The following is a 72089-nucleotide window of genomic DNA, read 5'->3' as shown; positions in this document are numbered from 1 at the left end:
ATCTTGTGCATTAAAAGCTGGGTTACTAGTGTACTAACTAGTTCGGGCCTTGATAAGCAAGTGAGGCGATAAATATAGCAGAAATGGATAGTCCAGTGGTATTATTTCCGGCTGCCATTGTTGCCTTATGTGGAAAACAGGAACGCAGAAATTGGGAGTCCCAAATGCTAAATCCATTGCTAGTATTTTTCTCAACCCTACCCCAGCTGCAAAAATCACCTTGAGAAATCTCTTATATTTAATAGGCGGTGTGTGGTATTATAATATATATATATATATATATTCACTGAAAAAACCATAGGTTTCAGGAGTTATATAGTTAGGAATTAGCTTTTAAAAAACCATGGAAATTCACTCAAAAAACTATAAGTTTTAGGGGTGTTATAGTTAGCTGGACATTTCACTCATACAAAACCATTGAAATTGCTCCTATATAGTTAGTTGGACTAACTATATTTCGCGCACCCGCAATCCACTGCTGATGATGTCACATATTAGATCATTCATGACATGGTCAGTGACATCACTGATGACATCTCAAATGACATCACTGATGACAGGGACCCCCAAGGCACGGGTAAGCTTAGGGGTAAGCTTAGGGTGAGCTGCTATAGATATATATGTATTTTTGAAGTTAGTTTTCAGAAAAACCACTGGAGCAATTTTCACCAAACATAGCAAAGGCACATCTGCGTACCAGTCCCTACAATTTTGCCAAGTTTGGCGTAATTTCGTTCAGCGGTTCGGGCTGTAGACTTGTCAGACCGTCCTATGGAAATTAACATGGGAAAAACACGTTTTGGGACCCCCCTTTTTTCTCGCCCCCCACTTCACGAATCCCCCCGAAACTTTCAGGGAAGGAGCGCAGCGGAGCTGGCCAAAATTTTGGAAAATTACACACAAAGTCCTCAACCGACGCCAAAGTTATTCCCAATAGAATGTTGCGGATTTCCTATGGAAAACAATCCTAACTATATATACCTACTGGCTATCGCCAGTAGGTAATATATATATATATATATATATATATATATATAAATATCTCTATCATCTAACCTATCAGTATTACCGTCACCGGTTCAACTACTACTAATTACTGGAGATGTGGGCAGTGACACAGAGTGGAATCTGGCAACCGGATTAACGGACAATTGTACCGCTCCCAATGCTAGATGTTTAGGTCAACGTGGAGATACACCAGGTATTCTGAGTTTGCGCAAGCCCACCGAATACTAGAATTTCCTATGAACATCCCACAATGGCACTAAGCAGCACGTGCGAATACCCTTCAGAGTATGGTACCAGAATATTGTGGCCTAAAATATCGTTTGACAAAAAAATGTGTCCTAAATATTGTTTGCTAAAATATTGGCCAATTAAAGATTATTGTAAAAATTCAACACCCAATGGAGCAACAATTTTCATACAATGTTTAGGCCGCAATACTTATGTCAAGTAATACATTTGTTGTAAATGTTCTTACATGTAACCCCCAAAAGGAAGACCACGGGCATACCACTTCTACCATCATTGAGAGCAAAGCAGAGGTAATTGTGGATCACCAAACAAGAGCCAGATGTCCTAAGGGAGGAGATGGGAAGCAGGGGCCGAGGTTGTTGGGAGACAGAAGTGAAGAAAAATGTCAGCATGGCAAAGGCTGCAAGCCTGGCAACACACTTGCTGATTAAGTGCATGCCGCTATCACAGCACCCAACAATCGCCAACACTATTAAACAATAGGAATCACATGTTGTGGAGGCAAGTGAGCACATATGCAGTACCTGCTTACTAGCAGAAGGGTAGCACCTGAGCAACAGCTTGCAAACTGGGACTAGCCTGTTTTCAATGCCAGAACAATAGTAGGCAGAGAGGGAGGGGACAATACAGAACGTGCCCCCAAAGAACAAGTGAAGGAGGTGAAATCACATTTATTTATTTATTTATTTCTCATTTTTATGCAGCACGACTCAATCCATCGAGGGTGGCATTGTACTTTACTGGTAAAACAAGTTTGGCGAATGGAAGTCTTTCACCGAAAGTACAGAAAAACGTTGAACACTCAGGGCCATATTTATCAAAGTTTTGCATTGCCCTTGCTCTAACCAAGGTAATGCAAGGGTGAAGCAAAACCTAAATGAAATTTACCAAACTACGCAAGGCCACCTTGTCTGGCCCTGCGGTGCTTTGTAAAGTTACATTACTCGGCCCAAGGATGAGTTCCATGGGTGGAGTGTGGGTGTTCCCACATATCCACCCACGGAATTTGATGTATTCCTAGATTTACGAGGAGCGGTAGACATGGGAATGCTTCAAAACGCTATACCTTCCCATTCATGGTCTAATGTGGAGAAATATATTTATTTGGTCCTCATGTTTTCCTCTTTCTATTTGTGCTACATAAAGAGGAAAAAGCCTCTCTGGATTACCTTCCTGCACAACAAAATAATTCCCGCAACATAGGCACCCTTCCACCATGGTGCAAGGGTGTCTGAATTGGTGCTAGGCAGCCAAAAATGCACCAGCGCAAGGAGAGAGTAGGAATGCCCCATATCTTGATAGAAATGGCATATTTCTGCCCTCTCCCTTTCACACAGTGCAGCAAGGTGTCTTGCTGCATTGCGTTGCATGAAAAAAAAGATAAATATGGCTCTAAATGTTAATACAAACCAATCTCCCAGAGGACGCATGTAGAAGATCACTTATTAAGAGAATATGAAATAGACGTAGGAGACAAATCAGTGACCAACGACAGGGGTGAATAAGCACAGGAGAGAGGTTTGCTCTGGGGAGAGGATAGAGGACAAGGTAAGGGAAGAACTTTGAAAGGAGTGAAGGCTAGATGGGAATGAGAACAAGGGGGCAACAAAGAGAAGGGTTAGGACAAAAGTCAAAGGTAAGTATAAGTAGGTGATAATAGGGCACATGGGAATAACAGAGGAAAAAAGGTGGCATCAGCTATGCATAAAATACAAGTGAAACTCGGAAGGAAGAGAGTAAAGGAGGGGTAGGAGGGGATGGAGTGGGAAGGCAGAGGATGAACAGGAAAGCATTTACAGACAAAGGTAGAGTTTAGACAGATTTGTTTTTATTCATATTCACACACATACAGTCTTATATAACATCACCAACAAACAAGTGAAGTAGGAGTGTGACATACACTTACATAGAACGTCAGAGACCCAATAAACAGAGCATCTGTTTTCACACTGAAAACATGGGCAACCACCGTGGGCCAAACAAGAGACAAAGTTAACATACACATGTGCCACTGACAGAGCTGCATGACCAGATTCGAATATTAGGGCTTAGTCATCGCACATTGCTCTCCATACGGGAAGTAAGAAACCAGGATAGAGCACACTGACCTTTACAATTACACACCTAACTACAATGTGTAGTAAACCATTGTATGTGCCAAAATCTAGAGACCTGATGAAACACATATGCCCATGTACCATGTCTCATTAACTAAAGCCGCCTGCGTAAAATGGCAGCACCCCATAGACAAAACATACATTTCGTCCATCGAAACCTTGATCATTATCTTGTCAAACCAGAAGAGGAGTAACCAAAAGAAAACAGTGCCTGACTAGTCCAACAAGACCAGAACAGACCGAACTGCAAGGCTTTTCCACTCTGTATGGAAACTTAATCATCCCACGTACATCTCCTATTTTAGGCAAGCCTTGAAACCCTCAAACATAGACAGACTCTGATAAACAAAAGCAACATTGATGGGTGGGGATGCTCAAATCAATATTTACCACTGATAGGACCTCTTGCTAGCTCTCCATTTTGCTGTTTTGAACCCATCAGTGTCATTGCTGAAATAGACTAACCATATATAAACCTGTCTTGGCCATGCCCCACCCAGAGTAACTATACATACTTCTCCAACATTGAGGGGCACATAATACAGGCCATGAATGTCAAAGATGAATACGAATCACATGATATACCAAACTACTTATGGTTCCCAAAACGCCATGCATGCATCATCACGGTTCGGGTACCGATCGTCTTTCACCATTGCCAAATGTATCAGACTCAATCATGACTACAATTCAAAAATCCAAACTTTAGCACATATCTGATGATGAGTTGTGAGATAACAGTTGACAAGTGCTGGTCGATGGCTCAAAATATGGGAACAAATCAAGAACTTTGTATCTGCAATAGGGCATCCCATTTAGGTGATGTTAAGTAATTTACAATATTTCTATATACCTGTTATGTTACCTGTTCTTCAAAATGGGCTGGAGATAGAACCGTTTAGTACAATTAAAAGAAGGAGTAAAAATATTTCACGTGGAAATTGCAAAAAAAAGGAAATTTACAAAAGATGTTGCAGCAACATGATTGCATTGATGAATAGACTTTGTAATGTACAGCTAACGAGAATTAATGCTGTGAGGTTCCTTTTTGACATGTATTTGAAAAGTTCTGTGACCCTTTAAATGGAAATTTCTTGCCAAGTAATAGGGAATGTGAAGTACAAAAGCCATCTTGTATTATAATAATACTCATTAGGAGGAGACTTATACTAAATATTCCATAAATTTGAGGGTACACGCTAAAATTATAACTTGGTATGGTTTTGCATACATTCTCCTATTTTACCTCTTCCTGTCAATCAGATTTTTTACATTATCTTCCCTTTTTTGTTTATTTATGTATATAAAATTATCCAAATCATTTTTTGTTAGAAATGTTTTATTTTATGTTAAAGTCAAGAAACATATTGTATTAAGTATTAAGTTAATGCAGTAACAGAACACACTCAGATGCAATTGCAATTTTTGAATATATATATTTTTTAGTCCTTTATTTATCAGTTTTATATAACAGAATATTGCAGTGATGAGAGTTACAAGTACAATACACTGTAGGTGGAGCACAAAACAGCCCTCTAAAATACATCAAGCATTTACATATAAAATCCAAATCATGGACAAAAAGGGTGTTAGGCAGTTGCTCTGAAATTAATAAATGAATACATTTAGAACACACATATAACTATATATATTCAATATATAACTATAAGAAAATCTAGATTTATGAATACATTGAGAATTGAAATAAATATGACTTAAGTTCAATGCTATAAATATAATAGAAGCTTAGAAGGTATGAGATAATGAGGTATCACAGCTAATTGGATTTATAACACGTTATATGAAGGCAAAGGGGAGGGTGAGACAAAAAGGTGTTAGGGACCTACTTAAATTAGTAGAGTGATAACACTATTGTTCAACCACTACATGTTAATGAGTTCGGTAACATAAATATTTGGTTAAACTGATTTGCAATACATTAACATCAAAACTTCATAGAGATTCGGTAACCTTAACACCTAATACATTTGAAAACAGTTTCATATGATGTTTGAAGTGAAAATGTGTTCAAGGGATGCAGGGTAAGATGGCGTTCCCACACCAACACAATCCTGCGACAAAAGATCCGCCGCATGCGGCAAAGACAAAAAACTGAGGTCATTGTTTACCACAATGAGGGCAGCACCCACTGAAGGGGGGAATCAGAGCCCAACTTCCTGTTCAGAGGGCGGGGCCTACTCTGCTCCACTTAGGCCTATGTCAAACATAGTGATATGGATAGGATCTCGACTTCAGTCCTGGCCACAGTAGTGTGGCTAAAGAAGTAGCAGAGCAGCAGGGAACAGAAGCAGCCCCCTGAAAACCCTGCATACCGATCCTGCGGCCTACCTGCTGGTGCACAGCCTTAGCAGAGAGGAAGAAGGACCCCATCTCTGAGGTGGTTGAATATGAGGGGGATCGGACTTTGGGCCACTAATACTGGCGGCAGGTGAGGTTGTGCAGGAGTCGGGCTCTAGGACCCCACAGATGGAGCCTCAGCCCCGCCTGTTGCTTATGACGTGCAGGGGGCTAGGGTGAGGGAGATTGATTGTGGGGTGGATATCACCCAGAACTAAACCTGCCAACTGGGCAGTGATGCAATGACAGGCCCCAGGGTGGCCACGAAGACCCAGTGAGAGGCAGGAGCCATGTGTATTGATAATCAAATGCAGTCCACTAGCACGACAGGAGCGGGCCTGGAGAATCTGGGCAGCTGAGAGAACGAGGCCCAAGGGGTCTCAGCACTGACGCCTGCAAGAACTTGAGGCGCCAAATTAGAGGCTGGGAAGTGGGCTGAAGCTGAGTGGGTTGTAGCCCTTGTCTGGATCATCTAAGGGAGGGGCCACCCTAAGTGTTCACCGAGGTCAAGGAACAGCTCCCACACAACTACGACACAATCAGATACTAAGGCCTGGCTCGCAAATGCTGCCAAGAGCCCATATAACAAAACATCACACAGGTCTCCCAAGTGTTCGAATCATATGGCTGTAACAGACACATTGGCAGCAGGGCAGCATGGCGGCAGAGTGTTGGTGGAATTCCGGAAGACAGCCGCTGCAGTGTGTCAGTGGATTGTGTGTATGATCCTTGACCTGAATACCTAATTGCTTGAGTCCCTAAGTATACCTTGACCTCCTCCGAAGCCACATGCTCGGTGAGGAGATGTGGCGAGACCGTCCACCACCTGTGCCGATAAGTGCTTCTAGTTAGGAATTATGGGGTGGGGAACTATTCGGGAATAGTAGTTTAGTTGAGCCTAGTTAGGTTTATTGAGACAGTAGGGAGAACCATAAGCAAGACACTGATGCCAACACATGTTACATATGCAGGCACCACCAGAGGCATTATAAAATTGTGACATGGAATTTTAATGGGCTCCCGGATAAGATTAAACATGGGGCAATCATTTTGTATTCCAAAAGGAATGCCCCAGTGTCCTTCTGTTGTAGAAGATATGCCTTCTGGACACCAGGTGTGGCTTCTAGTGGAGACCCAGGTATAAATGAGTGTATGATGGTGGGTTCATTAGGGGTTCCTGTGGGGTGGTGATCCTACTACATAAATTCTTTCTCTTGGAGGTCTCTAGCATCCATAGATATGATTTAGTTAGGTTTGCATCAATAAGGGGGACATTATAGGGGACATCATGGTTTATATATAGTGTGTTTGTTCCCCCCACCCTGGTTAGTCGTCCGTTTCAGACAGTCTCCGCCATCTTACTCCGCACTACAGTAGGTATGGTGGCGGTGGCACAGGATTTCAGTGCTATATTGGATAAACCTTTGAAAATAAACACAACCTATATTGGCCACCCTTAATAAGTGGGTGAAGTTCTAGGGGTTTGGAGATATCTGGCATAAATGGAACCCTGTGGAGAAACAATTCACACATTAGTCAGCCCACATAGATGCTGCTCCAAACTGGACTACTTATTTGTCCTGGGCACCAACCTTTCTACGACCCTTGGCAACTGCATATTATCCAGAGGACTGTCGGAACATGCCTCGGTAGAGGAGTTGCTCTGCCATCCTTGGAATGGCCCTACGGTAATCTGGCATCTCAATGTTTGGTGACTAGAGGACCAGGTGTTAACTGACTTCCTGCGTGACATACTCAAAGATTATTTTAGGCTAAACACACCCACAGTTTCATCTTTAGTTACTCTATGCGAGGCTTTTGAGGAAGTAATCGGAGAAAGGACATTTTCCTAAGTCAGAGGAACAGAAATGGACAGAGAGTGGAGTAAGATATTGGTTATCTTGAGAGCCAAATCCTGACACTTGAATGATGTTCTTCGAACGAGCACATGCAGGAGGAGGTGCTCAGGCAGCGGTAACAGCTCCATCTAGCACTAAAGTGGAAACTTTGGACCCAGCCAAGGTGGCCTGGACAATGTCTCAGTACAAAATCTACGTCCTAGGTAATAAGGCAGGCACGTTCTTTTACTGGCCAGCCCAGATGGATAACAATGGCAGAATTATCCTCTCAATTCAAAATGCAGAAGGGCACAGACTCACTGGTGATCTCTGCAGTATTTGCAAACTGCTATCAGGACTTATATAGTACATGAACCCCTGCCTCCTAATTGGAACTGCTCCACCCCATCCAAATGGCTTTATTGTGTAGTCACTTTCTTGAGAAGAGTGCAAGGACTTAGACTCGCCGCTCTTACTGTAGGAAATTCAGGGGGCCATAACAGATGTGTCCTTCTCAAGACAATGGCTCCAATGGCTTACATGTAGAAATTTATAAAAGGTTCTCCTTGATACTAGCACACACCTTTTACATCTCTTTGAAGAGATTAGGCAGTCAGCTTCACTTCCAGAAGACCTCTGGAGCACGATGATAACCACAATTCTTAAACTCAAGAAGCCACCAGATGAGTGTGCTTTACACCGGCCTATATCTTAATGTAAAGATTACACTCCTAGCTAAAATTCTGTCCTCCTGACTAGCAAGGGTTATACAAACATTGTTGCTTGAAGACCAAATAGTGTTATGCTGGATAGGAGCACAAGGTACCGTCTACACTGTATCCAGGTGGTGAAGCCCAGGGCAGCTAATCTATATCACCTGCGGTGATACTTTTAGCAGACTATGAGAAGGCCTTTGACAGGGTTCATTGGCCCTTCCTTGTCCAAATGCTCCAGATAATGAATAATGGCCCTAATCATTGGCATCATTGGCATCAAAAATGCCCCGATGGCAAAAGTCAGAGTAAACGGGGTGCTATCATCCCTATTCCCTATCAAAAGAGGCACCCACCAGGGTTGCCCCGTCTCACCTCTGCTCTTTGTCCTTGCCATTGAACCATTGCTGAATGGATTAGGAGGGATGCATATATGGAGGAATTTCACTGGCCTAATGTGATTGAGGACAGAGTGTCCTTATGTGTGGACAATATCTTGCAGTTTATTCACCACCCACAGACCTCAGTACAGAGGCTGATAGATTCTAAAAGTTTACTGAGATGCCTAGGGTTAACAGTAATTTGGGTTAAGTCCACTTATGTGCAAATAAATGGCACTCTGCCTCTGCGACCCATCACGCTTACCTCCAAATAGCTGATGACCATTTTCTATGTCTAGACATGACCATAACCTGAGATTAATACAGGGCCTGGGATTTACTATTGTTCCATACTGCCACGCACCCATAAAGAGCTAGAAGCACAGTCTTCTTTACCCATTTCCATGATGGGTATAGCGGCGCATTATAAAATAATCACACTGCGACACTTCCTATATGTACTACAGAGCTATCCTTTGATACTCCTGCCTACCTTTTTCTCAGAACTGCAATCATCAGTCACAAAGTACTTATGGACAGGCAAACTTCCTGGAGTATCCCACCTGAAATTTACTCTGTCCATATACAAAGGAATCCCTGATCTCAGGTTTTGTTATTGGACGGCACTGCTGGTCCTGGCTGATGACTAGCTGTTTGGTGCAGATAAGGCTCCATCCTACAGCTGGAGTTGAATTCCTACATAGCAAAGACCACAAGGACATTTAAGCAAGTAGATGACATTGCTAGTATTGCATGCAGCATTCACCTGGAGTTTGATGATGTTGCCTTTCATGGGATGATGAATAGTATTACCTTTGATGATATTATTGCAATTGCTGCAATTGAAGCAAGGTTGTGTGCCATGGTATTTCTTGGTTGACAGTGTTGTGTCAGTCTGGGTAAGTAAATCTTTGAGGTTCGGTCCTCGAGTGTAGGAAAATAGCGGAGTTGGTTCAAACAAGCCGTTAAAGTCGGGTTCTCTGCTTAACAACTGCCAGTGTTTAAGGATGATGTCGCGATATTTGTTGCTTAAAATTGAGTGTTCGGAAACTAAGACCAAGAAATACCAAGGCACACAACCTTGCTTCAATTGCAGTAATTGCAATAATATCATGAAAGGCAACATCATCAAACTCCAGGTGAATGCTACATGCAATACTAGCAATGTCATCTACTTTCTTAAATGTCCTTGTGGTCTTTGCTATGTAGGCCACACAGAACGAAAAATCAGGACGAGAATATTAGAACATAAAAGCAACATCCGTACACAGAACTTAAAATCCACTGTAGCTACACATTTTGCAGACAAAAGACATAATGTTTCTCAACTGATATTTATTGTACTGGAATCGGTGTCCCAGATCGAGGGCACTAATAACAAGAACAGACTCCTCCAGGGGGAAAACTTCTGGATACACTACTTATGCACGATACAACCCTCCGGTTTGAATGACAGGATGGAATTTCTTTGTTATCTATAATTGCATTTGATTTACTACACTTTTCTGAACATTTGGCGCTTTATTTGATTGTGGTTATTGTATTATGATCTGTTTATTAATTGTCCCTATCCACTCTAACATGGCGGCTAGATATTTCAGAATATGTAGTCCTCTTTCTATCTTTACACACCACGTACACTCACGATCGACGTAACCTCACTTTACTCTTTGCCTTGCACAAACGCATTACCGCTTGAAGCTGTCTCTTGGGACACCCAACTGCAAACTATCCTTTAACATCACACTTGTAAGTATTAGAGACTGTAATTATCCGGCTCGGCACATCGACTAATACTTATGTTTAATTTCTTGATATTTTTCAGCTTTAAATACTTGAAGTGCGTGCATTAACTGGCAGGTACTACTCGGGTTTACCGTCATTTCTTCATCTTGTCAATCTACATCACCACTCACATTTTTCACTATCTTTGTCTTCCATGTGCACATACCCACCTCCAGAGTGGTTTAATTAACACACTGATTGTTGATCACCGATCGTTCTGCTGAAATCTCTTACTGGTTCAATGGTTTTCTGTTATTTTATATTCACCATTGAATTTCATTTTGACACAGCATGATGGTGATATCATAGCTACCTTAGGCTAAACCACGATCATCACACATTATCAGTTACTAACAACCTTCATCTTAGACATAGATGGCCATTTCCTCAAACATCAGACCGTTTACCATTTTTTGTGTAACAGAAACTATCCTCTGACGAAGGTCAATATGCCGCCCGAAATGCATTGGGACTGATGAAAAGGGATTGATGAAAATAAACTTGTATGGAATGTTGGATATGATATAACCAACCCGCACATTGTAAAGGAAGAACATTGAATACTTGTGAACTATGAATTAAATAGTGAAATGATTCTACGTTTGGAATTCACTTCATTATACCTATTTATTGGTATTCTATATGCTGTGCGTAGGGGGACAACTCCAAATTGGAATTGCTCTTCAGACATTTTCTCAATGCTTTGTAGTCCAGAAAGCGCAGCCCCGGCAGCACGCAACAACCTCCAACCTCTGCACTCAACTCACTGTGGCGCGTGTCTCTCAATACCATTCCCCATCTCCCATTTCTTCATTCCTGTTCTTTGTTTCCAGACCTGTTTGGGGGACTTATTACTAGAATATTGATCTTTGTCATGATCCACGGCCTGATCTAATCTGTGCATGCTGGGTGAGCATGGAGATGTTTTCCTCCGAACTTCAGAAGTAATTAAGTCTTTTGCTGCAGAGGTGGTAAATGGTACATGCAGGGTGTGGATGCTGTTTAGTTTAAAGGCGTTGCTGCTGTGGCTCTTGCACTCCGCAAAACACAAAAAGTGAGTCAAAACAGACTCATGTTCCAGAGCACCATAAGACTGTCACAAGACTTGCAAGGGTGGCGGCCATGTTAGGTTCAGAGGCCCTGATTCACAAAGGGCCTCAGCACATGTGGTGGAGAGGCCCAGTTGTCTTGGGGGTTTCTGCATTTAAGGCGGATTCTCATTGTGGAGATTCCTCCCTAGTGTGGAGACTCCCCCATAACTGTGGGGCCTCCGCCCATGAGAGTGGAGGCCCTTTAAGAATCGGGCCCATAGAGTGTAAGATCCTTTTGTTTATGATCGTTCTTTGCTAGACATTTGCAATATTTAGTTGATACAGGCAGAACCATGTTGTCAGGAGATTGGAATTCATCACATTTTCATCTGGAGTTATCAATACTTGTTGGATTTAGAGAAGTGTTCTAGTTTACATTTGAGATCAATTATTTGGGCTTTAGTACTGGAGTCACCCTTCCTAGTGTTATGAACTCCTTTGCACTTATTCACATGAGGAACTAAAGGAATCCTCAACTTGCAGAGATATGTTCATATTATTTTGAGTCATTCATAGCATTAGGATATAGTCAATCAATGGTGGGGAAGTGAATTATATCGTGGGAAGCAAACAAACTATGTACATGTAGAATCATTCAGATCACAGATTTGATTTACAATTTACTGAATCTAGCTATTTGCTGGTTCAACTCTGAGTGCTCGCACCTAATAGGGCTCCCCACCTAGCCCTGGTCGCCAAACCAAGGTACTCAGTATGAGTGACTTCTTTATGTAAGCAATACAAAAAAATCACTTCTAAACATTGACAAGAGGTACTTGTAACACAATGAGAACCACTAACTCAGGCATCGCAGTTGGGAAATAGGAAGCTGTTTTGGACCGCTGTATCTGAGTTAAAGTGTAATGCCAGAACCTCCAGTTCTATCTTATGCCATATTGGTAGTAATGTCTGGGAGAAGCATTTTAACAAAATTTATGCAGCACTTTTATCCTCCGACCGCTTTGATATAGATCCCTGCTTGGTTGCACGCTTCCAGGCGACCTTAATGGAAGATGAGGTTGCCATTAACCAAAGTGTTGGTGGCAAGGCGCTGGGTTCGGATTGGCTCCCCATTGGCCTAATTAAAAATAATTTTATCTTTTGGGCACTTCTTCTCAACAATGTCTTTAATAATCTCACCTACTCTCCTATCCCCGACACATGGGGCACATGTATCATAGCGTCGATCTTTAAAAAAAAAAAGGGGTAGTTCACTGCCAGGCTGTTATCGTCCGATCTCACTTATCGATACCACAGCAAAAATTCTGGGCTGAATTATTTATCTCGGGATCAAGGATTGTGTTTGATAGTATTCCGTGTTGCATCAAGGCCAACATGGGTTTAGGCATAAAGAAGGAACGATCGAGCAGTACCTCAACTTAAATTTGATCTTAAAAAAATAGACAGTGGGCAAACATTCCCCCCTTTACTTAGAATTCATAGACCTATGGTCAGTGTTTGACTGTGTGAATCAGGCTAAACTGTGGCACCTGCTTATTTCTCTAGTCCAATTTCTTGCCTACCTCCACAGTGACATGAGGGCCTGTGTATGCATTAACTCACAGGGGGAGGTATCAGGAGACATGGGCATCTCCTGAGGACTAGGGCAGGGGTGTGTTCTGGCCCCCTCTTATTTATTCTTTATATTAATTATATTTATTCCTTCCTAGTATGTGCTTCTCCGTACGTACCTATTTTTAAAAGAAAGACACTCCCTACACTCTTCTATGGTGAATACGCAGTGCTCATTGTCACTCACTCCCAGGACACTGTGCCAGCAAGTTCATGCTTTCGTTGACTTTATGGCCTCTATCGATTTACAGACACGTTTTTCTAAGTCCCACAGTATGTCTTTGGCCCTAAGAACACACCCCTTTCGAACATGACAATTGGTACCCTTTGTCTGAGCAGTATCAACAATTTTTCATATCTGGGTGTAATTTTTTTCTGCTTATTGGTCTTGATCTTCTAATATTGTGAACTGTTCTACAAAATGTTCATGGCCAATGGCTCACTAAGTAGTCTCCTACAACCGAAGGGGGGGTGGTTCTCCTGCTGCCCTGTTACAAGTATATATATCTCAATGGCTGACGATTGCCATGTATGGGGCGGAAGTGTGCGGGATCTCCAGTTGTTCAGCCATCCGGAATGAAGACAACAGGTTTTGTAGGAAGCTTTTATCTGTTCAGATATCTGCCTCGCACTTTATCTGCCGTAAAGTACTTGGAGTTACCTACGTTACTGACCTGATCAGGTTATGACCAGTTCTACTGTGTCTCTCAATTTGGAGATATCCCAAGGCTTCTCGAGCAAAAGACATAATAAGTGACTGTCTGTCTCTAGATTGAGGACTATGAAATCCATGGAGAGTGTATGAGAAGTCCGAATGTCAGAAAATTGGGATGGATTCAATTTTTTGGGACCCACAATCAAGTGCTAGTGTGAATAAAAAAACTGTAGCTGGTGTATTTATTAACCAATAAGAATTTCAACTGGGAAGTAACTCGGCAGGGAAGGCCAATGTGATTAGATACCTCAAGCTGACTGAAACTGCGTGCACCAATGATTATATCTGGTGTGCTTGCAGTCAATGGGAACACTGTCTGCTGTTTTTTCTTAGGTCTGATACAGTGAAATATCTTCTTTTCTTCCCATTGGCGTTTGTTTATAATCTTGAAGCCACGTCATGTTCCTGCGAAGGTGTATCTGGCCAATTAATCAATGCTTCATTTTATGTTTTTCTGAAAATATTATGCTAGGTACACCAGACCCTTTCTAACCCCATTTAAAGAAAAATACAATTCCAATATTGGCCAATGTAGACCCGCTTTTAGATTTTTAATACTATTAACTAATGAGGAAGCTGATTTGCACATTGGTTCCTTCTTAAAATCTGCTGTACATGTACATAGGTCAATGCTGTCTTAAATCCTGTTGCTGTTATAATCTCACTTCGATTTTATTGTATTTCTGTGCATATATTTTATTCTTATTAAATTGTATTGTCTAGGCTTGTTTTGTACTGTGTGATGCTTTCATGGATACTCAATGCCTCTGAATAAAGTTTATTGAATTGAATTGAATTGATTGGGAGTTATAGTGGGTTCTAGTGTGAATTGATTCATTTGGAGGTATCATTTGAGGTACTTCCTAACCTGAAGCAGATAGGGTGTGTCTGAGACATCAGGAGTTTATTCTAGAGCCCTATTGCATAGATAAGGGAGATGTATTTCTAATCAAGCAAAAGCGTTTGATACCAGTGACATTTACTAAAATAGTGTATACGAAATTCATGGGTGCTGAATTTAACCCCGTTTTTGTGCTAGGAGAACTAGTACAAGCAGAAAATGTCTTGGTTCGAGCAGAAAATGTCCAATTGGACACATTTTCTTATGGAGCTAGTTTCCTTGCTGGTATCTTGCGTGACTTTTGAATACAACCTATGTCCTCTCATTCAAATGGTATACCATAAAGAGGATGTCATGAAATTTCCCATAATCCACTTGAAATTTCATGACAAAGAAAATGCAATCTCGCACACCATCCCTTATTTCCTTCAGTGATATTTGTATCACAGCCATCACGAGGGGTCTGTTGCTCATAGTTAGAAGACTACCCTAGATGTGGAACGATTTCTATGAAGTTTTCTGTTGTTTTTGCATAACAACTTTGTAGATCATACTTTACATTTTGATTTCCATGTTAGCTAAAAGGAGGAACCATTGAACTTATCTTAAGATGGAGATGATATGAGTTTATTACTAGGTTGACCCTGCCAGCAGTGATAGCGAACCCTGTTGACCTCTACCTGCCCTGCCAGGGGTTTCCTTGACTCAGAGCCAGCCACCTCTTTTCCTCCTGGACCCACCGCTGCTACTCTCCCCCCGCCGCCGCAACTGTGCAACATCCTTGTGCGGCCGCTGTGTGGGGGGGGGGCCTGGGAGCGTGAAACTACCACTCCCAGCCTGCAACGCGGCCGGAAGCCGACACCCGGGAAATCGCGCCAGGAGGCGATTTAAAAACAGCGTCATCCTCGGTGGAGCGGGGACCCTGCCAGCAGTGATAGCGAACCCTGTTGACCCCTACCTGCCCTGCCAGCGGTTTCCTCGACTTAGAGCCAGCCACCTCTTTTCCTCCCGGACCCACCGCTGCTACTCTTCCCCCGCCGCCGCAACTGTGCAACATCCTTGTGCGGCCGCTGTGTGTGGTGGGGGGCCTGGGAGCGTGGAACTACCACTCCCAGCCTGCAACGCGGCCGGAAGCAGACACCCGGGAAATCGCGCCAGGAGGCGATTTAAAAACAGCGTCTTCCCTGGTGGAGCGGGGACTCTGCCAGCAGTGATAGTGAACCCTGTTGACCCCTACCTGCCCTGCCAGGGGTTTCCTTGACTCAGAGCCAGCCACCTCTTTTCCTCCCGAACTCACTGCTGCTACTCTCCCCCGCCGCCGCAACTGTGCAACATCCTTGTGCGGCCGCTGTGTGGGGGTGCGGGGGGGCCCTGGGAGCATGGAACGACCACTCCCAGCCTGCAACGCGGCCGGAAGCTGACACCCGGGAAATCGCGCCAGAAGGCGATTTAAAAACAGCGTCATCCCCCGCGTCGCGGGAGCTTCCCGGGAGAAGCCCGGGACAAGGGCGGGCCGTCTACGGCAGTACAAGGCTGAGCTGGGCCGCCCCCCCTTGCATCTAACATCTGGCTTTGTTGTGTAAGACTTAAATATTACTATCTTATATTGTTAAGTAATCGGTTCTGAAAACGAGGACGTATTCCTTTAATTTACTATTGTCTATAGACAAATCCAACTGACCTTTACCGTGAGGCTACCCCTCATTTTGCATTTTCTCTTTGTTCTAATTGTATTATTGTAAAGTGCAATCACAGACTGGAATATGACCCCTCACCTAAGTAGAGGTAGGAAATCAGGGGTGGGTGGATCACTGAGAGGCACACTGGATCTTTATATAACCAGGGCTGCATCAGCCGTTGAGCGTGAGATCGCCATTACAGAACGGCGTTTATCCTCAGAGCATCTACAGAAGAAACTCTCTTCACTGGGTAATATTCAGAGGGCCATAACTCCAGCCCCCAATATCAATGAAACAGATCAAATAGCTGATATTAGCACCCCCCCACAGCTTCAAAACCTAACAGCATCTACAGATTGAAATAAAGACGAGTCTTCTGTAGATCTAGATCTATCTGTTGAAATTATTCCTGATGAGCTATTACCTACGATATCCCCCTCACAATCCGGGAGTTTAAAATCACACACACCTTTAATTGGGCCAGGACAGAAAACCAAAAAAAGGAAGCGAGGAGGGAATACCCACAATGGAAGGAGGGCCAAAACTCAAAAATTATGCCAAGTCCCCCAAAACACTACAAAAAAGTCGACTTGGGACCCAGCACCAGACAGTCTTCCCCTATCGCCTGATTCCGTTAAAGAATTAACAGTGTGTATGGAGCAACTAATGAAATCCCTAATGCTGCCATTGGTAGAGAGGGTCAAAAGAATGTCCACACAATTGGGGTTCATAGAACAATCTCTCACATCGAATACTGACCTAATTAAGGAACATATAAACACTAGAAAATCTCAACCTTGGGGTATTACGCCCTCTCTTTTGCCCTTAGTCGAGAAACCACAAGCTAATGATCCACCGACAGTACCACAGGCTATTCCGAAGAGCCCCCAAAAAACAGATAAGGCCCCTAAAAGCTTGGGGGAAGAGAGAGAGGTTAGGCAGGATAGAAACCCTTTGAAATCCCAATCAATCGCAACTAGGCCACCCTCATCCACCATGCGTGCAAGAGGAAACCTACAAATCATTGAGTTACCACCAGAGGCTGCCCCCTATGTGGTGATAATGACGGGGGTCCCGGAACTAAAGACTGGTCAACTAGAGGGGTATCAAGAGCTTAACAATAAAGTGATTCATTGGTTAAGTTGCAATAGGCCTTCACCCGCACACATTAATGGCGAAATTCTCCATGTGAGAAGAGTTGGCTGGCTAGGTCGTAGACCAAAGGATATAGGTGGGGACCTTATTATTATTAATTTTAAGGACCGTAGAGTGACTAGACACATGGGGGATTGGTATAGTGAGCAGGGAGAGAGCGCAATTTCAGCACAGGACTTAAGCTACTTTTATCCCCAATCACTGCTGGGTCTTCCACCAAGAGTCTGCCCTCTTTACGTCCGTAACAGTGAAATTCCTGGTTTTAGTTTCCCCACCTTCAATCGCTTCTCCACGCTGTATGGCCTGGAAGGAGTTGATTGACGTACCATGCAGGTCTCTGGGAACACTCATGAAACAAAACAACCTGGTCCTTTGGCAACAAAAATGGGAAATGATCCCTTAGTAAGGGGTACTAGTAAGCAACCCATGGTACTAACCGCCACGAAAGAGGTGACAGTTTCTGATAATCCAATTACCAATCCTCCTAGGTTATCGGAAATACCATTACTGATTAATTAGGGCACAATCGCTATCACACCTGGCACAAGGGAAGTTCCATTAATGGAACATGCTGAAGCACTAAAAGAAAATATTTCTGTTAAAACTGGAACACCAATTAAGTTCCTGTTTTGGAACATAGCAGGTTTATGGCATATAGTAGAAAATGGTACCGGGCCAAATTTTTTCCAGAAATCAAACATAATATGTCTCCAGGAGACATGGACCACAAGTTCAATACACCTGGTAGGTTATAAAACATACTTTTCGCCCGCGCTACCTGCTGTATCTGGCAGAGCGAAAGCAGTTTAAAAATCTAGATCTTAAACCTAATAGGAATTCTGAAAATAACCGTAATGGCTCTAGAGGCAAATTTCCAAATATTGAGCATTTATTTTGGTAAAGGGGAGACAGTCCTTCTAGTACATTTTTACAACAACTTACCGACTCTTGAATTATTGACCATATTGAGACAGTTGCGCCTCCAATTAATCGCATTGGCAAAGGCTTCACTTGTAGGAGCCACCATCATTTGGGGGGGCGATTTTAATCAACATCCCTGTCAACACAGTGATTGGAATGGGTGCGGGTTAATTGATGAATATGATGATCCTATTGTCCATTTTTCCCATTCAGGTCTGGGTAGCACCTTAAATGGCACACTACTAGAATCAGATCTAACTATTGCAAATAAAAAGAATCCTGGAACTCAGCGGTTAGACGCGACATTCATAGGGAGAGACAGGAAGTCGACCATTGATTTAATCTTAATATCAAATACGGTGGGTAATCGCATAAGGGGGTATAAAACATATATCACTGCTATGAGCGATCATTGTGCGCTCAGCATAATATTTTTCCCACTTTATGAATATCCCACCCAAAGTATAGCTAGCGCACTAAGGCAAAACTCCTTGCACCTCGATAAATTAAATGGCTACTCTCTAAAATGGGAGAAAGTTGACTCGACAGATATTACTAGGAGAGTTATAAAAATGGAGCATTTGTCTATTCTAAAATGCTCGGATCCGGTTATATCGGACGTCGAACTCTTAAGTAACTTTGGGGCGGTTCTTAAAGCAATTAAAAATGTGCTTTTTGTGAAGTCAAATAACACGCAGCCAAAAAAACCAGGATGGTTTAATCACAGATGCTCGGCAGCGCACTCTAAACTAAAAAAAGCGTTGCAAAAACCAGATAGGGTTCTCCAGGAAATAACAACCTTGAGGAGGGATTATAACTTAGCCCTAAAGGATAGGAAAGATGAACTGAAATTAGCCCTATGGGACCAATTGCATAAAAGTAGCAGAAACAAAAATAGTTCAGCTTTTTGGGCCGTGATTAAATCTCCATTTCTATCCGACCAAAAAGAGCAACCAACCATCGAGGTAGCAATTGACAAAGGGGCATGGGTGGGACACTTCTCAAAAATTTTTGGGGATGGCCCATGCGATAAGGCCAGGCAAGGACCCATAAATCCGGTACCTTTAGGGATCCCCTACCCCCTAAAAATAGATGTCACCATCAATGAGGTTGTTGCGGCCCTAAAGGCCAGTAAAAACAGTAAAGCCCCCGGCCCCGATGGGGTTCCAATAGATCTATTTAAATCGAACCTAGAACTTTGGGCCCCAATCCTTATGAGGGTCTTTAACGCTGCCTGTGAAGTAGGTTTAATGGACTCATGGTCCAAATCAATTATGGTCCCCATCTTTAAAAAAGGGGACCGCCAGGATGTATCGTGTTATCCTCCATTCTCATTATTGAACTCTTTGGGTAAAGTGGCGGGTAGAATCATTTTAGAATGCCTTCAGGGATGGGCAGACGATGGCAGGATCCTCTCGGATATCCAGTTCAGGTTCCGGGAGGGTTTCGGGACTGTTGAACAGGCCCTAAACCTGACATTGTTGCTGGGAAAATATGTAAGTGCAAAGGCGGGCAGTATCTACATGGTTTATGTAGATCTGTCAGCAGCCTTTGACTGCGTTTGCCACACAAAACTCTGGTCTATTCTCCAGGATATGGGAGTGGACCTTCCCCTTGTAAACTTCCTTCGCGAATTGTACTCCAACGCTTCAGCAAGGGTAAGGTTTGGGGCAAACGGAGAGCTATCTGCTTCATTCAGGGTGGAGCGAGGAGTCAGACAAGGTTGTGTCCTGGCTCCCTTCCTTTTCACGCTTTACACCAACGGCCTGGAGAGAGCCATGCTGAACGGGAGCCAGGACCTTCCAATTGTAAAGAACCGTCTGATTCCAGCTCTACTTTACGCGGATGACGCAGTTTTATTAGCTCGGAATCCCAGAGAATTACAGAAGGCCCTTGATAGATATTCTGATTTCATGGGTAAGCTGGACTTGAGAATCAATGTAAAGAAAACCTTTGTCATGCAGGCTGGTCCCGGGAAAAATAGGACAAAGGATATATATTTGAACCAGTAGAAGTTGGCTACTGCAGTACAATACCCATACTTGGGAATATTCATAGATAATACATTAAATTGGAATGCAGTGATCGAGTCCAGAAAGTTCCATCTTATTAGCACTACTAAGGCCCTTGTTAACCTTTCAAGAAAATTAGGGAAAAGACTTGCAAGTGGCAGAGAAAGCTTATTTGAGATATCTCTTAACCTTACCTAAGAGAGCATCCACTTTCTCATGCCACATGGAACTGGGGATTTCCCATATCTCTGACTTAGCCAGAATACAACCTCTTTTGCTCTGGCACCGTATATGGTCTTCAGACAAAAATATATTTACCCAGCAAATAATCCTAGATTGTATGGAGCTGGACCACGCATGCAAAATTGGTTGGTTTATCATACATAAAATCTTTTTTAACCGATCTAGGTTTGGCAAAATACTATCTTGTTCCTACCACCATTCAGACTATAACCAGGAAGGCATTACAAGTGGCCTCCCTTAGTCATCTTGAAGAACTACGGTATGCCAATGAAGCCTCAAAACCATCAGTCCAACATTGCACGGCTGTTCAAACTACCTTTAGCATACAGCCTTACCTAACTTACGATTTTACTATCTTTGAGAGATTTCTATTAGTTAGATTTAGGCTAAATATGTTTCATCGACTGGATGCTTTCCCAACAAGTAATAACTGGGAGTCAGTTCTACCCTCTTGCCCTTGTGATGAGACTTCAACCCAGGCAACAATTCACACATTTCTATTCTGTACATTTTATGGGGAACACAGAAGGATTTGGATAATCCCGTTATTAAAACTTATGGGCATCAGAAGGTGTCGCCCGGCAATGTTAGCCTTACAGTTCCTGGGCGAGGAATGGTCAGCAAGATACATTGTCAAGTTCCTGAAGTGTATCTTTCGCCATCGAGCGAATCTATAATATCCCGATCTACAGGTTCAATGAATTATGAACCCCAAATTGGTTACGTATTAGATGAATTTGTCTCCCCATAAGTAATGATTGTTGTATTAGGAGACTGTTTAACTACGGGGAGGAAATCGGTCTATTTGGTGTGACAGAGGAGACTGCCCTTTTTAGAAATCAATTGTTAAATTGCCTGTTCGTTTTTATAACAGGTTTCTTTTTTATGGATTGTTTTAGAGTCCAGTATTGGAATTTTATGTAAAATGTGATATGAATTTTGATTTTATGTAAATGCTTTTATGGTTTTTAACATGACATAAACCGAATAAAGAAACATTTGATTGGATTTGATTTACTAGGTTGTCAGCAGCATTCAATGTGGCCAGGTTTTGTCAGTGAGATAATTGTCATGACTCGTTTAGTACAGTATTAATCAGCAGCATAACAAACAGCTCTTACGGCCAATTAATAGTGGCATAGCGTGGTCGTTGTTATATCCCTTACGCAAGGTTCATGGTTTAGAAATTGTACATCAATTTGGGTGGCTAGAATTTACTTTATCGCTAAGAAATAACCAGAAAAAGCAGTGCTTCATTAATAGACTTTTTACTCATTGCTTTCCTACGTGAACATTTTTTTTAATAATAAATAAAACAATTACAATTGAACCAAAAATCTAATTAAAGCAAACTACAGTGACATTCTTAGTCATGGTCAACTCATAATGAATTAAAATGACATGTACACATTCATGATGTACAGTTTTATGTAATTGATCCTTAACATTTCAAAAATTAAAACATTCTTAGTAATTTTTTCTAAACAAATTTTATTGGGTTTTACAAAAGATTCCAGGTATCGGCACTACATCATGATTATCATTGATCAGGATTTTAGTTGAAAAGGCATTTATACAGATAATTCAGTGAAAAGAAAAAAAATACAGAGCGTTACAATGGACATTGTCTCTCCACCCTTCCCCAGGAAACTAATTGCCATGGACAGTTCTGTATTCAATTATTGTGCAACTATTAATGTCATTAATCTCCAACTCATACTCCCGTCCCACAAATATCCCCCACCCTCCCATCCCCCAGGCGTGTCACTGCTGCTCCAAGCTGTGTTTCACACTAGTCTGAGGTAGCACGTTGGGATCCGTCACTCAGTAAGGGCAGCTGTGCATTATGCATTATGCATTATGTCTACTGTCTAACTCCACGGGTCTATGGAAAACATTCTTAGTCATGACCGAATAATAATTAATTAAAATGACACTTGCACAAATTTCTGATGTACATTTTTATAAAATTTTACAACCCTACTGAAAATGATACCGGTCATTCCATCTAATTTCTGAAGCTTCTCGGTTTAAACAACATTTTCACAAGGGTCAATTTAGGAAAATACAAATTAGGTTAATGAAACACTTTCTTATTTTGATTAGTGTTTCCATTTACCAACTTAATTCCGTTGTCTAGTTGGTGTTAAGATCCCACTAGTGTTTTAACCAATGTCCTAACCAAAAAGAGGTTTGAATGATATGTAACAGCTGTTTATAGGTGAAAGCGATTAAACCCTCCTCTTCGTACAGCATTTTGGCTTTGAGATGATTGTGGTCCTATTTGTAAGTGTGCTAGGGACCTGTCTGCCTTTCTGCAAACATGCTCTTCAATGGGGTATGGGAATGGACTTTGCAATGCATATCTTCCGTAGAGCATTTTGTAGTAATGATCATGCCCCTTTTCTGATTCAGGAGCTCAGTTCTGTTCGTTATATGCGGTATCATTAATTTTCCACCTGTGGTTGCAGTGGCGGTGACATGTCAGTTCATGTCACCTGTGAACTTTAAATGGGAGTCAGTGGTGTTGAAGAGATGGGGCTGACCTTCATCGCGCCAGCAGTGTTCCCACCTGATAATTATTCTATATCTTGTTTTTAAATTATTTGAGCAAGATAAGAAGCAGCTAATACAAAAAACACAATTCATACATTATTCATCAATCACGCAGGTCCATGTCAAGCATGACAATCTCGAAATCAATTCATCAGCCCAGTCACATTGTTCCATAATATATGGCCATGTAAAATTGATTCTTATTTTTCTCCATAGCAGCATCAAAACCCATTTAAGGTGTCGAAGTGCAATTATAAGAACATATACTGTAGTATTGATCAAAAAATCATTCTATCCCAAAATGCAATCTTGTTTTTTAACCTGTAACGGTATAAAAACGTATAGAATAAAATTACCACCATTATACAGGAACATACAGTACTAGCCTTAATTGAACAGTCTTAGTTTCTTCATAGCAGCGATAATATTATGAAAGTGAACAGCCCTACTCGATGATGTCATCGTTAGTCCACATTAGAAAAAGCTCTTTCTACATAGCAGCATTGATACTATTAAAGTACATGAGCAACCTTAAGCTAAAACAAAGTATGCCAACCATATAAAAAATCAAACAATAGATCATATATACATCATTTCGAATTCATTGATGAAGAAGAGAAAAATGTCCAGAGGAGCACCCAATGGTTTGGCATATGCCTCCTCAAAGGCATAGGTTCTGGCCATCTTATTCCGCCATTGCCCTATTGTTGGTAATGGTGTTGTTTTCCAATTCTGCAAAATCAAGTGTTGTTGGTATAATTCATTATTCTGTTTTGAGGTAATTCTTGTACATGGTGATCTGCTCATGCTGAGCCACATTCCAATAATGGGAGGCAGTTTCCACTTGGCATCAGGCATCACTATCACTGTGCCCTAGGCATCAACCATTGTAGAATGGCTCACAGTAACTGGAGGAAGAAAGCTGTTACCAGTGAGAGCCACCATCCATAATGTCCAGAAAATAGACGGGCGAATGGGACTGCATTTGGATGTGGAATTCCTCTTGCAAAAGCAGTCTGCAAATGCCTCTGCTGTTTGCAAATGTTAAACACTTTGTGGTACCGCAAAGTCATTCAAAAAGATTCAAAACAGCTCATAGAGTGAATAGAGTATTTGGACAAACCTTTTTTTTTGGCCTGAACAGTAGCCCTAGGAGTAACAAGTAGCACTTTTCGCTCGTTTGCACTACTTTATTCAAGGGGGTGCCCGATGGTTGGCACATGGTCAGTCTTACACTTACACTCATGGTTATTTATACAAAGCCCTATCTTCTAAAATTGATAAACCGGACTTTACTCCCAGAAAATAACTATTCCTAAAGGCAGGCACTAAGTAGGAGAAATCTATTAATTTCATCTAAGTTTTCACGCATTGCAGGTGTGTTGCGCTGTACAACACACATCCGATTTGAGATAAGTTTAAAAGCTTTCCTTGGGATAGTTTTTGTACTGAAAGGATACCATCCGGTAAACAAAACGTATGCTAGACATCATACACACACATTTTTGCAGCATTGTGCAAAGGTGTATTCGTGGAGATATGCACCCGTTTTGCACCAGTCCTGGGGGAGAGAGCAGCAGTGCTACATCTTCGTAGATATAGCTCTGTGGTGCTCTCTACCTCTAGCACAATGCAACATACCAACTTGGGTTGCTTTGCCCAAAGTTTTAGTAAATCTAACCTCTTGTACCCAGTAGAGGTACATTAGCCTTTTGTGCTTTTTGTGGCTGGGGTGTGGAGAGACAATAACCGCAAACCTGTCTGTTTCAAGAGACTATACTTACTCCAAAGAAAGTGGCAACAGACACCTCTTCAATCAGAGTGGACACACTGCTTTCCGTTGCCTGAAAGAAAGACAAAATGGCGGGAATGTAGTAAGGTAGTTTGCTTGTCCCATTTCCAACCCACTCAGAGAGGGGTGCCTCTGCACTTTCCCTTTTTTTTTTAAAGTTTGAAATTTATAAGCAGTAAGAACAAATATGAAAATTAACAAGTACAGAAGGATACAAGGCATCTACAATTGATTGTAAGAAATATAACTGGAAAAAGGGAGTTAAGGGGGGGGAGGTATGAGCAAGGGAAAGCAAGGAATATATATATCTTATATCACCAAAAACAGGAGAAAATAACAATTGCATTTAATTCACTGAATGCAAAACAATTAATGTATAAAAATCCCATTAAGATAAGGAATGTACATGAAACCAGTTTTGCAATAAAATAAATAAAACAATGAAAGGGTATGATGAGACAGTGTGATCCTTTATGGAGGCTTACGGACTTCATCAGCGGTGTTTACCGGGGAAATATGAGTTAGGTATGTAGTCAAAGGGAGCCACAAAAGATCTCTTTTGATAGATAGGGAAACAGGAGAGAGGTAGTTGGTATCCAGCCTATGATGAAAACAAACAGCATTCCACCATGCTCTGAAGGTGACTTTGTCTGCTTGTTTCCAATTGGTTGTTATTAAATGAAGAGCTACTGCCAACAGTAAATCTATTAACTTAACATTTGACGGGGCCTGGGGCCACTGATGAGACAAGGAACCTAAGAAGATAGTGGTATGGGAGAAAGGAATAGAGGTGTTAAAAATGTTGTTAATATGGGACCAAATTAATTGCCAAAAACGATAGATTAAGGGACAATCAAACAGCATATGTTTTAAGTCAGCATATGTACAGGGGCAAGACCAGAAAGTTGATTGAGAGTCTGAGGAGAAAGAGGCCAGTTTAGCCGGGGTAAATAAAAGCCGTTGATAAACAAAATAAGGAGTTTGAGAGGTGTTAGCAGCTCTGGAGGTTTTATGAATTTTAAGCCATAGTTTATCCCAAGTTAGGGTTGAACAGCATTCCGTTAAATATTTTTCCCACGCCAATTCAGCTTTTGTTTTTTCTCTACCAGGAGAAAGAAAAAGAGTCTTGTACAGAGAGGAAGCAGAAGGTGAAGAGATTAATCAAGGAAAAAGGGAGGAACTTCTAGAGGGTAAACCAGGAGTAGATGGTAAGGAGTTAAGATATTGTGTAAGCGAGAGTAATAAAAGGGCATGTTGAGTATTGAAAGAGGAAGGCAGAGAGAAATTCTTTTGAAGCTCAGGGAAGGATAAAGGGACATCGTCTGATAGTAATTGAGAGATCCAAAGTAATCCTTTGAGTCTCCAAGATTTCCAAAAAATAGTGCAATTCTTAATACGTAGTAAAGTGTTATGCTAGATGGGTTGTTGATCTAGAGAGGAAGAAGACGGATAAGAAGATGGTAAAAGTGGAGTAAGAAGTTTACGCGTATGTGAGATGACAGGGGGATGAAAAGAAGCAATCGAGTGCGTAAAAACAACAGATTCATTAAAAGATAACCAAATAGGAGGATGAGTGTTGTGATCAGTGGAGAGCCAACTAGATGATTGTTTTAAGGAGAATGCATAATGACAGGATTTGAAATCTGGGAACTTAAGACCACCGAAGGATTTATCTGCTTTTAAAGAGGCTAGGGCAATACGAGGCGATTTATCTTTGCAGAGGAATTTTGAAAGCAGAGAGTCTATTTTTTTAAAATAGAAACTTGGGATGTGCACAGGAATCATTGAGAGAACGTACAAAATCAGTGGACAAAGCATTATTTTGATGGAGTCTAATCTGCCCCACCAAGAAAGAAAAAGTGGGTGTCAACGGTCTATATTAGTTGATAAGGTTTTGATAATGGAATCAAAATTAAGTTTCAAAGTGTCAGAAATGCTAGAAGAAAACCACAGGCCTAGATATTTTATTTTAGAGGGTCGCCATGCAAACCCTGTAAGAGCAAATTCATGTTTGAGGCACGTCATATTAAGAGGAAGTATCTCACATTTGTCTGAGTTTAGACGATAACCAGACAGTTGGGAAAAGGAATCTACCTGGGCAAGGAAAGCGGGAAAAGAAGAGGTTGGATTAAAACAATATAAAAGAATGTAATCTGCATAAGCAGATAGTTTAACATGAACATTGTCCAATTGGAAACTGGAGATTAGTGGATCTTGTCGAATCTTAGCTAAAAAGGGTTCTAATGCAATTATAAATAAGAGAGGTGATAACGGACAACCTTGTCTTACTCCTCTAAAGAGTGAAAAGTAGTCAGAAGTCTTACCATTTATGAAAATAGATGCTATAGGACCAGAATATAGTAAAGAGATGAGGGAGATCAATTTAGGAGGCAAACCTATCCAGTCAAAGGCATTAAATATAAAATCCCATCTAATCCTATCAAAGGCTTTTTCTGCGTCTACAGCTATAGCTGAGATAGGGTAATCAAGAGATGAGGCTTTACCAAGAATATTGAAAAAGATTCTTGAATTATCAGAAGATAACCTACCCTTCAAAAAACCTGATTGTTCAGGACCGATAAGATGGGGTAAAATAGGGTCAATACGGAGGGCGAGAATTTTTTGCAAGTATCTTATAATCGAGATTAACTAAAGATATTGGATGATAATTCTTGCAAAGGGACGGGTCTTTATTGTCTTTTTTCTATTAAACAAATCATGACTTCTTGAAAGGTACCTGAGGAAGAACCGGACGCAATGAAGTAATTAAAAAGGTTCAAAACATTGGGAAGAAGTATGGCGGCAAAAGAGTTATAGAATTCGATTGTGAACCCATCTGAACCAGGTGATTTCCCTCTTTTTAATATAGAGAACTGCATGAGTAATTTCGGCTAACGTAATACCCTTATCTAAAGGGCCAAAATCAATAGAAGATGAGGAGGGAGGCTGAAGGTTTTGAAAGTAAGAAGACAAATCCTGTATATACATTTGTGTAAAAAGAGACAAACTCATTCAAAATATCACTATCTTTAAATAATGTATTACCGGTGGGTTCTCAGATAGATTCTATCCTGGTTCAATCACGCCTTATTTTCAGGTAATTTGTTAATAATATTCCCATTTTATTTTGGCCTCCATAATAACAGGAACTACTTCTTAAAAGATAGGATGATGCAGTTTCTGTGGACAATTTATTAAAGGTAATTTTTGCTTCAATAAGATTCTTTAAGGACTTTTCGGTATTTGATTTATAATAAGAAAGTTCAAGGTGTTTAATGTTGGTATACATAAACAAAAAGATTCTATCAATGTGTGGACATATATTTTATTTGTTGGTTTTACAGTGGTGAAAATATAGTGAAAATACTCTCTCTTAGGGTGGTAAAGATGAGAGCGCTATGTGCTTTTTAAAATACCCCTCACACACTAAAAAAATCCAGTAGTGTCATGCTTCATCATTGGGGTCTTCCCGTCCCTCTACGGGGCGGGGCGTGCTACGACCTGACCGACTACGCGGGAGCACTGAAGTGGTGACAGGACTATGTGATGGTGCAAGGTGGGTGGTGTCAGTGAAAGTGTAGGGACCTAACAATGTGTGTGAATACAAAAATTAAAAATCCTCTGGCTAGTAGAAAAAAACAATTTATTCACTTCTCTAGCTGGGGACGTTAAGAAGGGGGTTTTGGGGTTGAGCCGATCGCTACAACCTGGTCTACATGTTTCGTAGGCAGTCCCCTACTGCCTACTCATCAGGACCTTCTACTGGTCCCTACTAGAATAAGCTCAGTTGCTAAGTGTTGTCAGCCTGTCTTCCTAAAAACTAACAGTAAAAATCCACTGTCAGTTTATGCTTCAGGGCATGAGCTGGCCCCTGGGAAGCACAAATTATCAAAAATAGTGACCTAAATGTGGTCTCTGTAAAGAAAAGGGAAAAAAAAGGGAAACACAGATATTTACATTTGTAGCTGTGGATTTTGCGCTTTCATTATTGTTTGCGCCACAATTTCACTCATCATATCCATTCACCCATTACACAAAGAATAAACTTTAGACTTTATGGACAGAGTGATGGTTCAATCTGCCATCCCCTGGCTGTCCGTAAGTAATGCCGAACAGTGGAGGAAAAACACACAGATGTTCATAGTAGTAACTGTGGTTTGTCACTGCGCTTTCATAGTTGTCTGCGCCACAATTCTTCTTGTCAAATTTCATTTGCCCATTGCCTAAAGCCCTAATGCAAGACTTTATGGACAGAGTGATGGTTCAATCTGCCATCCCCTGCCTGTCCGAGAAAATCCCCGAACTTTGTCGTGCCCTTTGTAATTAGGGCTGTTTCAATCTCCACACACACACACTCTCGCGACTCAATACATGCAGCGACATCTCACAGGGTTAAAAAGAGGAGCCCGATCTCTCATACTAGTCTTAAGGTTTTAGTCACTGATTCAATAAAAGCCCCCATAAATAGGGACGCACCCCTACATTTGAATGGTGAACCATACATACTGTTGTGGCAAGCGCGTTGTGCCCCATGAGCTGACAATCGGTAGGAATTCACCGCGGCGCTCTGCAAGAAAGAGAGCCACGCCCTTAGCGTTTTTGAACACACTGTGCGAGTAGTAAAAAACATATCTCAAAACCCACTTGTTTTGAGACCTGGGGTAAAGGTCTGTAACTTACATTGTCCGCATAGTCCCTAAATCTTACTTCTACCAGTGTTGCCGCTCTGCTGAATGCTCGCGTGTGGGGAGCGGTAAATCATTTAAGCTTCACTGCGCGCTGCTGACGGGTCTGCCAAAACACTAGCGCGCTAACTCAAAATGGCCGCCCGTAATGGGACGCTGGAGGGCATATTAGCGGAAGTCTTCCTTCTATTTCCATTGATACTTGGATTTTGGCCTGCACAATGCAAATCTTTATGCAATATAGATAGGTTGGATCGCTATTAACCAATTATGACCGTGGAGATTTTACAACAATTAATTAGTGCAAATGTCATAATAGTATGAACTGGTCGATTATAGAGGACCTAGATTGAGAGGTATGTGCGCTTAGCCAAAATGCGGGAAACATGTATAATAGGTGGGTAGACTTCGGCTTTGAATATTTACGCAGGTTTCTGCCCAGAGTTGGAGAAAGACATGATTGGGTGTATAGGTTAAACAGCGAAATTCGCTGTGGGATATGCTATGGAAGACGTAGTTAATATGTGGTTTTGAGACTTGACCCCTGTGCTAAGGTTGGGCACAGTAGTCATACCACAGTTGCGCTGTGTTCCAAAGGGGTTGGTCTCCACATGCCAGTAGTGTTGGTAACTTTATGGGACCCTTGTTATTATCTTGGCCACGGTTAGGGGTGGTGCCTCAGAGAGTGGGGGTTCTTTAGGGGTACGGGGGTTCTATAACTGACCCCACGGAATTTCATCGTTCAACCCATTTTTGTTGGACTGGACACGAAAAACCCATCTCTGTTCCTTTTCAAGGAGATGTCTTTCGTTGTCGATCTGTTCAATTACAGTCCACAGTATGTCTTCAGGTTTGTGACCACTTTCCAGGAAGTGGTTTGTTAATTTGGTGCTGGACTTTTTGCACTTGATTGTGCTTTTGTGTTCACCTATTCTTAACTTCACTGCCCTGCTCGTCATGCCAATGTATTCGAGTTTGCAGGGACATGTGATGAGATACACAACATTGGAACTATTGCAGTTGCTGAATGTTCTTTGTTCCCATGTTGTCCCGTTGTTGAAGGTCAATTTCTTGCTTTTCCTGGTCAAACAGCATACCTTGCATCCGCCACAAGGGTAGTGCCCTTGTACAAAGTTTGGATTACCAATGTTGTTCACCCTGTTGGCCTTGGGTCTGGTATGTACCAATATGTCCCTGACACTCTGTGCTCTTTTGTGCGAGAACATGGGTTTTGGAATTTCCAGGCCCCCACTATTGAGGATCTTCCAGTTCTTGTTAATAATTTTGCTCACCTGGTCAGAGTTGGTGTTGTACGTGGTCACACATATTGGTCTCTGCTCTTCCACTTTTTTGACTTTGTCCTCCAGGAGACTTTCTCTGCAATTGTTTCTTGCTCTCTTGTAGGCTTGATCAATGATCCTAGGGGGGTAGTTCCTCATTTTCAACTTTTTCCGCAGGTCTTCTGACTGAGTTTTGAAATTGGCAACTTCCGTACAGTTCCTACGAAGTCGCAAGAACTGGCCGTAGGGGAGGTTATCCCTCAAGTGTCTCGGATGAAAGCTCTGATACATCAAGAGACAGTTTTTGGAAGTACTCTTGAAATGGGTTGTTGTCATCAATCTGCCATTTTTGGGGAAGATGTTCAGATCCAGGAATACCAGATTGGTTTTTGTTGTGACGCTGGTGAATTTGAGGAATTCATCCTGATAGTTGAGCCATGTCAGGAACTGTTGGGCGCTCTTATCATCACCATCCCAGATGATAAGGATGTCGTCAATATACCTCTTCCAGGTCAGGATCTTTTGCCGGAATGGGTTACTGATGTTTAGTATCTTTGTTGCCTCCAGGTGGTGAACATAGAGACCAGCTATGCTTGGAGCAAATGTGCTTCCCATGCTGGTCCCATGCTTTTGGAGGTACAAAGTGCCGTTGTACTCAAAGAAACTCTCCTTGAGGGCCAGGGCACAGCATTCCATCACCACGTTTCGTGGTGTTTGGTACTCCCAGTCATCTGCGAAGAGGACATCCTCAATTATCGCCAGTGTTTCGTTGTGAGGCAAGCTCGTATATAGGCTTTCTACATCACAGCTAATTAATAGCTGTGTGTTGGGGTCAAATGACACCTCCTCGAGCAGATTGAGCACATCTTTCGTGTCTCTGAGGTATGTTGATGTGCTTTGTACCATTGGACGTAGGAATGCGTCAGCAAACCTAGAGACAGGTTCGAGGACCGACCCGATCCCCGATACAATCGGTCTTCCTGGTGGATTTACAAGGTCCTTGTGGATCTTGGGTAAGATGTACAGGTAGGGGGTCCTTGGGTTTTTTTGACACAGAAATTCCCCTTCTTTAGTGGTAATCCAGTCGTGCGACAGTGCCTCCTCTACCATTGTCTTTATCTTGATTGAAATTCTCTCAGTTGGATCTGATGAGAGAATTTCGTAGTTTCTTTTGTCCTGTAACAGCCTGGTACATTCCTTGTCATATTGATCTATATTCATTAGTACAGTTGCACCCCCCTTATCCGCTGGTTTTATGACCAATTGTTTGTTGTTGCTTAAGTCACGAAGTGCCCTGCGTTCTTCATTGGAAACATTTTGGAAGACGCGTTTCTGCGTTGGGTCGAGAACTTCCAGATCTTTCATGACAGCTTTTTCAAAGGTCAGGAGTTCTATGGGGAGGGTGTTGTTCATTGGTGTGAAAGTGGATCGAGGCTTGAGTCCGGTATCTCCTTTCTCTTGAGTGTCCACTTTGTCTTTGAAAAAGACCTGTAGCTTGAGTCTCCTTATAAATTCCTGTACTTCCTTGCATAGGTGGAATTTATCCATGTTACTAGTGGGGACATATCCTAAGCCTTTTTCCAATATTCTTACTTGTGGTTCAGATAGTTCGTTGCCCATCAGGTTAACAACCAGGCTCATTTCTGGTTCTTTTGTGCCCCTGTCATGCTCCTGGTTGATACTCTTGGAGTCACTTCGTCTTCGTTGCTCCAATGGACCGAGTTGCCTCTCCGATTCCTTCCCTTGGCTTGTCCTCGGCGCGCCCCTAAAAAAGGACCCGAGTTGTCATAATATCCGTAATCTTGTTGGAATCCCCACGGCGGAAAAGGGGCATTCGGATGTTGGAAGGGTGGTGGGCCAAACTGTTGCGGGGGGTACATCATTGGCTGGGGGTAGCTGTTCCATCCCCTCATGCCCCGATTGTTGGGTCGTCGGAAATTCCTTCGTGCACCCTGGTATCGGGGGCTTCTATTGCTGCTCGAGTTAGAGCTGTTGGATCCGGCATCTGATGAACCGTCATTGGAAGCATTGTCATTTGATGGTTTATAATTCTCCTTTATATAGGGGTAGATCTTTTCTTTACTCCACCTGCTTGTATCTTTTTGGAGTTTTTCGTATTTGCTGTCTTTGAGAGATATTTCAAAGTCATTCAATGTTTTATTTAGTTCATCAAGATATTTCTTTAAGTTGGCTGGAGACTCATAGCTCTTGAGGCGTACCTCTACTGCTTGTATTTCCACCTTTAGATCACTCGCTAATCTGCTAGCTGTTTTAATGATCAAGACGATCCAGTCCTGTGTACATCTCCATGATATTTGGGACCAATCGATTTTAAAGGTTTTGTCCTCAAGGAAGATGAATGGTTCATTCCGAACTACCAGACCTGATGGAGCTGTATTAACTTTAAGATACTCAGACATGAGCAGCCCATGGATGGCTGTTTTTATTTGGGTTCTCCTTAATTCCTCTAGTTCATCCCAATCACTATTTTTTAAGGATGGGCATCCAGAGTTCAATCCTTCAAAAGTACCTAAGGAGGCCATAAGGTTAGAGATCTCGTCCTCCGTGAATGCAAGGCCCAGGTCAGCCATTCTTGTACAAAGCAACCGAGGTGTCCTCTGTTTATCCTGCTGTGATGCCGCCGAGGGCAGAATCACAAAAAAGTGGCGTGAAGAGATGAATTCTTTGGTTGACTTCCGCAGCTGCACGCTGCCAGTAATTCCAAAACAATAAGGGAAGTGCAGAGGTGTTGATAGAATCACCCTCCAAATTGATATACATAAACAAAAAGATTCTATCAATGTGTGGACATATATTTTATTTGTTGGTTTTACAGTGGTGAAAATATAGTGAAAATACTCTCTCTTAGGGTGGTAAAGATGAGAGCGCTATGTGCTTTTTAAAATACCCCTCACACACTAAAAAAATCCAGTAGTGTCATGCTTGTTAGGTCCCTACACTTTCACTGACACCACCCACCTTGCACCATCACATAGTCCTGTCACCACTTCAGTGCTCCCGCGTAGTCGGTCAGGTCGTAGCACGCCCCGCCCCGTAGAGGGACGGGAAGACCCCAATGATGAAGCATGACACTACTGGATTTTTTTAGTGTGTGAGGGGTATTTTAAAAAGCACATAGCGCTCTCATCTTTACCACCCTAAGAGAGAGTATTTTCACTATATTTTCACCACTGTAAAACCAACAAATAAAATATATGTCCACACATTGATAGAATCTTTTTGTTTATGTATATCAGTTTGGAGGGTGATTCTATCAACACCTCTGCACTTCCCTTATTGTTTTGGGTTTAATGTTGGTAAGCATCTGTTTGGATTGGGCTTCAAAAGCTTTCTTTTTCCTGGAAACAAAATTCATTATAAAACCCCTTGCTGCTGCATTGAAAGAGTCACAAATCCCTACAGGAGAAGAGGATGTAGTGGAATTCAAGGTGAAGTATTCTGACATAAAGATACTAAATTGGCCAATGAAATCAGGGTCGGACAACAAGGCGTTATTAAAGCGCCACCTGCCAGCATGGGGAGTATATGGAAGTAAGTCAAAATCAACAAAAACTGGGGCATCATCCGAAATTAGAATAGAACCAATTTTGGATTGCAGTGCATGTTGAGAAAGGGATTTACTGAGGAAAAGGTAGTCCATTCTGGATTGTGAGTGGTGTGGAGGGGAATAGAAGCTGTATTCTCGAAGGTCAGGCTTACATAATCTCCATATGTCAATCTTACTGAAGAATTCCTATCTAATATGGGATCAAGAACTTGGTTACAATCTCCTCCAAAAACAATATAGCCATCATCAAATAAAAGAAGTTTGTCAGAAATGTCAGACCAGAATACATTATCAACATTAACTGGAGCATAAATATTGAAAAAGACTATGGGAATCTGATTGATAAGAAGTTTAAGGATTACCCAACAACCATTTGAGTCCGATTCTTGATGAATCACTGAGATGTGAAGTTTCTTGTGACACAGAATAGAAACACCATTTTTTTTACCTAGATCTGGGGAAGAAAAAACATTACCTACCCAACATCTTTTCAATTTAGAAAGTTCTGTTTCGGACAAATGGGTGTCCTGGATTAATGCAGTTTCCGCTTTCAATCTAGTTAAATGGGTTAACACCCGTTGTCTTTTTATAGGATTGTTAATCCTTTTAACATTCCATGTAAGAACTCTAAGAACAACTATTAAACTTTACATGAACAGCTATTAGGCAGACAGTGAAAATCTTAAAAATATTATTATGAGGAGGAAAAGAGGAGGAAGAGCAAAGATATAAGATCAAGGTGAAGATTGCAACTGGAAAAAGGAGAATGAAAAGAGAGATATCCTGAAATGAGAAGCGAAAGAGGAAAGAAAAGGAAAGGAGGAGTATTAGGAAAGAGGAAGAGCAGAGCAAAATACCAAAAATAAGACAATTAGGAAAACAAAGACGTACCACAAGTAAACAAGAAGAGTGGGAAGAGTGAGTCCACATGGGGAGGGCAACACACCGGACGAAGAACTCCGGTAGGAGAAACTAATGGGAAACATCCCCCAGGAACATCGAAGGATACCTAAAACTATTGACGGACCATAAAACTGCATCTATTAAGAAAAAAGGAAAAGGGAGAATAATAACAAAAGAAGAAAAATAAACATTATAACAGAACAAAATACATCAGGGACAATGTTTAAAAACAAATAATGACAAGAAACCATTCAATGTGGTGGAAAATATCATGGCAGAGGAATGTCCACAGCGTTATCCGTACACGTATCCAGAAAATATTGAAGAATGGCTGGGTTTTCAAAGTTCGTCGTCTTGTTATTGTATGTCACAACCTTGCTTTGTCCTCCACAGGACCTCACTTTTTTCTCTCAAATTACATACAGAAAAATGTTCCCAAACACCTCAGTGCTGTCATTGCGCAACAGATACTGGCACATTTTACATGCCACGTAAATGCCCACTCATTCTTCCATTGTAGAATACAATATTGAATCTGTGAATATCACAGGAATAACCAGCAGTTCCTTCCAGTGTTGGCTGGGACTACTAAAGCCAGAATATGAGCTGCTCACTTTATCATGACCAGGATATCGACGGACAAAATATTGAATCGTAAGTTTGTATACATTTTCTATACCTAACTCCAGATATATATATATCTTGATGATACTCAGCTGCCTTTACCTAATTTTGCAGTGTTGGTGAATAAGGAAGGAGTTCATTTGGAGATATATATTTTGGAATGGATAAATACAATGTCATCGAGTACCATGATGTGTGCATGCCTGACAATGACAATACCAACAAATGCAATGCCAATGTGTGCCATAACCTGTGCCCACATGAAGATGTCACTGCTCATAAATTCAATGTCAATGTATGTCATAATCTATGCCTGCACAATGGTGATGATACCAGCAGTAGCAATGTCAATGTATGCCATAATCTTGTACAAACGAGTGATAATGTTGTGACCAGTAAAAGCAATGCCAATGTATTTCATGATCAAGGAATGCATAACATTTAAACAGGTCACAGGTGGGGTCTCTCTTAACCCAAAAGAAAAATGCACTCCCAGGGAATACATTGATCGATCCCACAGTTAGAGAGTTGCACCACAAAGAGGTCCGTGGCAATTGACCGCAATAAAACACATTTGGCCAAAGGCTCGCGTGCCCCAAAAATACCACAAATCAGATGCCACATGTAGATAGAAACACTGAGCCAATCAGGACACGACATGCACACCACACAAAGTGATCATGCGTTCCTCATGCTGGGCATCTGGGCACATACACACTGGCCCACACTAGCTCTTCCCGAGGTCGAGAGCCGTCTATGTCCTTATCAGATGCACAACCTTGTTGAATTACAGCTGCAATGCCTTTTAAAAATGCAGAATTTGGTTTCTGTACTTCACAAGACATGTATAAAACTAGCCAAAACTTTGTACACTAAGAGGCTTTCCTCAGACCCATTCTGTCAAGACTCTCCCGACCGCTGCGTTTAATTAAACCAACTTGTTCTTGTTTTGCCAAACGCCTCTTGTCTTTATATATATATAGGGCAAGTGGTGCCCGAAACACATAATCGGAGGAAATATCTATCTATCTATCTATCTATCTATCTATCTATCTATCTATCTATCTATCTATCTATCTATCTATCTATCTATCTATCTATCTATCTATCTATCTATCTATCTATATACATCAATACACATATGTATATTTTTTTAATGAAAAAACAAAGATTAGAGTAATGTTATAGTTTGTTTGGTATGTTATTCACAGCATTAATGTTTTGTACTAAAGAAAACACAGAAATTCACCAGTTATACTCACACCCCCACCATGCATTGAATATGACCTCACATATCATTTCACTCACTTCCCGAAGCCTTTTTTGTCCCCGAGGACCCCAAAACCCAGGGCCAAAAGTATATTTTAAGGTGAGGGGGTCACACAGCCACCCTCCCTGAGCCCTTAAAAGACCCTGAGTGCAACATCCCTCAGGGACGCTTTTTAATTGAAAGGGGAAGGGGGCCATGCAGCCCTGTCCTGAGCAGTTTTCGGCCTAGCGACCCCATTCTCCAAGGCCTAAATTATATTTTAAGGGGAGGGAGGCCAAGTAGTCCCCTCCCTGAGCCTTTAAAAGGCCCTGGGGACCCCATCCCCCAGGGCCGCTACTCACCGAGCCATTTTCAGTTCTGGGAACCTCATCCCCCGGACCCAGTACACTGTTTAAAGGAAGGTGCCCACCAAAGGCACCCACCATCCACAATGTTGGGGGTCGTGGGGAGAGCTGGCATTTTTAGATTTATGGTCTATTATTAGATTGGCTCCCCCGCAAGAGTCTCCCGAGCCTCTCACTGACCCAACCATCCAGATATACAAATATTTCTGATCTTTAATTTCTAAAAATTACTGAACAGATCTACACCAAATCACAAAAAGCACAATCTGTGGACCAAGATCTATCTTCCTGCCAAATTTAGTGGAATTTCGTGAAGCAGTTTTTGTTGTAGCCCTTCTTTAAGAAGTCTATGGTAAATACAGACAGATTTTGGGCTTTTGGATACCCCTTTTTCCTCTGCCCCCGCTTGATGGGATCATGACGAAAGTTGCACAAACTAGGTAAAAAATAGCACTTTTTAGCAAAGTTTTGTGGATTTACGTCAAACGGTGCCAAAATTATTAGCAGCACAAAATGGAAACGCTGACCTAATTATAACTACTCAGTGGCGACTGCCATACATACTTTAACTCCACATCTACTAATCTTGAAGATATATAGATAGATAGATAGGTAGATAGATAGATAGATAGATAGATAGATAGATAGATAGATAGATAGATAGATAGATAGATAGATAGATAGATAGATAGATAGATAGATAGATAGATGGATAGATATCTTGAAGAGATAGATAGATAGATAGATAGATAGATAGATAGATAGATAGATAGATAGATAGATAGATAGATAGATAGATAGATAGATAGATAGATAGATAGATAGATAGATAGATAGATAGATAGATAGATAGATAGATGGATAGATATCTTGAAGAGATAGATAGATAGATAGATAGATAGATAGATAGATAGATAGATAGATAGATAGATAGATAGATAGATAGATAGATAGATAGATAGATAGATAGATCTGTTTATCTCTCTCTCTCCTATATATATCTTCAAGATAAGTAGATGTGGAGTTAAAAATAGTAAATCCATACCTCCCTCTGTGCACTTACATTTTCGATATTTTGCTTCAATATCTTGTCTCTCGATATTTTGATCACAATATTGCGACATGTCGATATTCAACTTCAACGTTTCTTACCACAATACTTCCTTCCAAGAGGTGATCTTTCTCTTATCTTTTTTTCTCAATATACAAAACTGGGCTTTGCAATATCCATTTCCGTGTATAAAGGTTTCATCTCCACAAACTTCCTCTCTCACATGATGCAGGGCAATTAGAAAGATGGAGTTCTCATTCTCCCAATGTGATGCACCACTGTAAAATATATACATTCCTATTAATTGTGGCATCGTTTTCATCATATTTAAATTATAAACACTGTTGTAACGAAATATTCTCCTCTTCCATGCCTTCACACCTTCCCCCCCCCAAAAAAACTCCTAATTTTCTCTTTCCTCACAACACCTCTTTCTTGTCTGAGAATCGACCGAAACTGTACTGCCACATTTAATATATAAAAGCTCTAATCATCAAAAACAATGCTTTTTTGAACATCAAAACCAATGCTTTTTTGAAGTCTTGTTCATCGGCGAGGATCTGCCTCTATTTAAAACATATGAAATGTTACAATATTAATAAAATAATAAAAAGGAAATTGAACTGGACAAAACTATGAGTTAAATCCCGTACAACGAAAAAACGGTATGAAACACACTAGTGTTGTGGTCTGTGAGAACAAAAATGGCTTGAATTCAGCAAAATATACAAAGCAGCTCAACCCAGGTAATGTATGCACATGCATGGCCTGTTCGAAGTGACGGATTAGAGTGATTATAGGCGGGAGGCAGAGGTCTCCTGGGCACAACCCGCTATATTATTAATACTTTGAGGGGCAGTTTTCTGCACCTGCTCTTCGTGTCTGTCAAAGGACCCGAGCTGCCTCATGTATATTTGGAAATTAAATTCAGCACACTAATGCAATACAGTTATAAAGAATGTGACATTTACAAAATGTATTTGCTATTATGCCATCTCACACAATGAGTAGGATGTAAATGTGCTTTACAGATAGAAAAATAGATCTAATAAATAGTTGCACCAAGCTACTTTTTGAATTCTTGCTGCAGACATCTTCAGCTGTCTGTGACAAACAGCATTCTATACAATACTCCATAGATTTGAGCTTGTTCGTGATTGGATGGGTTTCTTAGCTGCCTCAGTTGCCTACTCTTTATTGGATGGCTTTTTTCCCCATTCTGTATTTGTCCCGCCTCTGGAGGTTAGCTTGTTTACCGTACTTTCATTGGCTAAAGTGTATATTTTCAGCAAATGCTGTCATCCAATTACTTTTCATTTTTTGTTTTCCCATTTCATTTCTTGCTCAACACTTCAAGTGAATGTTTGTCCTCCTACTTCCTCAGTCTTAAACTTGTTAGCTCCCCAAACATCTCCTACCCGATTTTCCCATCCTACCCTCCCTTAGAGCAATCTCATTTTGCCCGCCAGGTGCCAGATTGCGTGGATGTTGCCCTGCAGTCTCGAACTCCTCTACCTCATCTCTCTCCTCCCATTGTCTCTTCCATAACTGCGGCACACTCTGCACTAGATATCGGGTTGGTGGTGCCCTGGATGCTGTGCTGCAGCTCTTTCCAGTACCTTGTGGTGTCCATTACCTCTGTCATTTCTAGCTCCCTGCCACATGTCTCCTGCTGCACAGTGGCCGCCACTATTGGCTTTCCCAATGCTAGATACTTTCAAAGTGTGCAGGCATTGAGAAGGGCAATATTGGCCACTGGTCAGCTTTTAAAATGCAGTAGCATAGGCAAAGCTAGTGGTGGCCTGACCATCTTCAAACTATCAAAAACATGCTCTCAATACTTGAAAATATGGAAAACTTTGGGTCACATGTACAAAGCACTGCTTGCAAAATACTGGTCGCAATTTGTGACCAGTATTTTTGTGACCAGTGTGCTATTTTGCAAATCGACCTATGTACCTAATAGATAGTAGGTCACCATTCAACCTGCCTCATGAATAAAAAATTATTTAGGTCTCAAATTGCAATCCCCTATGAATCGAAGCCATGACAGCAAGGCTATTCTTAGGTCGAGCATTCGAGACCGCTTGTACACTCTAGTATACTTCTTTGTGGGCTTACAGCCCATCCACTGCCTTTCATTTGTTTGTTTCAGTGCCCTTTAAAAAACGTTGCCTGTTAGTGACCAGTCTTTCGTCTTTGTTCTTCCTTTTCGTCAGTTGTCTACTCACACAGAGCATCCCAAAGTACTTCTACCCTTCCACTTGTCCCATCGTAGCATTTGTTTAAGGACTACTTTTCCCTTTCTCTAAGAGCATTTTGCCAGACCGCTGGATGTTTTCAGTCGCTCTAGGCCCGTTTCTGTAAATATGACTGTAAATTAATTTTTCCTCTCATTACATCTGCTGTGCATTCAAAGACCGAGATCAAATGATAGAGGCTGTTTTCCCACGGCGCCTGTGTCTGCCCCCCGCTGCCGCTTTCAAGCACCCCAAGGTGCCCCTACCCCCGTTAAGTGCCGTGCGCACTGCCTGCCGGGACATGCAGCTCCGCATCTGTTTGCTGCTTCTTGTGCCCACCAGCTCTTCTAACTCTGTCTGTAAAAATGGCTGTAATTCTTGTATCTATATTTGGTAGGACTATGTCATAAGGCTGTCGGTGCTCGTAGTCAATGCTGATAGCTAGGTAATCAAGCCAAACCCATTCAGTGTTTAATGGTATCCTGCTTGGGTGTTCCCTTCAGGGCTGTGATGGGGGTCATGACAGCTCAGCTCAGAGCCCTACTGCTTCTGTCTGCCCAGTGCCCATGTCGAGGCAGCTCCGAGGTTTGTCAGTACTTGGGTCGGTGGGCTGTAGTGCGGTCCAATAGAGCAGACATCCGAAGACTGCCAAAGAGCAGGGGATTCACGATCCCAAAGAGATACCAAAAGTTTTACACAACCTCAGTTTACCTCATTGAAAACATCACTCTGTTCCAAAATGGCTGCGCAAGATGTGTTGCAGTCTTCTTTCTATTGCCTGATTGTAATGTTGCCCCTTTCTCCCCAATGATGATGCTGACGCTTTTCGGGGTTCAAGGGTGTTTAATTCAAGTATCGCTCTCAGAGAGCGCCGAGCCGATAGCTACTTGCTCGGCGTTTGCACCACACTGCGCGCATGCGCACTGCCGCCATAGATGGCCGCCGCCGCATTGCGTCATCAAGCAATGCGGAGCAACTAGTCCGTAAACACTGCATATCTCCCCCTTTTATACAACAGAAACAATTTCCAAACTTACAGTCCTTCACCCATCTCAAAGTCTCGGAATCGGGAAGGTCTCACCACAGCTCTTCCTCTGCAGGTATACCTTGCCGGGCGGCTGGGGTATCTCTCCCCAATGTCTCCTCGCTGCCCTCCTCACCATTGGGCTCATCTGGGCTCCTTCCCGACCTCCTTACTTCCTCCTCCTCGTCCACCTCCGGGGTGGTTCTGTTGTCCGTTACCTCACTCATTTCTTCATTTTCCTGGTCCATACCCCAGTCGGTGAGTTCCGCTCCACCATTGGGCTCTGTCGCAGTTCCCTGCTCCTGTTCGTCATGACTCCACTGCAGCACCTTGTTGCACCTCGCCATGCGGTCTTGGGACCACACGTTGCCATCACTCAACAAGGCCGTTCGATCATACACCTCCTTGACCTGGAGTGGTTTGCTGTACTTGCTGTCCCCTTTTCTCTGCATCACCGCCAACTTGACTCTTACCCATTCGCCTTCTTCCAGCCCCGTCTCCTTCACATTTCTTCGGGCATTGTAGTGTTTGGTGTATACCGCTTGTGCCCTTTCCAGGTTCGCCTGCACCACTGCTGGGGACCATTTGCTGGTCACCGTTTTCTCCTTCCACATTCTGTTGTCTCTCGTGAAGGGATCTCGGCCTCTCAGGATTTGGAATGGGCTATACCCTGTGCCGGTGGGGGTGATTCTGTACGCCCATATAATTTGGCCTATCTCCTTTTCCCAATCCTTTACACACGTTATCGCTGCTTGCACTGATCCCATCACCACCCGGTTAAAACGTTCCACCAGTCCGTTGCCTGCTGGGTGGTATATGGCAGTGTGCTTGGGGAGTATGCCATTCCTCTCCATGAACTTAGTCCATTTTTCTGAGGTAAATTGAGGGCCGTTGTCACTCAATATTGACTTGGGGATACCTTCTCTTACGAAAGTGTCATTTAAGAACTTTAGAATTGTCTCTGTGTCCATCACCTCTCCTAATTTCGCTTCTGGCCACTTGGAGTATCTGTCTATGAGGACACATACGTACTTCGGCGTTCCTTGATTGTCCAAGATCGGACCCAAAATGTCAATGGACAACTCCTCCCAGGGATTTCTCGGGGAGTCAAATTGTCCTAGCGCCGGTCTCAAGGGCTTGAGGGTCTTATCCGCCCCTTGGCACTGAGTGCACTCTCTTATGTGACGCTCGACTTGCATGTCCATTCCTGGCCACCAGTATCCCTGTTTAGTCCTTGATTTTGTCTTGCCAATCCCTAGGTGTCCTTCGTGGAGTATCTCCAATAACCTGGGAATTATTCCTGAGGGAGGGATGACCTTGTCTCCTCTGTACACGAACACTCCTTCGTCATCTACTGAGAGCTCCTCCCTGACTTCATAGTATCTCTGTAATTCCTCATTGAGGTGCCTCTTCTCTGGCCAGCCCTTCACAATGTACTCCTTCACCTTCTGTGCCACTTGATCCTCTTCGTAAGTTGTTTCCCATTCTTGTCTGCTAATGACTCTTTCCTGGTCATCCATTAGAGCTACCATTTCTTCTCCCCCATCTCTGTCCTCTTCTTCTGTTTCCATGGCTGCCGCTCTACTCAAGTAGTCCGCCACCTTGTTACGACTACCCGGAATATACTTTACATCATATCTGAATTCCAATAGTTTTAGAGTCATTTTAGAGATTCTGGGCGTGGCGCTGGCATGCCCACTGGAGGTGAGCACCTTCACAAGTGGTTTGTGATCCGTTTTTAGCTGAAACCGAGTCCCCCACAGGAATTACCGGAATCTTGTCATCGCCCACACCACCGCCAGCATCTCCTTTTCTATGACACTGAACTTCATTTCAGTGCTGCTCAGCGTGCGAGAAGCAAAGCTCAATGTCTCTACCACTCCTTGTCCTCTGTCTTGCATTAAGACGGCACCTAAGCCCTTGTCGCTGGCATCCGTGGTGAGCACCGTTCTGCCTTGGGGGTCATAGCCTTGCAGTGGCACAGCACCCACGATATCCATCTTGACACTCTCAAATTCCTTTTGGGCTTCTGTGGTCCAGCTGAACGTTGTTTTCTCCCTTGTTAGTTGCCTCATGTGGTGGGTTTTCGTTGCAAAATGCTGGACAAACTTACTGTAATATACTGCCATGCCCAAAAAGGACCTGACTTCCTCCTTGCTGGTGGGGGGTGGCGCATCGCAGATGGCTTTCACATTCTCAGCTTTGGGTGTGATCCCTTGCACTCCATTTTCATGCCCCAGGTACGTCACGGACTCCATTCCTAGGCGGCATTTGTCCCATTCTGCGGTCAGGCCTTTTGTCTCCAACACTTCCAGTACCTTTGTGAGTTTAGCGTCATGGTCTGTCCTGTCTCTCCCCATTATCAAGATATCATCCTGAAAGTACTGGATGCCATCCATGTCCTTGAATAACTGGTGCATCAATTTTTGAAACACCGCTGCTGCTGACGCCAGCCCGAATGGCATGTGGCAAAATTGGTAGCAGCCAAAGGGGGTGATGAAGGACGTCAACCTCCTGCTCTCCTGATGTAGGGCTATTTGGTGGTATGCTGAAGTCAAATCGATGGAGGAGTACCACTTTATTTGCCTTGTCTTGGCTAGCATCTCTTCGATTCTTGGTAAGGGGAACTTCTCCACAACAATGTTTTTGTTCAATTCTCGCAGGTCTACACATAGCCTGACCTTCCCGCTGGGTTTCATTACCACCACCAGTGGTGCCAGCCATTCAGCGCACGCGATCGGCTCTATGATGCCCTTCTTTTCAAGCTCTTGTAGTTCCACTTGTACTGCCTCTCTCACCGCCAAGGGCACATTCCTCACTTTATGGGAGATTGGCACTGCTCCCGCCTTGAGTATGATCTTGTGTGCAAACTTTTCTAGCTTCCCCACCTTGCCTCCAAACACCTTCGGGTATTCCTTCTTCCACCTGTCTATGTCGGGCCATCCATCCGGTTCGGTAAGAAGGATCTGGACTTTTCCTCCCGGGTCCAGTTTTATTCCCAGGTCGCCCTGGTCCAGCCATCCCAACACCGATGGCCCTTTTTCTGAGATATACAGTTTGCATATGGCACTCCGTCCTCTGAATTCGAATTTCAATGGCCTGAATCCTACCATGGGTATGCGGTCTCCGTTATACGTGACCGGCCTTATGTCCAATTTCTCCAGTTCTGGGCCCACGTGAGGCTTGAATGTCTCGTTCCACACCGCCCTCTGGACTATCGTGTACAATGAGCCTGTGTCTGCTACGATGTTTATTGGCACTCCTCCAATTGTCATGTCCAACACCGGCTTGCTTGTTCTATTGGTGTCCACACATAATATCTGGTCATATATGCAAAGCACCGTGTCTTCCTCCTCATGGCCGTTGTCCTCAGGGTCTTCTTGCCCTTGATCCACGTACCGTACCATGCTCCTGCCTGACTTCTTGCGGCATACCTTCTCATAATGCCCTACGATCCCGCAGAACAAGCATTTGGCGCGAAACGCTGGGCACTTCCTCTCGTGGGCCTCGTGCGTCATGCTCCCACAGCGGTAACAGCTTTTCTTTCCACTTCCCGTCTGTCGGTTTGGCGGGCCTGGATTTCCTTGCCACCTTTGTGGTCCTTTCTGCGGGGTACCTTTGTGCCTGTTATCTCTCCGGGAGTCGTCTTCTTCTATCCTGTTCACCATGGGCCTGGCCGCAGTCTCTTTCTTCGCCGCCCCCGCACATCGTCGTGCCAGCTCAGCTTTCTTTACTGTGGCCATGACCTCTTTGAGTGTGACATCTCCACTTGACCATAATTTCTCTTGTATGGCCTTGCTTGTGGTATGCATCACAATCTGATCCTTGATAAACTCGTCTAGGAATGCGTCGTACTTGCACATGGACGCCAGTTTCCTTAACGCCGCCACATACTCTTCAACCGACTCCCCCACTTCTTGCTTCCTTTGTTGAAAATTGTATCGATCAATTGAGACGCATACCGCTGGTCAGTAGTGTTCATTCAATTCCTCGATCGCGTGGGCGTATACGTCGTCGTCTGTGGTCGCTCTTTGCTTGGGAACCAGGTTTTTAAAAACTCTGAGCCCCTCCGGGCCCAAGTTATGGAGTAGTATTCTCCTCTTCCTCTTACTTGTGAATTTTTCCTCATTTTCGTCTTCTAAAACCTCTATGAAGTTGTCTATGTAGTCCCTCCAGTCCTCCCATCTCATCAGGGGTTCTCCTGGCTCGGGCAGGAACGGGACGGGCGCCGTCGCTGAAGACGCCTGTGCACACATGGTTTCGCGCTTGATTGTTGGCGCGGTTTCACTTTGCCCCTTGGGGCTCCCTGGCGCTCCGTCTTCCTTCTGCTCTTTGTGGCGAAGCTGGGGGCTCTCTGTCTCTACCCCTTCGCTTTTCCCTGAAGTCGCCAGCGCTCTGTCTCCTGGACTGTATGGTGACAGTGGGGACTGTGAGGTTCCGTGTCCCTCTACGTGCACTCCCTGGTCTTTGCTGTGCTCAAGTTGGTCCCCAATGGGTGTGTTGGGGGGCTCTGTCGCGCTCCCCGAGGCTTGTTCCTACTCACTACCACTGTGGTTGTTGGTTCTCCCTCTGTGGCCGTGCTTTGCTCCATCTGGGTTCAGTGCACAGTGGTGTCCCTCCTTTTTTCGTTTCACTTGCTGGTTATTTTGTTTGGATCCCAGCCTTCGTCGACATTGTAATGTTACCCCTTTCTCCCCAATGATGACGCTGACGCTTTTGGGGGTTCAAGGGTGTTTAATTCAAGTATCGCTCTCAGAGAGCGCAGAGCCGATAGCTACTTACTCAGCGTTCGCGCCACACTGCGCGCATGCGCACTGCCGCCAAAGATGGCCGCCGCCGCATTGCGTCATCACGCAATGCGGAGCAACTAGTCCGTAAATACTACACTGATCACTGCTAGTTTTGGTTGCGACGGAAGAGAAACGAAAGTGGCATCTGAACACAAAGCTGTGATTTTCCAACTGAGAAGAAGAAGGAAAACGTATAAGCTTCGCAAGTGTACTCCGTGAAAGTTCTGACATTTTAAGGTCTGTGGAGCACTAGCCTGGAGATCGAACCCGTGCATGCAGCCCTGTTCTTTCACAACTTCCTTTTTTAAATTTCCCACCCAAGACTGATTAAAGGAAAAGATGAGAGCGGCGGCAAACAGCTCAGGGTGTTATTCTGAGCATGCAGAATACAGTAAAAATATTGAGTAAAAAATATAGAATTGCATTAATATCGAATTAAGTCAAAATATCGAAGTATATAATATAGATGTTAAATATATCAATTTTTTAATAATATCGAACTTTTTAAAGTGTTTTTTATGTTAGTATATGTGTAAAAAGTGTATATTTATTTTATAATTTATTTTAAGTAATAAATGTTATGGTATTTAATTTTTGCATAATTTAATTCTGTAGCGGGTTGTGGGTTTATAGGGGAATAGGGTGGGAAGTAAATTAATTATAATTGATTAAATGTTTTAATTTATTTATTGGTATTTATCTTGAATTAATTGTTAATTAATTTTTTATTGGTAATTAATTACATTAGAATTGGTAATTAATTTGTATTAAATGATTAATTGATATTTATGTTAATTTTATTAATTTATTTACTGTAGCGGGTTGTGGGTTTATAGGGGAATAGGGAGGGAAGTAATTTAATTGTAATTAATTACATTTTTAAATGTATTTATTGGTATTTATTTTTAATTAATTGTTAATTATTTTTCAATTGCTAATTAGTTAATTGTAAATTGGTAATTAATTTGTATTAATAGGTAATGATTTTAAATAAATAATTGTTATTTGTATTTTTAATTGATAATTATATTATAATAAATTGGTAATTATTTTTAATTAATTTGTAATTGGTATTAATATTATTTTTTTTAAAATTAATACATGAAGTATTTACTTTCCTTACTGTTGCACTCACTGGAGTGGGAATAGTAATTTTTACCACTACGCTATCTTACGCTTTATCTACTGTTGCACTCTCTGGAGTGGGAATAGTAATTTTTACCCCTACGCTATCCAATGCTTTCCCTACTGTTGCACTCTCTGGAGTTGGAATAGTAATTTTTACCCCTACGCTATCCAACGCTTTCCCTACTGATGCACTCACTGGAGTGGGAATAGTAGTATTTACCCTCCCGCTATCCAACGCTTTCCCTACTGTTGCACTCTCTGGAGGTGGAATAGTAATTTTTACCTATTACGCTATCCAACGCTTTCCCTACTGTTGCACTCTCTGGAGTGGGAATAGTAATTTTTACCCCTACGCTATCCAACGCTTTCCCTACTGTTGCACTCTCTGGAGTCGGAATAGTAATTTTTACCCTCCCGCTATCCAACGCTTTCCCTACTGTTGCACTCACTGGAGTAGGAATAATAATTTTTACCCCTATGCTATCCAACGCTTTTTCTACTGTTGCACTCACTGGAGTGGTAATAGTAAATGTTACCCTTTCCGCTATCCTACCGTAAAAATATTGTATATTTTTTATTAATATTACGTTCATTTATATATATATATATATATGTATTAACAAATCAATTTGTATGTTTTTTTAACTTATATTAATTATTTATTAATTTTAAGGTTATTTAAGTATTTTAAGTATGTTTAAGTTAATTATATTTATTATTTCATTAATGTTTAATTACTTTAAAGCATTTTAAAAAATTCGATATTTTGACTAACAATATTTTTCACAACGATATTTTTGATTCAATATTTTTGTACTTACCTGTTTGGAGATAGGAAGTCGATATTTTTGTATTCTATATTTTTGACTCGATATTTTGGCAGTTCTATATATGTGTGTCATCGATATTGTTTCAGTGATCCTGAGCATGCACCTGCAACGCACATATAAACACACCCTTTGCCTGCTACTGTTTTATATCCTATCCCTCCACTCAGTTTGGCATGCACCATTTTCTAGGTCAGTATCCTTCACGCCACCAATTAATCAATACTTGCCTTAGGTCACTGCCCTAACGTTCCATTGTGGCATGGAGACTCAGCGCCTTTATTTATTTGACTGCTGTGTCTAACCCAGTAGGGCACACGGGCCCAAGCTCCACGTGTTTCTCTTCCCCATGAGCCAGCCTCACATCTGGTGGTCTGCATCTCTCCAGTCCCTCCGCCGGGCTATCGTCTTAAGCTCTATTTCTTGCCTTAGCTGGGCCCTTTTCACGGCTTTATCCCCCTCTCAGCTGGGTTCTCGCTTAGTGCTCCTTCTCTACTCTGTTTGACTCTTCCGTGGCTCCACATTTCACCTTCTAAGCAGCATGCCTCTCCTCCAGTGGTCTGCATTAAACTACCACATCAGGTGTACTTTCATACAATGCTTCACATTCACTTCACAGAACGGCTCCTAATTCTTCTCCTGATTTGACACACCCCTCTTGCAATTTAGAGCCTGGAATGACTCTCTCATACCAGACTTCAATTCTTTGCACAGAACTTTTCTCATTCAGGGCATAATGGTACATGTTGAGAAAGTTGTGACCCCCTCCACCAATAAAACTGGTCTTATGTTTACACTACCAAGCAATGTTCTTGTCCCAAAGATTATCATTCTAAAGGTTAGTGTCTATAGTCTCTTAGTTGGATGATCTGACTTTGACTTCAGGAACCAGAAAGAGACAGCTGAATAGGTCTGTGGATAAATATTCCCTTGGACATCCAGAACTTTCATTAGTATGACATTCTGTCCAAGAAGTGCCCTTTTTTAATAGCGGTTTGCAATTCTACTAGAACTACATATACATCTACTATACCTTTTTTCTGTATCAAGCCTCTTCTGACATCTTCTTTATCTTATTTTCAAATAGTTATCACTGTGTTACTGATTCACTATTAACCGCTTGCTGCCCAATAGCCTGAGCTCATAATTGTAATCATGACACCATTGTTCAAAGATGATTCTTTCGAGCAACTAGCAGAAATTAGGCTAGGGAGTGTGCGCTTTGTGAATCTTTGCAAAGCACATTCTAGCACTTCGTATGAACCTTTATCGCTTTCAGAATCAAGTCATCTTTTACAGATCTGAGATTCTCTTTGACTGGATGTCAAAACTGTCTATGAACATTCGATTTGATTGTGTTTCTTGCTGTTTTGTAGTCAGTTTTTTGCATAGAGGTCAGCATGAGGGTGCTTGTGCCTGGTTATTGGATAGTGCCTGTCATACCCTTTTAGGGATCTAAGTTAGACCATAAAATGTATACATTTGTCTGCAAAAGTCCTTGCCTTCTGTTTTATTCTACTCAGGTGAATGGTGGTTTATAGGCTGTCTTGGGGTGGCTATTCAAGTGGAAGGATTTTTCAGATGTGGCTTTGTAGCAATATTTTGCATATATAGACGTATTGTATTGAAAGTACCCTCTTTTGAATGTTAGACTTGTAGATCGGTAAGAGGATTTTGATAGCGTCTAAGTATAAATTATGGCTCTTGAGCCATGTTGTGTACATGAGGATGTCAGGTGGTGATGTCTGTATTCCATTGCTGTTGGACAATAGACGAATGTAATTTGATATCACTGAGCTGTTGAGGCAGCAGCCTGTAGCAAAGAAAGTTTTTTTTGTCACATTATCTCCCTGTGATGACACCAGGGTTTTTTTTGGAATGGCTTGAGAGCGTACCTGTTGCCAAGCAATTATGTGAGAAAGACTCCCAAGAAGAGGGGCTTTTGATCTGCCCACATGTTGGGAGCTAGGAGTACATGTTTAGATTGGGCAGATGGTGCGTGCTTCCACAAAAGAAAGTGCTTGGTGCTTGCTCTTCACAAACTTTGATCATTTTTTTGTTTATTTATCCAGCTCCCTGAAGTTGAACTTTAAGGGGCACATATATGACAGTGTGATGCTATTGAAGTGTCTTAGAAAGATCATTTATGGTGTATTCCCTGCCAGCAGCACAGATGCGAGGAGGGCAGTTGTTAACCTACATGGATTTTTAGGTTTGGCACCAGACCTTTTAACCTACACCAATGTTATTCTGCAGTTCTTTGCTTCCACACAAATATATATCCTTTCCTATCGTATCTACCTGAAATGCTTCACATTACCATACAACATTCTTTTGAAGCCAGACCCGATTGGCATTGCCAATGCTTGTTAATGACTTTTGTTGTTATAGTGTAAAGTATAACTAACTTGACAGGCATGTGCTTTCATTAAAGTGAACTAAGCTGGATGTTGGACTATACTGTTCAAAAAGTACAAGTTTATATTTCACAGAATCCTGGAATGAATATTTGACATTTAGCCAGCTTAAAGGCATGTATAAAATATTGATGCAATTATTCACGTAAGAAAAGGGCAAATGAGGCATTGTACTGTAGTACATTGTGTCACATGTGGTGTTTCCGGTCATGCACATAAGGCCAAAAACTGAGGTTTAATGGCGGACACATTCAATCACCTTGTCTCCTTATATAGACAGTATCGGTCTGCACCCAGACAGGACACTTTCAAAATATATAGTTTGGCTTAGTCAGACTTGAACTGTGAGTGCAGTCGAGCCTATGTGCAACAGTCTGTGTTACTGTGCACTAAGGTGTGTTTTTTACACCGTTTGCTAATATCCATTGTGTGGGTCAACACATGCATGCTGTTAATGAGTTAGAAATTGAGAGTTTATGGTTTTTCCAGTTTTGTGTTTCTACCACTGTGAGTTCTGCAGTGACTGCCAGCCAGCTAACAGGTGTGTTTTAATTTAAAAGCCCTTTTGTCTGCTTGGGAAATGCAAAATAACAGGGCAGGCCACATTAGGGCCACCCTGTCCGCTCATTATCTGCCTATATTATTTTAGTAACCAAATGATTTGCGTTCATTTAACTGTTTTTGTCACTACTAAGTTTGGTCTGAGGTTTTTAAGTCCTCCCTCAATTTCCTTCATATTGATATCACTCACAGATTTTTTTTATTTGGCTTTTTTGTATTGCGCTCCAGATGAACTTGCAGTATTTGTCCACCACTTTAGCGTAAGGATGCATAAATGTGGAACAATAGCCAATAAATCCGACAGCAGCTGAATTAGACAAAACAGCCAGTGGAAGGAAGGGATCTGCTGGTGCACCCTGATCTGTTTGTGTCCAGAAAATTGCCCCATTCGTCCCGCCATCCCTTTGTTTATTTGACCCATTTCTCTCTTCTGTTCTTGCAAGAAAAAAAGCGCTATGACATGGCCACCGCTGGCCGTGTCATAGTGCTTTTTTCCAAACATGTAAATTTGTTGTGTGGCGTATAAGAAGTGCCATGGCAGCCCTGGCAGGAAGATAAGCTTGTCAGGAAATGCAGCACTTCTGGCACTGGAGCAGAAGGTTGTCACCTTTTTTAGAGAAATGTATTGCCCATTTGTACGTGTTCTGAGATTCTGGAAGGGCTTTAAGGTGGAATTTGAATGTTTTCATCTTGTATTTCTGGCTTTGTGTTTGTGTATGTGGTATCTCTGTAGTACAAACCTAGTCAAAGGAGTGCTGCACACGGTCAAAGTCAATAAGCAATAGGAAAGGTAGCAGGTTTGTCTGGTGTGTATTTGGTAGAAAAGTAGTGCATAGTGGGCCTTTTGTTATGTTGTATTATTTTATATGTAGAATATTGCTTTAAGACTCGTGCTAGAGCAAACCTTTGGAATGCATTTTGCATCATTGAAGTTCTATTGTGACAGAGTCAGTTAGAGCCTAGCTTTGTACTTGTAAGGTTGTGCTTCCTGGCGCTACCTGTTCTTTTATTGTTATTACTTATTTATAATAAAGACCCTAAGGAATCCGACTACTCTCCGTACTTTACAATTGGCGACGAGGGAAACGGAAGTTTTAATCATTTTATACGTTGTGGTGAAACTGCGGACATTTGAGGAGGAAAACGATTTTATTGGAGCATGCTGGCAAGGAAAAAACTGACGAAAGAGTAATGCCTATGTGATTCTACATCACTACACAGAAACTGTGAGGTCGAGCAACATCCTCTGCAAGGTAGGAGGAAAGGATCTCAATTACCTCGTAACTTTCGGTTGAGAGGCGCCTGCCTGCATCCTTTGAGCGAGTGGAAAGTTCCAAGCGCGATCTCCTGGCCAGAATCAGAACGTCCTTCCCCCTTCAATGCTCTGACGTCAAATTCTCCGCTGTGATGTGTTTGCAGGATGACGAGAGGGTGCAAGGTCAAGCAGCGTGACCCTACGTGACAGCCATTTTTTTCTCTTCGTAAATAAATCTTTGGATTGTCAGTTTCACACGACGAAGTACACGATTTAAACAGTGTTAAGGAGAAACAGTTGGAATATAAATAAAGCGGTTCATTAGCGGTGCATATGAAGAACAAGTGAGACTGTCGGGGCACTATTTTAAGTGGATTGTATTCGTACATATATATATATATTTTTTAATCTATTACTGTTATCATTGAGCATATTTACAAGTGTATTATTGCACATTTACAAGTGAAGTGAAATTTATGGAAACTGGTGATCAGCCTGAGAATACATCACAGGAAGAGATGACTCAACAAAGTTTCATAATCATCCCTCCACAACCTTTCTGGGCTACAGGATCTCAGCCAGATATGAAATGGGTAGAATGGAAGGAATATTTCACTAATTATATTTGTGCTATCGATGAAAACGGAAAAATGAAGCCAGAACAAAAAAAAAGGATACTTCTACATTACTTGGGACCGAAAGGGTTAAAAACATATTCGCGCATGCAAAAAGAGGTCAATACAAAATTGAGTGAATTTGATAATGCCATAGGAGATATGGACAGATATTTTGCACCAAAAGTTTGTATTGGTGTAGTGAGGCATAAATTCTTTCAGAGAAAACAAAAGAAAGAAGAACTGGTTGATGAATGGTTAGATGACTTAAAAAAAACTAGCAATTGATTGTAAATTTGGTAATTTACATGACGACCTTATTTGGGACCAGCTGGTTATGCACAATGATAACTCACCAATACAGGACCGTCTTTGGGTAAATGGTGACGCACCCTTGGATGATGTACTTGCTATAATGAGTAAGTCGAAAATGTCCGGGAGATGTGCCATTGTTGTCAAAGACACAGTAAAGGAATCTGATAAAGCGTCATCAGCAGTTTTCAAAATACAAGGACCAGCAAAAAGCCAAATTAGACAATTTCAAAGCAAGGGTCCTAATCAACCTTTCAGAAATCAAGGAAGAGAAAAGAGTGTAGAAGAGAGAAGGTGTTACTGTTGCGACAGCAAAGAACACATGGCTTACAGCAAGATGTGCCCAGCTCTAAGGAAAAAATCTGGCGTGTGTGGATTAATGGGTCATTTTAGCAAAATGTGTCGCAAGCGTAGTAATGTTAAATGTATTTGGAGCAAAGATTTGAGTGCAAATGAGAGTGGTGAGGATGATGAGAGTTGCGTGAAAAATATAAGGGGGGATTATATGCTCAATATCACCAATGAGGCAATGGAAGGTAAACCAATATGTGAAGTATCCTTAAGGGGTATAAAAGTTAAAGTATATGCAGATTCTGGATCTCCATATACTATCATTAATGAAGAGATATGGAAGAAGAAATTTACGCACAAAATAGGGGATAAATTGAACGCCTCTGATGTTAGCCCTGTGAGTTACACGGGGGAGAGAATAGGTTTGCTGGATTTTAGATGGCTTACTTTTCTTTTTAAAGGGAGGTTGACAAGAGGGAAGTTATACATAGCCAAAACGGGACCATCCGTCTTAGGGTGGCATGACCAGAAAAACCTACATATCATTTTAGACCCTAACAGCAAAGAAAAGGTGCTGGTCTTAGATGAGTGTAGCAAGATAGAGGATATCTTGAAAAGTAAATTCACTAATGTAGTGGGAGAAAAGTTAGGAAAGTTAAGAGGTTTTGAGCATAGGATCATGCTCAAAAGTGATGCGCAACTTAAAGTACATAAGGTCAGACCTATTCCATTGTTGATAAGGGATGAGGTTAAGAAAGAAATACAAGGCCTTTTAACTAAAGGTGTAATTGAAGAAATAGATTCATCGGAACGGATTAGTCCAGTAGTAGTAGCAAGGAAGTCCAATGGGAAAATTTGTTTGTGTATAGACTTACGCCATCTTAATAAAAATATTGTCATTGAAAGGTTCCCGTTACCAAAGATTAACGAGATGGTCTTTTCTTTAAGAGGAACAACTTGGTTCTCCACAATAGACCTTTCTGCCGCCTATCACCAGGTAGTTCTGGAGCCGGAATCGAGGCATTTAACGGCTTTTATCACGCCGTTCGGCTGTTATCAATTCAAGAGAATGCCTTTTCGGCTTGCATCAGCCGTGACTGTTTTCCAGCGGTTGATGCACAAATTGTTTGGAGATATGGAAGGGATATGTTTCTTTCAAGACGATGTTTTAATTGCAGGCACCAACAAAGAAAATCATGATTCAAAACTGTGGAAAGTGTTTAAAACACTGAATTCAGCAGGATTAACTGTAGAGTTATCTAAGTGCAAATTTGGAGAAAGAAGTGTCTCTTATCTAGGACATGTCATTAGTGAGGAAGGTGTCAGGCCAAAAGTGTCATTGGTGGAAAGCATTGTATCATCGCCGGCACCAGAATCCAAAGAAGAGATTAACAGCCTGATTCATGTACATGCCGTTTTGCGTGTCCCTAATAGCGAATCATAGCGATTCGCTATTGAGGACACGCAAAACGGCATTCATGTAGGAATTGCTACTTCAATAGCGATTCCTACATGTTCTTTATTTGCGAGTAGCAATTTGCTACTCGCAAATACTCCCCATTCATTCCTATGGGCCAAGAGGCCCATAGGAATGAATGGGGATTTGCGAGTAGCAATTTGCTACTCGCAACTAAGATAGCGATTTTAAGGGTGCCAGGGGTGTCCAAAGGACGCCCTGTAGCACCCCTAAAATGCACTTTTGGACAGGTGTTGCGCACACACATGTCCAAAGGACATGTGTGTGTGCTACATGCAACTTTGAAAAATGCTTTTAAAAGCATTTTTCTGAGTTTTTGCTATTTACCGACAGGTCTGACCTGTCGGTAAATAGCGGCCCCAAAAGTCCAACATCGCTATTTTGTTTTGTGTCATGAATAGCATTTGAGGAATCTCTATTAGAGATTCCTTAAATGCCATTCCACGCAAATATGCGAATTCTTACATAGCGATTTTTGCATTTGGTATCATGAATACCAAATGCAAAAATCGCACTCGCAAAGGGCCAGATTCTCAGATTCTGGCCCTTTGCGAGTGCAATTTACCTACATGAATCAGGCTGTAAGTCCTTCTTAGGAATGGCAGAATACTGTTCTAAATTCATAGAGAATTTTGCTTCAAAGGTGTATAATATTAGATCATTACTGAAGAAGAATGTGAAGTTTGAGTGGACGAAGGAGTGCAAAAGGGAGTTTGCAGAAAATAAATGGGAATTACAAAAAGTAAATGCTTTGTCAAGTTTTGACCCCAATTTAGATTGCCTTTTAACAACAGACGCAAGTGATAAAGGGTTGGGCGCAGTACTTTCGCAGGTTGGAGATGATGGGAAAGAGAGAATTGGTGAACAACATTTACAACGCAACTTTTACAACGCACTACCATTACAACGCATTTTTTACAACGCAAAAACTTTTACAACGCATACCATTACAACGCATGTTTTTACAACGCAAGTACTTTTACAACGCATGCCATTACAACGTAAGTATTGGTAAGTATATAATTATATTTAATATTTTATATGTTTGGTTTTTTTTTACGTTTTCAGCTTTTGGGTAAAGGGGTATTTTTAGGGTTTAGGGTCAGTTATCAGTTTTTGGGTAAAGGGGTATTTTTAGGGTTCAGGGTCAGTTTTCAGTTTTTGGGTAAAGGGGTATTTTTAGGGTTCAGGGTCAGTTTTCAGTTTTTGGGTAAAGGGGTATTTTTAGGGTTCAGGGTCAGTTTTCAGTTTTTGGGTAAAGGGGTATTTTTAGGGTTCAGGGTCAGTTTTCAGTTTTTGGGTAAAGGGGTATTTTTAGGGTTCAGGGTCAGTTTTCAGTTTTTGGGTAAAGGGGTATTTTTAGGGTTCAGGGTCAGTTTTCAGTTTTTGGGTAAAGGGGTATTTTTAGGGTTCAGGGTCAGTTTTCAGTTTTTGGGTAAAGGGGTATTTTTAGGGTTCAGGGTCAGTTTTCAGTTTTTGGGTAAAAGGGTATTTTTAGGGTTCAGGGTCAGTTTTCAGTTTTTGGGTAAAAGGGTATTTTTAGGGTTCAGGGTCAGTTTTCAGTTTTTGGATAAAGGGGTATTTTTAGGGTTCAGGGTCAGTTTTCAGTTTTTGGGTACAGGGGTATTTTTAGGGTTCAGGGTTAGTATTCAGTTTTTGGGTACAGGGGTATTTTTAGGGTTCAGGGACAGTTTTGGTTTTATGGGATACAGGGGTATTTTTTGGGTTTCTGGATTAATTTGGGTTTTGGGGGTACAGGGGTACAGGTTAAAAAAATTAAATTAAATAAATTAAATTAAATTAAATTATATTAATTACAATTAATTTAAAAAAAATATATTATATACTTACCAATACTTACGTTGTAATGGCATGCGTTGTAAAAGTACTTGCGTTGTAAAAACATGCGTTGTAATGGTATGCGTTGTAAAAGTTTTTGCGTTGTAAAAAATGCGTTGTAACGGTATGCGTTGTAAAAGTATGCGTTGTAACATCATACATCCGAGAGAATTATTTTGTTTGCGTCCAGAGCTTTGTCACCTGCGGAAAGCAGATACCCAATAATAGAAAGGGAGGCTATAGCTTGCGCGTGGGCATTAGAACATTTTCGTGCATTTGTATGGGGGAAAATGGTAAACATCAGGACAGATCATAAACCATTAGTCCACATTTTATCTACAGATGGTACTGCAACAGCTTCAGCTAGATTGGCAAGAATTTCAATGCGTATGAAGGAATACATATACAGAATTAGTTATGTACCAGGAAAAGATAATGTAGTGGCGGATTGTTTGTCCAGACTGCCTGCACCGTTAGAGGAGTGTGTTGATGACCCATTGGGGAACTTCAGTGTGGCTTTAATACAAGATTCTGGGGTTCCTGCCATCAGCAGAGAAGAATGGTCTAAGGAACATGATAAGGATAGAGAGTTAGTGGAGGTTTCAAAATTTATTTTTAAAGGATGGCCTAAAGAAAGGTTTATGACAAGCAATTTGAAACCGTTTTGGGAAGTACGTTCTGAATTATCTTATGAAAAGGAAGTTTTAATGAGAGGGGACAGGATTGTTCCACCTGTTGGATTAAGGAAAACATTTTTACAAATGTGTCATGAGGGACATTTTGGAATAGTGAGAACTAAATTGTCAGTCAAGGGTTTGTTTTAGTGGCCGAAGATTGATAAGGAGATAGAAACTTTTGTAAAAGTTTGTCCAGTCTGTAGTTTGGCTGATAAGTCCTTGAGGACGTTGAGACCGACAATGAGTGAGGGACTAATTCCAAATCTTCCTTGGGAAACTATTGCAGTGGATATTTTTGGTCCAATAGGAGACATGAAAGAATATGGTCTGGTTGCTATTGATCTTTTTACTAAGTGGCCCGTGGTTAAATTTGTAGAAAAGGTGGACACTCAAACAGTTCTGAAATTTTTGGATAACATTTTTATGATGGAAGGGTTGCCTGTGAATATTTTAACGGACAATGGAGTACAATTTTTATCCAAGTCGGCTAAAGAGTACTTTGAGACGTGTGGTATTAAGCATAAAACAACAGCTTTGTATAATCCAAGTGGGAACGGAACCGTAGAACGGTTTAATAGGGTGATTAAAGGTATTTTGCAGGCAGCTAACAACAAGAATTTAGATTGGAAAGTAGAGATACAGAAAGCGGCGTGGTCTTATAAAGTTACTTTGCACAATTGTACTGGTGTATCTCCTTTCGTAATGATGAGAGGTAGATTACCCAGGTGCAAATTTAATCCGGGTTGGTTATTTAAGGAGAGTGTGCAGAAATGGTCACCTGAGGAAGTGAAAAGGAATTTGGAGTTAGTTCACTGTAAGAGCAAAGAATACTATGATAAACGCCATGGTGCTAAAGATACAGTAGTGAAAGTTGGAGATTGGGCCAGGATCAGGAAACCATATAGGGTTCAGAAGGGTGAGAATAAGTTTGATTTGGCAAAAGAAGTTGTTAAAGTTTTTAGGAACTCTGTTAAGTTAAGTGACGGTAAGGTTTGGAACCTTAAAGATGTTGCTTTTGATATCTGTCAAGATCATAATGAAGAGGTGATTGTGAATAAAAGATCAAGAGACTTTGATTGGGTGGAAGATTATTTCGAAAACAGTGAGTTACAATCCCAGTTAGCTTTGAGTGGAAAACAAACTAGAGGTTCACTAAGTGGTGGAAATGAAGGTGGTTTGTTTCCTCAATTAAGTGAAGGAGAAGGGATAGTTAGTAATTCTGTATTGGACAGGGAGGTTGGCAGATCCTTGTCAGGCCAAGGTGGTGAAGAAGGCAATGAGAGGAACAAGGATGGAAACTGGGATTCCAGTGTCACTGATATAGACAAAAATTTAGAGCCTTGCATTGTTAGTGCTGAAGGCTCAAAAAGGAAAAGAGTTTTGCCTAGTTGGCTTAAAGAATATGTTAGATAGAATGTCTTAGGCTTTATATTATTGTATTATAAATTATTTCAATATCTTTTTCATTTATTGTTATTCCTATGTTTGTACAATTTGTTATCATTATAAAGGGGGGAGAAGTGTTATGTTGTATTATTTTATATGTAGAATATTGCTTTAAGACTCGTGCTAGAGCAAACCTTTGGAATGCATGTTGCATCATTGAAGTTCTAATGTGACAGAGTCAGTTAGAGCCTGGCTATGTACTTGTAAGGTTGTGCTTCCTGGCGCTACCTGTTCTTTTATTGTTATTACTTATTTATAATAAAGAACCTAAGGAATCCGACTACTCTCCGTACTTTTCACCTTTTTAATCAGCTTACTCTGCTTTTTTCACAGATGCTTTTTCCATCCAAATCTCAATCCCCACCCCCTCATTTAAAAGTAAGGGGATGTCGGAAGATGTTTTTGAAGCATTGGAAACACCACCAGCTAAGCCGTCAGGAAACCTTTCCTAGAGACTAACCCTGGGCATAGTGTGTGTATTGGGGCTACGCGGAGGTCCAAGGAGTTTCAAACAAACGCCGTGGGACTCCGCGCCACTATGCACCCCCCCCAATTTACAATTAATTAAACATGAATTAAAAGTGAATTTGAAACCACTTACCTGTATTGCGGCGTCCCCAGTCTGCTCTCCTCCTCTTCCTCGCCGTATCCGTAATCCTTGAAAAAACTGTACATGCGCACAGACCTGCACATTTCTCCTGCGCGCGTGCAAAGTCTTTTCAAGGATTACGGATACGGCGAGGAAGAGGAGGAGAGTAGCCGGGGACGCCGCAAATACAGGTTAGTGGTTTTAAATTTATTTTTAATTCAGTTTAATTACTTGCTAATAGGGGGGGTGGAGGCGGGGGCTGGCCAACTCCGCTCTGCTGCAGAGTGTGCGGAGATTTGCCTTCTTTCTCCGTGTTCTCAGCGGAACACAGAGAAGGCAAATCTCCGCACACTCATCGGGCGGCGCGGAGGTATCTGCACGGGTTTACTATAGACCAGACCTTTTCAGAAAGGCAGGCACCAATTTGTGTGCTTTGTCCCCATTCAATCAGCAAACCATTAGCAATGTCTGTTTTTTTCCAATCTGGCATGCGCCCAGCCTTGCGACCAGTTCTGTGGCTGAGTTGCCAGAAGTAGGGCCACCCTCCCCATCCATAGAGCAGAAAAAATGAAACAACTCCTCTCTTTAGGAATATATCACTTGCTCGGTGTGTCCTTGTCGGAAAATAGCACAGCAGGAAATGGCACCTTTCTTGTATTTTTTTTCTTTCCGTTTTTACACAACGCAAACTCGACCCGAAGGTTTAGGAGCACTTTACATGATCTACAGTTACATTACACAAGAACAGATAATTTTTTTTGGTAGGAACGGTAAGATGAAGTGATTTGCCCAGAATCTCAGGATGTTGAGACAATGCCGAGACTCGAACTTGGTTCCCCAGCTCCGTCGGAAGCTCTGGTCATTAGGCCACATCCTCTCTCAGGTGCAAGAAGAGAGATCGAAAGCCCAAAATTCTGTCCTTGATCCATCTGGTATCCGTGATCCTCCTACCAAAAATTCAACCTGCCATCCTGCACAAAACATGAGCAGATTGCCACATGCTGAAACCCTTCAAGGCTACCATGGCAGAGAACCTGTCTTCTCTGGCCCATTGCCCTATGCAAGCAGATGGAGAATCCTTACTGCATGCCAAGATTGCTGTCTCCACGGCCCTAAGGCCTGGGGGTTCTGCTGATGTAACAGCACCTGCAGAGATGGTGCTATATGGTACACGTACCGATTAAATGAAATCATGGAACTTTGTGTATGCCTTTTAGTCTTCATTAAAACATTCATATGCCTGCATACGGAAGAAACAAGCGGAGAGGATGTGGCCTAATGGCTAGAGCAGTCGACCTCTGCGCTGGGGAGCCAGGTTCGAGTCTCAGCAGGGTCGCTCAACATTCTGTGATTCTGAGCAAATCACTCAATCTCCCCATGCCTAACAAAAAATGAATATGTCCATCTGGCAGAAGTCATGCAACTACATACAAAACTCATGCAAGAACATCTACATAGTCTCCAAGTACATCGCTAGACCAGAAGATATCTCTGAGAGCTAGATAGGTATGGACTGGCCAGGCACGTAAATGATCCTACAGAAATGCATGGAGTGTTGGGAACACTTGGGAGTCTTGTGACTATTACTGCAGACCATATTGTGTTATAACATTGGGAGAGTGTATCCCCTAGACTTCTTTTTCTTAAAACTCTCCCCCTCCCTCCCAATAGGCAGTGCTCCAGCGGGGCCCTCACCTATTTCTTGTGAAAGTATTACTGCAGACCATCTGCACAACAACAACCTCACTACCCACACCCATTGCAGCCTGAAATAAGCTCCTTCCTCTACCCTGTATGTATTGATATAAACACCTAAGGGAGTGGGCTGAAGCTTGCAACAAATTTGTCAAGCACACATGAGAAAGTAGCATCCCCAACTGCTTCAAGAATAAAACAACACAGTCCAGAAGGACTTACTAGTATTGGTGGGTGCAGAGGGCGACAGAACCCTCAAATACAGACCCACCATTAATGGTGCACTCATTATCAGTATCTAAGGTATGCAGCAGCCAACGATATGACCAGGCAAAATGTTCATCTCCCTCAAATGGGCAGGAAAAACCTTTCTGCATTTTCATGGCATCATGCTTTTCCTCTAACTCTGCCTGATAGTTTTTGTCTTTCCAATATCTTGGTGTGTGTGTCTACATATTTCCTGTGTTTCTTTGTGGTCCTTTGTAAGAAATTGGGATATTATTTGGGGGCTGGGGCATTAAGGAATAATTCCTACCCTTGTTAGGGCGAACCCTCAGAGACACAAAATTAACCTGAGCTCACCACCCTGATAGAAATGGAACGGGTTAACTTAAGGCAATGGGTCAATTGTTTACACTATACCAACACAGTAATATAGTTGAAATGCAAAACAATAAAAATCTCAAATTAAATTAGGAAAATAGAGGTAAGTGTAATAAATAAAATTTCACAAAAATTGCAAGCATCCAATAAGGGGAACTAAAAATATAAATGTTTAAAGTATTAAGTACGAATAGTGTCAAGAAGCATAAAGTGTCAATGCTAGTCAGTGGTCACAGTACACTGGGACTCTAGGTGCAATTTGACACTGACCACAATGGAGCACAGGTCGTATACACCAACCAGGTGTGTCCTAATCAAAGATTGTACCTTCTGACTTTAGTCGTTTAAATGCCAGCCTACAACAGGAGTACACTTCTAAAGCCCGTCAGAACCTCAGGGGTGCACTTAAAGACTCACAGGGTGCCAGGCAGAGGCCAACAGGAGGCTCTAGTCCAGGTACAGTTGCCACTGATGAGCTGGGCAGTTATGGGAAAGGCCTTTTGTAGCTTATTGTATCCCTGTAGCTTTTAACAGGAGGTCAGCCTCATGACCTTTGCCGAGGGTGCTGGTCCAGCCCTTCAGGGCTCTTCTCAGGGCACAGTCAGCAGGTTCAGTCCTCTTATGATCTTCCTCAGGTTCTCAGTGTTCTGAAGTGGGCGCCTAGAGATACCACATTTATTCTTGGCACACACATATAGGTGGGAATAACTCCTGGGCATTCTCTAACGAATGGAGTAAAAGGTCCTGGGGCCAACCCGGACACACTTAACTTGGGCTCTGAGGGCTTGGGGTGAGTGAGGGTTGTGTTTGAGACACCCTCTGTACCCACAATAAACCCAGTCAGAAGTGTGGCAGAATAAAATTAGGATTTTACAGCAGCCAGATAGTAGATACACAAGAATTGCCTTGACACCCTCTTTCTATTTCTTTCAAGCCCTCAGTGTTCTATATAAGACCCAGAGACAGATGTCTGGTAGAAAAAAGCAGGGTAAATCAACAACCACATAGCAAATACACAAGAATTGGCTTGCCATCCTCTTCTCTGCCTGTCAAGTGTGCCCAATGTGTTATATTTATTCATTTCATAAATTATAAAGAACAACTGCAACCAGGTAAAGCATCCTGGCACTGGCTTAAGGGAGTGAAAGTGGGGAGAAAAGTATGAGCAGAGACTACTTGGTGTAGTTCTAGGTTTTAAGGTCTTTCCTAAAGGTGAGATGACCGTGAGTGGCTTTGGCAGAGGGAGGCAGGCTATTCCAATGCTGAGCTGCCTGCTCAGAGAATGCTCGGCCACCTGCTTGCTCCTTATTGATCTGAGGGACCTTTAAAAGGTTAGCATTAGCAGAACATAGAGATATTTGAGGGACATAACACCACAGTTTGTTCAAGAGGAGTCGCGGTCGTAGTGACTTTAATTGAATTTGGTTGGGCACAGGGAGCAAGTGAAGAGTCCATAGCCTCTTTGATAGAGGCAGCACATGGAAGAGCGAGAACAAATTTAGCAGCACTGATTGGATCCGGGACAGATGCATGATGAGGTACATAGGAGCACCTAGAAACAGAACGTTTCTAAAGTCACGTCTACTCAAAATGGCACGCTGCACTATTAGTCAATGCCCCTGGTGGGGAAGCAAGGTTAGGATTTTGCATAAGAGCCTCATTAAAGAGAAACAGGATGCAAAGTAATAGATTGAAGTCTATTTGCACCCCTATATTCCACATTGAAGTCATCACCACTGGAGCAGAGTTGTCTTCAGTGGGCCAGAAGTTTGTTAGTAAAGAATGCCTGGGTTTCCCTGTATGGCAGAATGCAACTTCCATTTTTTCACTGTTGAATTTAGGTGAATTTGCACCAAGTCAAATTGAGATATTATGCATGCTGTTATGAAAAGGATTTGTCCATAATTGTCATACATGATTGAAGGTGAGGATCAATTATGTGTCGTCCACATAATTAACACATCTTAATTCATGTGATATATTCAAGAGAGCTAGTGGTCTGAGGTAGACATTAAACAAACATTAAACAGCGTAAGTGCGACTTACACTATACTATTTTAGTGCCATTCATCTGACCCCTACTTCTGCTAGCCTGGAAAGTAGTATTTTATAGTTGACCGTATTGAAAGCAGCATACAGGTCAAGCAGCACTAAGGCTACCTGATACCCCCCATCAAATGCCATGCGAAGATCGTTCAGCACTGGAGGAAGTGCAGTCTCGATACTTTGTAAAGGGTGAAAGCCACATTGCGCTTCGTCGAGTAGGAAATGTTCTTCAAGGAACTCCAACAACCTCCTGTTAACATACTTTTCTAGTATGTTATATATGTAAATCCGGCAGATCTGTCAAGCAGGATTTGATTCTGTAATGTCAAAAAACGATGCTCATAGCCCCCACTCTGCATTTTAGTGAGGTTCAGAGGAGCCATTTCTGACTATTCAGGCCAGCCTATTCTTTGCTCCTGAGAAGCATTTCACACCCTTTTCACATCTATTCAAATGCTAATCCTAGGCTGGAAGAACTTTGAAAGCAAATGCAAATTAGCCTGCATGAACTTCAGGAAATTTTAACTTTCTAATAGTTACTTTACCCTAATATTTATTAAAAATCCAACTTCACCATTACATTGGATTTTAATAACTATTAAACATGTTTTTAATCATTTTCCTAGCTGGTCCTATTAACGAGATGCAGTATTAGGATTTTACTCTGCTTTTCTACAAAGAACAGCAAGGCCTGACACAGTAAAAAATAGGTTTTGGTTGCCAGACACATGTGCTACTTTTAAATACCATGCACCCACCCTTGTGGAGTACAAGACTACATAGGGGCGAGTGACTAATATTTAAGAGAGAGGTTTTGCAGGAAAGTGCCCATTTTTGCTCCTCACTTTTTGCCTAATGTTGATGTACTTTGACTGAGTGTGCCCTGGGTTCCTGCCGACCAGGTACACCGGACCTATGTGCTTTCCCTAAACTGTACTGATGCAAAGCCTAATTAGCAAGTCTCTGACCACATGTAAGTCCCTTGTAAAAGGTACCAAAGGTACCAAGGGAACTGTGACCAGAGAATACCTCTAATGGCTGCACCACTTATTGTGCCACCCTTAGAGGCCCTGTACCTTTACACACACACTGCCATTGCAGGCTGCATGTTTTGGTGTCAAACAAAATGAAGAGTCAACATGGCACACATCCCTGTGTGCTATGCTTACAAACCACTGCCCTGGCATAGGTAAGTCACCAGTCTAGCTGGGTGCACTATACCAGTGGTGAGGGTACAGGTCCATGAACCGTGTACCCCTACAGTGTCAATGTCCATTCTTAGACATTGTAAGTGCAGGTATGACATAAAGAGTAGTTTTTACTGGGTTTTTGTTATTCCGAAACTCACAGCACCATAATGGCTTAACTGAAAACTGGGAAGTTTGATATCAAAGTTCTCAGCACATTAAACCCACACGGATGCCAGTGTGGGATTTAATGAAAAACGCACTCGGAGGGCATCTTAGAGATGCCCCCTGAAAAACGACCTAACTCTAGTGTCCTGGCTGAGTGGCTGCTCGCTATCTGCCACCAGAAGACATGAGCCTGCCGATCTTTGGGTCCTGAAGCAAAGCACATCCTGGGATGAGGTGCAAAGCCTCCTCCCTCAGGATGGGCAGGGTCCACGAAGGGGAAGCTTCAAAGGCTGCCATCTTTGTGAGCTAGCCCAGCCATTTGCTGCTCTCAGAAACTGACCTCACGATTCTGACCCCCACTTTTGGTGGGAGAATCGGTGGGAAAATCAAGTTAAGGAGAGGTGTGCCGACCTTTGCCAACCCCACCCCTAAGGTGGGGGAGGTGAGGTGAAGCAAAACTCTCTGTCCCCGCCATCTTGGAGATGGGGGGACCCAGCCAACCAGAGTGAGGCTTATGCCTCCCTCCCATCGGAGGGTGGCATACTAGAGGGTGTACCCACGCAAGGAAGGGACCCATTGGTCCCGACCTTTACCTACCTGTTATGCCCCTAAATGTATTATTTGGGGGCAACCCTGAATCTTGTCTCCTCAGACAAGGAGAAGAAGGACTGAAGAAGCCATGCTGAACGAAGAAGAGGACACCAACTGACTTGGCCACAGCCCTACCGGCCTGTCCTGACCTCAACCTGCTCTAGTGAAATCCCAGTGTGTCCTGCAGCCAGCACCCCCAAGAACCCAGAGGCCCTGCTCTTCCTTCCCAAACCAGACTTTGTCTCCCGTAAGCACCAGATTTGCTCACCCACAGACTCTGGCTCGGGCCAAATCTGCGAGTCTGCACAACTCTGCACCCAATACCCATGGCCTAAGTTTGAGTGGCCCAACACCACGAAGAGGTCTCCCCAGCGATGCTGACCTACTTCAAGTCTCCTGCAATGCCTGTAGTCCCATTCTGGAAGGTCCCCCGACCGCAACTGGAGCAGTAAGAAAACCCTGATGCCAAAAGACAACCCTGCACCTGTCATCCCACAGACCTAGGTGGCCGACCCAATGGTAACTCCGCAGCCCCAAGCATCCCAACTTACCTCTCCTACCTGTGGTTGCCTCCAGAACATCTTCATCCCGAGCCTGCAGTATTTGTTGAACCAGAGAATTCCCATTTAAATAGACAGGGCATCCGATGCCAAAACAGCACCCTGCACCTGGCCACCCGTGTGCCGCTGTGGGTGCACCTTGTGTGCTAAATCGTATTCCCCTTTGCCCTGAGCCTAACACCAGGAGCTTTGCTCCCACAACCTTGTGGCCTGCTTGTGAGCAGCCCCCAACCGGACTCCCCCTATTCAACCCTTGGATAACCTGGCCACCCTAGTGTTGCTGAGGGTGTTTTGAGAGTGCATCCTTGACCCTGGGGGGACCCTGGTTCTAACCCCAGAATACCAAATCCAAACCCTAAGTACTTACCGTTAAACCGATAACACTGTTTTCTCCCATAGGACTGCAGACTACTTTCGTGTGAAAAATCTTCGAAGTGTGGAGTTGGTTTCAATGAAAACCTAAGTAACTGCAAATGTACAAAAACTGAATTACTTACATTTTCCCTAGGATGTGTCCCAATCTGATATCTAGGCATATCACACTAAGTAGAAAAAGTAGCTTAAAAGTAATCTGAAAAGTAACATACAAAGTAAGAACAATAGTAACTGAAAAGTAATTTTAACTGTTAACTTACCGGTAAACAAACCAAATGCATTCTACAGCATTTCAACTGTATTCAACTGTATTATCCTTGCAAAGTATTACACTTACCTGTACCGGGCCTGGCTTGGTTCTAGTAAATAAAATACAACTAAATAATATATTTTTTTCATACAAAAAAATTGGTCTGAGTTCAGTCTTTGAGTGTGTTACATCATTCCTTGCCTGGGTGAGTACAATACATGCTTAACACTACCCTCTGATAAAGCCTTACTGCTCGCCCACACTACCAGAAATAGCGAGTAAGGTATTATCTACTTTTATCTCTGCCTACCTTTGGGGTTCCACTGAACTCTGTGGACATTATACCTTACCTTACGTGGCGTGGCGTGTACAGAGCCAGCTTCCTACAGTTTTGACTAGTCAAATGGGTTTATTTTGACAGGTCGAATTACAGGGTTTAATATTCCACAGTCATGCTGCAATGGTAGGCCTGAAGACATGATTTACACTGTCTCTGTAGTGAGTGCTGCCTTCCACAAGTGACATTTAACTTACAAGCCCTGGATACATTTTGTACCATATACCAGGGACTTAAACCAATTAGGAATATAGCAATTCAACCATTTTCGGCATCCACAAGGGCCTGCCCCTTTTAAAAAAATTGTTTTAAAGGGATGTGGCCAGGCAGCCCCCTCCCCAGATTGATTTCTTCCTTGGGGACCTCATAGTCCATGGCCAGGCCTTTTCTTTTATTAAGAAAAATATTTTTTTGAAAGGAGGAGGGGGCCACACGGCGCCCCTCCTTATGCCAACTTTGGCCATGAGGACCCCATCCCTGTGGCCAGGCTTCTCTGTTGGGGACTGCAGGGGAGCCTGAAGGCCCTGCGGTCCCGGCTAGCTCCCTGCCTCCTGTGGGAGCTGGCACTGCTTTGGGATCCAGGGAGCTGCTGTCATGCAGCTTTCTGGGTCCCAAAGCAATGTCTGTTTCTCTGGTTGCATCACAGCGGGCAGGAAAACAAACTGGTTTCAGCAAGTGAGAGCATTTTGCTGAAAGCAGAGAGTTTGCTTTGGCGTGGTGGGAGCGGCCTGCTGCTCTTTTCAAATTTGCCCCGGCTGCGGGGGGGGGGGCTGTAGGGCCTCCCCTGCTTTTTCTTTTTTTAATAAAGTATTTGCCCCAAGGAGGTGGCAGTCCCTGAGAGGTGGAGGGGGAGGCCCTGCGGCATCCCCCGCATTACTTAAAAACTATAAAATAGTGTGCCCCGGGGAGGTGGCAGTCCCTGGGGCAAGGGGGTCCACGAGGTGCCCCCCACATAATTTTAATTCGCCCTGGGGAGGTGGCGGCCCCGGGGCTGCGAGTGGGCCCAGTGGGCCCACCTGCATTCATAATTAAATATGTCCCGGGGAGACATTCATAATGAAAAGTGCCCAGGTAGGTGGTGGTCCCTGGGGTTTTGATAAACCCTAGGAAGGGAAGCTTCGTGCTTCTCCCTCCTATTTTAATCATATGCCCCCGGGACCTGGCCCATGCCTGGAGTTAGTCTAAAGCAAGAGCGGTAGCAAGCGCTTGCTTTTTTATTAAATGTTGCAGTGGATTTTTGGATCCTTCAACCAGTCTGCTTTTTACCCCCGGCGGGGTCCCTGAAGGACCCCCCTTCCAAATCTGGGCAGTCAGGGTATTCCTACCCTGGCCCCTTTTCTTTATTTTTAACTTTTTTTCTGGGACTCAGCATCAAGCCGAGAACCAAGTTGGATGCCAACACTTCCTGGTTGAAGTGTTGACAGACAATCACATTTTAGTAGGATTCGCGAGTCCACTGCATATGTTTCCATATAACTATATTTTTTTAAGTTAAATATTTGAAAAACAACTGAATGGATATACACCAAATCACAAAAGAACGCTTTTGGGACCAACATCTATCTTTCTGCTAAATTTGATGTAGTTCGGTTCAGCAGTTCCGGCTGTAGTGGTGTTTAGAAAATGAAAAATCTCCATTTACTTAACATGAGGAAAATGTGTTTTGTGAACACCTTTTTTCTCTGCCCCTGCTTGATGGATCACCCCGAAACTTTCAAAACAGCAGCTGCACCAAAAAGGGGAAGTTATTTGAACATTTCGTGGAGATTCATCAAGCGGTACCAAAGTTATTGGCAAAACATAAATCGATTTTCCTATAGAAACTTTGATCCTAACTATAACTACCTACCGGCTATTGCCAGTGTGTGTGTGTGTGTATATATATAATTATATATATATATACATATAAATATGTATATATATATATATATATATATATATATATATATATATATATATATATATATATATATATATATATATATATATATATATATTCACTGAAAAAACCATAGGTTATAGACCATATATAGTTAGGAATTAGCATTTAAAAAACCTTATTTTACTCACACAAAACCATTGAAATTCCATATATAGTTAGTTGCACTAACTATATATCGCGCACCCGCAATCCACTGCTGATCATGTCACATATTACATCATTCATGACATGGTCAGTGACATCACTGATGACATCACTGATGACATCTCAAATGACATCACTGATGAGATCACTGATGACGTCATCCAGTGACTGTGTGTTTCTGTAAAGTTTAAATATGTTTTACATATTGAAGAATGAGTAGATGTATAAGTGTCTGGACGAAGGATTTAGTAGGTGCATGACTGAATGTATGAGTGAGTGATTAAATGTGTCTCACTGAGTGCATGGGTTAGTGACTAAACTGTCTTAATTTGTGCATCATTATGTCTGTTGTTCTGTAAACTGCTGCATGTGTTGATCATTAGCTATACGAGAGGCTATATGTGTTATTAATTGGTTGCCCAAGTATTTCTATGGCAGATTGAGTTTGTGTGGGGGTGGCTGGAAGGTGTGTGACTCTATGCATAGATGTGTGAGCAGTTTATTCACTAGGTGTATGAGTTCAAGAGTGCATGTGGAAACAGCTACATGGGCAGTTGACTGTGTGCATGAGTGTATTGATGAGTGAATGGATATCTCAATGCTACATGTCATAGTAAGTACATATGTAAAACACAGTACATGTGAGAGTTGGCATATATAAATAACTGTGCATGAGAGCCACTGAATGAGTGAGTGGTTGTATCGATCATTGTGAACTTGTATCAGGGATTGTATAAGAGAGTAAATATGTGTTAGTATATGTTTCAATAAGTAAGGTGTGTTTAACTGTATAGTTGAAGAAATGGAGGTGAGATTGTTTCTTTGCATGACTGACTGGGTGTGTGAGTAACTCCATGGATGAGTGGCAGTGTGTGAGTGTCTGTATACACTGAGTGTATCTAAGGTTATATTAGAGTCTGAAGAGGTTTATCGTATTAGCACAAGAATGATGTCAAATGAGATGTCATCAGTGATGTCATCAGTGATGTCATTTGAGATGTCATCAGTGATGTCATCAGTGATGTCACTGACCATGTCATGAATGATGTAATATGTGACATAATCAGCAGTGGATTGCGGGTGCGCGATATATAGTTAGTGCAACTAACTATATATGGAATTTCAATGGTTTTGTGTGAGTAAAATAAGGTTTTTTAAATGCTAATTCCTAACTATATATGGTCTATAACCTATGGTTTTTTCAGTGAATTTTCAAGGTTTTGTAAATGCTAATTCCTAACTATATATGGTCTATAACCTATGGTTTTTTCAGTGAATTTCAATGGTTTTTTAATAGCAAATATCATAAGCTGTCGAATGTCAAGTACGTGGTAAGTGAAAACATTTTCGTGTTTATGCACACTGATCTGCTTTGAATGGTGCCCCCCCCCTCATTTCTATTAGGAGTACTCTCTCTTTGCAGATAGTGAAAGGTAGTTAACGCAGGCCTTTGCCCCCGTTGTAATCCGTCGTGCCTGCTTCTCTCTCCATTTGATTGATTGTTATCCAAGTATTTACTGTTTTAGAATTAGTTCTCTTTGGTTCATTCTCTATTTACAAACAAACACAGAGTCGCAATACTCTGTTTAGTCTTTGCAGATAACGAAAAATCGTGTAAAAAAAAAGAAAAGGAATCGAGCAAAATCAGTAGGCCACTAATGGGATCTCTTTTTGACCTCGCTAAAATAGAAACATTAGGAACAACCCCTCATGACAAATACAAAACTAGTGAGATGAACTGAACTCCACACAATGATGGCTGCAAAACAGCTCGGCTCCGCCACCCACCCCGCCCAAAATAACGATAAAGAGCGGCTGCCATGATTGGTTGCGGAATGGCCACAACGGAGCTACGAAATGGTGGTGCTCTCATGCTAACCCCAGCTTCAGTCTGAAACATCCAGAAACACTGTAGACTACCAATTCGATCAGTTCCGGTAGCGCCCCAATGTAA

The sequence above is a fragment of the Lissotriton helveticus genome, chromosome 4_1 (genome assembly GCF_964261635.1).
Source record: "Lissotriton helveticus chromosome 4_1, aLisHel1.1, whole genome shotgun sequence".
Classification (NCBI taxonomy): Eukaryota; Metazoa; Chordata; class Amphibia; order Caudata; family Salamandridae; genus Lissotriton; species Lissotriton helveticus.
This window is presented reverse-complemented; position numbering follows the sequence as displayed.